General features: G+C 47.4%; 2 protein-coding genes and 1 pseudogene across 2 annotated transcripts; 1 reads left to right on the forward strand and 2 right to left on the reverse strand.

The window, feature by feature from the left end:
- Positions 1 to 8,383: 8,383 nt before the first annotated feature.
- On the reverse strand, positions 8,384 to 11,469 carry LOC134761096 (mucin-5AC-like). The gene is made up of 3 exons (XM_063722432.1): positions 11,218 to 11,469; positions 9,724 to 9,909; positions 8,384 to 9,223 (listed from the first exon to the last, which is right to left on the reverse strand). The coding sequence occupies exons 1-3, from the start codon at positions 11,467 to 11,469 to the stop codon at positions 8,384 to 8,386; spliced, it is 1,278 nt and encodes a 425-aa protein (XP_063578502.1).
- A 143-nt stretch (positions 11,470 to 11,612) lies between these two features.
- On the reverse strand, positions 11,613 to 12,697 carry LOC100462190 (serine/threonine-protein phosphatase 4 regulatory subunit 2-like). Its single transcript, XM_054551009.2, has one exon. It carries the CDS (start codon positions 12,556 to 12,558, stop codon positions 11,764 to 11,766), a length of 795 nt encoding a protein of 264 aa, XP_054406984.2. The 5' UTR covers positions 12,559 to 12,697; the 3' UTR covers positions 11,613 to 11,763.
- An 8,493-nt stretch (positions 12,698 to 21,190) lies between these two features.
- On the forward strand, positions 21,191 to 44,396 carry LOC103889736 (succinate dehydrogenase [ubiquinone] flavoprotein subunit, mitochondrial-like; annotated as a pseudogene).
- Positions 44,397 to 66,740: the final 22,344 nt, after the last annotated feature.

Here is a 66,740-nt window from a genome sequence, read left to right on the forward strand (position 1 = left end):
CAGTTGAGGACTCAGGGAGGAGGTGATTTTGTTCTCGTTGAAGGTCTTTCAGTTGGAGACTCAGGGAGGAGCTGAGAATCTTGATTGAGGGTCATGGAGCTGGAGACCTCGACAGGAGCTGATGTTCTAGGTGGTGGATCTTCCAGCTGCAGAGCCAGAGAGGAGCTGATATTCTAGATTGAGGGTTACACAGCTGAAGACTCAAGGAGGAGCTGATGTTGCGGCTTGAGTGTCGTCCACTTGAGGATTTCGGGAGGAGCTGATGTTCGTGTTGAGGGTCTTTCAGCTGGAGACTCAGAGAGGAGTTGATAATGTTGATTTAGGGTAATAAAGCTGGAGACCCGGACAGGAGCTGATGTTCTAGTTAGTGGATCTTCCAGGTGCAGACCCAGAGAGGAGGTGATGTTCTAGTTTATGTTCTTGCAGCTGCATACCCGGAGAGGAGCTGATGTTCTAGATTGAGGGTCATGCAGCTGAAGACTTGGGTAGGAGCTGATGTTGTAGTTTGAGGTTCGTGCACTTGAGGACTCAGGGAGGAGCTGATGTTGTTGGTGTTGAGGGTCTTTCAGCTGGAGACTGAGGGAGGAGCTGATAATCTTGATTGAGGGTCATGGAGCTGGAGACCCAGACAGGAGCTGATGTTCTACTCAGTGGATCTTCCAGCTGCAGACCCAGGGAGAAGCTGATGTTCTACTGTTCGGTTCTTGCAGCTGCAGACCCAGAGAGGAGCTGATGTTCTAGATTGAGGGTCATGCAGCTGAAGACTCAAGGAGTTACTGATGTTATAGTTTAAGGGTCGTGCAGTTGAGGACTCAGGGAGGAGCTGATGTTGTTCATGTTGAGAGTCTTTCACCTGGAGACTCAGGGAGGAGCTGATATTCTTGATTGAGGGTCATGGAGCTGGAGAGCTGGATAGGAGCTGATGTTCTAGGTAGGGGATCTTCCAGCTGCAGACCTGGAGAGGAGGTGATATTGTAGATTGAGGGTCATGCAGCTGAAGACTTGGGGAGGAGCTAATATTCTAATGTTAGGTTCTTGCAGCTGCATACCTGGAGAGGAGCTGATGTTCTAGATTGAGGGTCAGGCAGCTGAAGACTCGGGGAGGAGGTGATGTTGTAGTTTGAGGGTGGTGAGCTGGAGACTCAGGGAGGATCTGATAATGTTGATTGAGGGTCATGGAGATGGAGACCCAGATAGGAGCTGATGTTCTAGTTAGTGGATCTTCCAGCTTCAGAACCAGAGAGGAGCTAATGTTTTAGTTTTATGTTCTTGCAGCTGCAGACCCAGAGAGGAGCTGATGTTCTAGAATGAGGGTCATGCAACTGAAGACTCGGCGAGGAGCTGATATTGTAGTTTGAGAGTCATGCAGTTGACGACTCAGGGAGGAGCTGATGTTGTTGGCATTGAGGGTCTTTCAGCTGGACACTCAGAGAGAGCCTGTAATCTTGATTGTGGGTCATGGAGCTGGAGACCCGGACAGTAGCTGATGTTCTAGGTAGTGTATGTTCCAGCTGCAGACCCGGAGAGGAGCTGATGTTCTAGATTTTGGGTCATGCAGCTGAAGACTCGGAGAGAAGCTGATGTTGTAGTTGGAGTGCCGTGCACTTGAGGAATTTGGGAGGACCTGATGTTGTTCGCGTTGAGGGTCTTTCAACTGGAGACTCAGGGAGGAGCTGATAATCTTGATTTAGGGTCCTAAAGCTGGAGACCAGGACAGGAACTGATATTCTAGTCAGTGGATCTTCCAGCTGCAGACCCAGAGAGGTGCTGATGTTCTAGTTTTAGGTTCTTGCAGCTGCAGACCCGGAGAGGAGCTGATGTTCTAGATTGAGGGTCATGCAGCTGAAGACTCGTGGAGGAGCTGATGTTCTAGTATGAGGATCTTGCACTTGGAGACCTGGAGAGGAGCTGATGTTCTAGATTGAGGGTCTTGCAGCTGCAGATCTGGAATGCAGCTGATGATCTAGATTGAGGGTCGTGCAGCTGAAGACTTGGTGAGGAGCTGATGTTGTTCTCGTTGAGGGTCTTTCAGTTGGAGACTCAGGGAGGAGCTCATGTTGTAGATTTAGGGTCACGGAACTGGAGACCTGGAGAGGAGGTGATGTTTTAGTTTGAGTGTCTTGCAGCTGCAGACCCGGAGAGGAGCTGACGTTCTAGTTTGAGGGTCTTGCAGCTGCAGACCTGGAGAGGAACTGATGTTCTAGTTTCAGGGTCTTGCAGCTGCAGACCTGGAGAGGAGCTGATGTTCTAGTTTGAGGGCCATGCAGCTGCAGGCCTGAAGAGGAGCTGATGTTCTAGATTGAGGGTCATGCAGCTGCAGACCTGGAGACAGCTGATGTTCTACATTGAGCGTCATGCAACTGAAGACTCGGGGAGTAGCTGAGGTTCTAGTTTGAGGGTCATGCAGCTGAATACCTGGTTAGGAACTGATGTTCTAGATTGAGGGTCATCCAGCTGAAGACTCGGGTAGGAGCTGATGTTGTGGTTTGAGGGTCGCTTTGTTGAGGACTCGGGGAGGAGCTGATGTTGTTCACATTGAGCGTCTTTCAGCTGGAGACTCAGGGAGGAGCTGATAATCTTGATTGAGGGTCATGGAGCTGGAGACCTGGACAGGAGCTGATGATCTAGTTAGTGGATCTTCCATCTGCAGACCCAGAGAGGAGCTGATGTTCTAGTTTTAGGTTCTTGCAGCTGCAGACCCGGAGAGGAGCTGATGTTGTAGATTGAGAGTTATGCAGCTGAAGATTCGGGGAGGAGCTGATTTTGTAGTTAGAGGGTCATACAGTTGAGGTCTCGGGGAGGAGCTGATGTTGTTCACGTTGAGGGTCTTCCAGATGGAGACTCAGGGAGGAGCTGATAATCTTGATTGTGGGTCTTCGAGCTGGAGACCCGGACAGGAGCTGATGTTCTAGTTAGTGGATGTTGCAGCTGCAGACCTGGAGAGGAGATGATGTTCTAGATTGAGGGTTTTGCCGCTGAAGACTCATGGAGGAGCTAATGTTGTAGTTTGAGGGTTGTGCAGTTGAGAACTTTGGGAGGAGCTGATGTTGTTCGCATTGAGGGTCTTTCAGCTGGAGACTCAGGGAGGAGCTGATAATCTTGATTGAGGGTCATGGAGCTGGAGAGCAGGAGAGGAGGTTATGTTCTAGTTTTTCAATCTTCCAGCTGCAGACCCAGAGAGGAGCTGATGTCCTAGTTTTAGGTTCTTGCAGCTGAAGACCCATAGAGGAGCAGATGTTGTAGGTTGAGGGTCTTGCAGCTGAAGACTCAGGGAGGAGCTGATGTTGTAGTTTGAGGGTCGTGCACTTGAGGACTCGGGGAGGAGCTGATGTTGTTCGCATTGAAGGTCTTTCAGGTGGATACTCAGGGAGGAGCTGATAATCTTCTTTGAGGGTCATGGAGCTGGAGACCCAGACAGAAGTTGATGTTCTACTCAGTGTATCTTCCAGCTGCAGACCCAGAGAGGAGCTGATTTTCTAGTTTTAGGTCCTTACAGCTGCAGACCCAGAGAGGAGCTGATGTTCTAGATTGAGGGTCATGCAGCTGAAGATCGGGGAGTAGCTGATTTGCAGTTTGAGGGTCGTGCAGTTGCGGACTCGAGTAGGAGGTGATGTTGTTCACATTGAGGGTCTTTGAGCTGGAGACTCACGGAGGAGCTGGTAATCTTGATTGAGGGTCATGGAGCTGGAGAGCAGGACAGGAGCTTATGTTCTAGTTAGTGGATCTTCCAGCTGCAGACCCAGAGAGGGGCTGATGTTCTAGTTTTAGGTTCTTGCAGCTGCAGACCTGGAGAGGAGCTGATGTTCTAGATTGAGGGTCATGCAGCTGAAGACTCGGAGAGGAACTGATGTTTTAGTTTGAGAGTCGTGCAGTTGTAAACTCAGGGAGGAGCTGATGTTGTCGTTTGAGGGTCATGCAGTTGAGAACTCGGGGAGGGGCTGATTTTGTTCGAGTTAAGGGTCTTTCAGCTAGAGACTCAGGGAGGGGCTGGTAATCTTGATTGAGGGTCATGGATCTGGAGACCCAGACAGGAGCTGATCTTCTAGTTAGTGGATCTTCCAGTTGTAGATCCAGAGAGGAGCTGATTTTCTTCTGTTTGGTTCTTTCAGCTGCCGACCCGGAGAGGAGCTGATGTTCTAAATTGAGGATCGTGCAGCTGAAGGCTCGTGGAGGAGCTGATGTTTTAGTTTGAGGGTTGTGTAGTTGAGGGCTCAGGGAGGAGCTGATATTGTTGGCTCTGAGGGTGTTTCAGCTGGAGGAGCTGATAATGTTGATTGAGGGTCATAGAGCTGGAGACCCAGACAAGAGCTGATGTTCTAGTTAGTGGATCTTCCATATGCAGACCCAGGGAGGAACTGATGTTTTAATTTTCCATTCTTGCAGCTGCAGACCGGCAGAGGAGCTGATGTTCTAGATTGAGCATCATGCAGCTGAAGACTCGGGGGGGAGCTGATGTTGTAGTTTGAGGGTCGTGCAGTTGAGGACTCGGGGAGGAGCTGATGTTGTTCGCGTTGAGGGTCTTTCAGCTGGAGACTCACGGAGGACCTGATAATCGTGATTGAGCGTCATGGAGCTGGAGACCCAGACAGGAGCTGATATTCTAGTTAGTTGATATTCCAGCTACAGACGCAGGGAGGAGCTGATGTTCTAGTTTTAGGTTCTTGCAGTTGTAGACCCGGAGAGGAGCTGATGTTCTAGATTGAGGGTCATGCAGCTGAAGACTCAGGGAGGAGCTGATGTTGTAGATTGAGGGTCACGCATTTGTGGACTCGCAGAGGAGCTGATGTTGTTCGTGTTGAGGGTCTTTCAGCCGGAGACTCAGGGAGGAGCTGATAATCTTGATTGAGTGTGATGGAGCTGGAGACCTGGACAGGAGCTGATGTTCTGGTTAGTGGATCTTCCAGCTGCAGACCCAGAGAAGAGCTGATGTTCTAGTTTTAGGTTCTTGCAGCTGCAGACCTGGAGAGGAGCTGATGTTCTAGATTGAGGGTCATGCAGCTGAAGACTTGGGTAGGAGGTGATGTTGTAGTTTGAGGGTCATGCAGTTGAGGACTCGGGGAGGAGCTGATGTTGTTGGCGTTGACGTCTTTCAGCTGGAGACTGAGGGAGGAGCTGAGAATCTTGATTCAGGATCATGGAGCTGGAGACCCGGCCACTAGTTGATGTTCTAGTTAGTGGATGTTCCAGTTGCAGATCCAGAGAGGAGCCGATGTTCTACTATTTGGTTCTTGCAGTTGCAGACCCGGAGAGGAGCTGATGTCATAAATTGTGGTTCGTGCAGCTGAAGACTCAGGGAGGAGCTTATGTTGTAGTCTGAGGGTCGTGCAGTTGAGGACTCAGGGAGGAGCTGATATTGTTTGTGTTGAGGGTCTTTCAGCTGAAGACTCAGGGAGGAGCTGATAATCTTGATTGAGGGTGATGGAGCTGGATACCCGGACAGAAGCTGATGTTCTAGTTAGTGGATCTTCCAGATGCATACCCAGGGAGGAGCTGATGTTTTAGTTTTCCGTTCTTGCAGCTGTAGGCCCGCAGAGGAGCTGATGTTCTAGATTGAGGGTCATGTAGCTGAAGACTTGGGGAGGATCTGATGTTTTAGTTTGAGAGTCGTGCAGATGAAGGCTCGAGGAGGAGCTGATGTTGTAGTTTGAGGGTCATGCAGTTGAGGACTCGGGCACGAGCTAGTGTTGTTCGCGTTGAAGGTCTTTCAGCTAGAGACTCACGGAGGAGCTGATAATCGTGATTGAGCATCATGGAGCTGGAGATCCGGACAGGAGCTGATGTTCTAGTTAGTGGATCTTCCAGCTGCAGACCCAGGGAGGAGCTGATGTTCTAGTTTTAGATTCTTGCAGCCGCAGACCTGGAGAGAAGCTGATGTTCTAAATTGTGGGTCATGCTGCTGAAGACTCGGGGAGGAGCTTACGTTGTAGTTTGAGGGCCGTGTAGTTGAGGACTCAGGGAGGAGCTGATATTGTTGGCGTTGAGGTTCTTTCAGCTGGAAACTCAGGGAGGAGCTGATAATCTTGATTGAGGGTGATGGAGCTGGAGACCCAGACAGGAGCTGATATTCTAGTTAGTGGATCTTCCAGCTGCAGACCCAGGCAGGAGCTGATGTTCTAGTTTTAGGTTCTTGCAGCTGCAGACCCGGTGAGGAGCTGATGTTCTAGATTGAGAGTGATGCAGCTGAAGCCTCAGGGAGGAGCTAATTTTGTTGTTTGAGGGTCGTGCACTTGAGGACTCGCGCAAGAGCTGATGTTGTTCCTGTTAATGGTCTTTCAGCTGGCGACTCAGGGAGGAGCTGATAATCTTGATTGAGGGTCATAGAGCTGGAGACTCGGACAGGAGTTGATGTTTTAGTTAGTGGATCTTCCAGCTGCAGACCCAGGCAGGAGCTGATGTCCTAATTTGAGTGTCATGCAGGTGAAGACCCAGGGAGGAGGTGAAGTTCTAGTTTGAGTTTCCTGTGGCTGAAGTCCCAGGGGGGAGCTAATGTTTTAGATTGAGGGTCGTGCAGCTGCAGACCCAGAGAGGAGCTGATATTCCAGTTTGAGGGTCTTACCGCTGCAGACCCAGTGAGGAGCTGATGTTGTAGTTTGAGGATCTTGCAGCTGCAGTCCCAGAGAGTAGCTTATGTTCTAGTTTTAGGGTAGTGCATCTGTAGACTAGGAGAAGACCTGATGTTCTGGTTTGTGGATCTTGTAGCTGCAGACCCGTAGAGGAGCTGATGTTCTGGTTTAAGGATCTTGTTGCTGCAGATCTGGAGAGGAGCTGATGTTCTAGTTTGAGGGTCGTGCAGCTGGAGACCTGGAGAGGAGCTGATGTTGTACTCTGTGGGTCGTGCAGCTGGAGACCTGGAGGGGAGCTGATGTTCTAGATTGAGGGTCGTGCAGCTGCAGACCTGGAGAGGAGCTGATGTTCTAGATTGAGGGTCATGCAGCTGCAGACCTGGAGAGGAGCTGATGTTCTAGATTGAGTGTCGTGCAGCTGATGACTCAGGGAGGAGCTGAGGTTCTAGTTTGAGGGTCATGCAGGTGAAGACCCTGAGAGGAGCTAATGTTCTAGATTGAGGGTCATCCAGCTGACTTGGGGAGGAGCTGATGCTGTAGTTTGAGGGTCGTTTAGTTGAGGACTCGGGGAGGAGCTGATGTTGTTCGTGTTGATGGTCTTTCAGCTGGAGACTGAAGGAGGAGCTGATAATCTTGATTGAGGGTCATGGAGCTGGAGACCTGGACAGGAGCTGATGTTCTAGTTAGTGGATCTTCCAGCTGCAGACCCAGGGAGGAGCTGATATTCTACTGTTAGGTTCTTGCAGCTGCAGACCTGGAGAGGAGGTGGTATTCTAGATTGAGGGTCGTTTAGCTGAAGACTCAGGGAGGAACTGGTGTTGTTGTTAGAGGTTTATGCAGTTGAGGACTCGGGGAGGAGCTGATATTGTATTTTAAGAGTTGTGCAGTTGAGGACTTGGGGAGGAGTTAATGTTGTTCGCGTTGAGGGTCTTTCAGCTGGAGACTCAGGGAGGAGCTGATGTTCTAGTTAGTGAATCTTCCAGCTGGAGACCCAGGGAGGAGCTGATGTTCTATAGTTAGGTTCTTGCAGCTGCAGACCCGGAGAGGAGCTGATGTTCTAGATTGAGTGTCGTGCAGCTGAAGACAAGGAGGAGCTGATGTTGTAGTTTGAGGGTCATACATTTGAGGACTCAGGGAGGAGCTGATGTTGTTGGCATTGAAGGTCTTTCAGTTGGAGACTCAGGGAGGAGCTGATGTTCTAGATTTACGGTCATGGAACTGGAGACCTGGAGGGAAGCTGATGTTGTAGTTTGATGGTCTTGCAGCTGCAGACCCGGAGAGAAGCTGATGTAGCCTCAGGGTCTTGCAGCTGCAGACCCAGAGAAGAACTGATGTTCTAGATTGAGGGTCGCACAGCTGAAGACTTGGGGAGAAGCTGATGTTCTAACTTGTGGGTTGTGCGGCTGAGGACTCGAGGAGGAGCTGATGTTGAGGGCTATGTGGCTGGAGATCCGGCGGGGATCTGTTGTTCCGGTTTGTGGGCTGGGGAGCTGATGTTCCAGTTTGATGGCCATGCACCTGGAGACCCAGGGAGGAAGATGAAACTGGAACATCTGCTCCCCACAGTGCCTCCAGCTGCATGGCTCCGAAACTGGAACATCGCTTCCCACCCAGGTCTCCAGCTGCATGGCCGTGAAACTGCAACATCGGCAACCCCCGAGTCTCCAGCTGCAAGGCCCTCAAACTGGAACATCAGCTCCCCACCGGGTCTCCAGCTTCACGGCCCTCAAACTGGAACTTCAACTCCCCACCGGGTATCCAGCTGCACGGCCCTCAGACTGGAACATCAGCTCCCCACTGGGTCTCCAGCTGCACAGCCCTCAAACTGGAACAGTTTGAATCCGGCGGCGAGCTGATGTTCCAGTTTGAGGGCCGTGCAGCTGGAGACCCGGTGGGGAGCTGAAATTCCAGTTTGAGGGCCATGAAGCTGGAGACCCGGTGGGGAGCGGATGTTCCAGTTTGAGGGCTGTGCAGCTGGAGACCCGGGGGGAAGCTGATGTTCCAGTTGTAGGGCCGTGCTGCGGGAGACTGAGGGGTGGAGCTGATGTTCCAGTTTGCGAGCCGTGCAATTGATGACCCGGCAAGGAGCTGATGTTCAAGTTTGAGGTCTGTGCATCTGGAGACCCGCGGGGGAGCTGATGTTCCAGTTTGATGGCCGTGCAGCTGGAGACTGTGCTGGGAGCTGATGTTGCAATTTGAGGGCCATGCAGCTGGAGACGCGGTGGGGAGCTGATGTTCCAGTTTGAGGGCCGTGCAGCTGGTGACCTGGCGGGGAGCTGATGTTCCAGTTTGAGGGCCGTGCACTTGGAGACCTGGCGGGGAGCTGATGTTCCAGTTTGAGGGCCATGCAGCTGGATACCCGGTGGGGATTTGATGTTCCAGTTTGAGGGCCGAGCATCTGGAGACCCGGTGGGGAGCCAGTGTTGCAGGTTGAGGGCCGTGGAGCTGGAGACCCGGGGCAGAAGCTGATGTTCCAGCTTGAGGTGGTGCAGCTGGAGACCCAGGGGGGAACTGATGTTGCAGTTTGAGGGCCGTGCAGCTGGATACCCTGTGGGGAGCTGATGTTCCTGTTTGAGAGCTGTGCAGCTGGAGACCCTGTGGGAAGCTGATGTTCCTGTTTGAGAGCCGTGCAGCTGGAGATCTGGCGGGGAGCTGATGTTCTAGTTTGAGGGCCGTGAAGCTGGATACCTGGGGTGAAGCTGATGTTCCAGTTTGAGGGCTGTGCATCTGGAGACCTGGTGGGGAGCCAGTGTTGCAAGTTGAGGGCCATGGAGCTGAAGACCCGGTGGGGTGAGCTGATGTTCCAGGTTGAGGGCCGTGCTGCTGGAGACCCAGCGGGGAGCTGATGTTGCAGTTTGAGGTGGTGCAGCTGGAGAACGGGGGGGGAACTGATGTTGCAATTTGAGGGCCGTGCAGCTGGAGACCCTGTGGGGAGCTGATGTTCCAGTTTGAGGGCTATGCATCTGGAGACCTGGTGGGGAGCCGATGTTTCAGTTTGAGGGCCGTGCCTCTGGATACCCGGAGGGGAGCTGATGTTGCAGGTTGAGGGCCTTGGAGCTGGAGACCTGGGCGGGGATCTGATGTTACAGTTTGAGGGCCATGAAGCTGGAGACCCGGTGGGGTACTGATGTTGCAGTTTGAGGGCCATGCAGCTGGATACCTGGTGGGAGCTGATGTTGCAGTTTGAGGGCTGTGCACCTGGAGCCCGGGGGTGGAGCTGATATTCCAGTTTGAGGGCTGTGCAGCTGGAGACCTGATGAGAGCTGATGTTCCAGTTTGCAGGCCGTGCATCTGGAGGCCTGGCAGGGAGCTGATGTTCCAGTTTGAGGGCCGTGCATCTGGAGACCTGGTGGGGAGCTGATGTTGCAGGTTGAGGGCCGTGGAGCTGCAGGCCTGGGCGGGGGGCTAATGTTCCAGTTTGAGGGCCATGAAGCTGGAGACCCAGGGTGGAACTGATGTTGCAGTTTGAGGGACATGCAGCTGGATATCTGGCTGGGAGCTGAAGTTGCAGTTTGAGGGCTGTGCACCTGGAGCCCCGGGGTGGAGCTGATATTCCAGATTGAGGGCCGTGTAGCTGGAAATCTGGTAGGGAACTGTTGTTCCAGTTTAAGGGCCCTGCATCTGGAGACCCGTGGGGATCTGATGTTCCAGTTTGAGGGTGGTGCAGGTGGCGACCCGGGCGGGAGCTGATGTTCTAGTTTTAGGGCCATGCAGCTGGAGACCCGGGGAGGAGCTGACATTCACGTTCGACGTCTCTGCAGGTGGAGACCTGGGGAGGAGCTGATGTTGTTCTAATTTGAGTGTGGTGCAGCTGGAGATCCAGGGATGAGATGTTCCTGCAGTTCAAATATGAGGGTCCCGGAGCTGGAATCTACATGAGGAGCCAATGCTGCCTCTGATGTCTTAGGTTGTGGAGCTGGAAACTCGTGGAGGAGCTGGTATTGGTGTTTCTAGTTGAGAGTCGTGGTATTTCCAGGGTTTCACAAAGGCCAGATTTTATTTCAGTTACTTAGAAGAGAAAGAAAATGTCTTCTGAAAGAGGTGAACTCAATCATTACCAATAGAAAAAGTATCCACTGTATTAATCTCTTATTAAAACAGGAAAATATAACATTTCCCCCCTTAGAATAATGTATATATATGTAACTTAAAGTTCTATCATATGTAGCCAAACAATAAAATCTGGAAACCAGCATGAAACCCCATTATTCACATGTTAAAATGTTGAAACTATGACCAAAATATGAATACTGCTAGAGTTATCAGAAAGACACAAGACAAAAAGCTTCTTGCATATGTATAAAGTAAATGTGATAATCTCAAAAAACTGTTCAAAATTATAATTACTTTCCAGTTTAAAAACTTCAATCCTAAAAAAAAAAAAAAAAAAAAAAAAAACTATACACAAACCACTGATTTGCCCAGACCAAAAAAAGAAAGAAAGAAAGAAAAATCAGTGGTAAGGTAAGCAGGACCCAGAGGAGCTGATATTCACAGTTCTTACATGTACAACTCTTTCAGGAATTATTCATAAAGTACTTTATTTTACAACCTGCTTGTCTTGTAAAACGGAAGGTCTACTTTTGTACATAAAAGTTTTATACGGTATTAAAACCAGAACTGTATGTAAAATACTGCATCTAAATGTTTCTACATAACCTTGTTCCATTGGTTCATCGGTGACTTCTGCGGCTTCATCATCATTTTCTATGGATGATTCTGAAAGAATCTCTCCAGTTTTACTGTAATTGGATCCTGCTAATTCTTCTGTTTCACGGCAGTCAGAAGAACCACTACTTTCAGGGCCTTCATTTTCATTACCTTCAGAATGTAGTAAATCTTTCTCAGCTTGAGACACATCACATTCCTCCATCTGATTATTTTCCTCAGAAGTCTCTTCATTCATAGTTGAGGCATCATCAGATTCTTTTTCTTGATTTTTTCTTTCTGGGATCATTTCTCTTGATGTCATAAAAGACTCTAAAAATAAGCAAATGTTGTTGTACTTAATTTTTATTTTGAAAATTCCTCCACAGTTAAGTTTGATGAATTCGGATGTTCTATAGTTCAAATCACATCCCCTGAAATTCAGCGGCAGCTACATACAGGTGGGAGAGAAGCCCAGCGTCGGCATTACAAGGAGTTCCGTGATGTACAATTCTTTCATGAAAACAATGAATGCAAGAATTTGAGGATCTCCTTACTCCTCCCTTTTACGGATGGTCCCTCTCAATACCTTCTTCTTCCTCTTCGTCCTCTTCTTCATCCTCTTCTGTACACGCTGCTGGATACAACGGCTTTCTTTATCTTTATCCTGAGATGAAGATGATGCTTCTGTTTCTTCTACCATAACTGAAGAAATTTCGCTGCAAATCGTTTGACTGGCTGTTTCTCTGACTTCGTCTTTTTTGTCAAACCTGAGTCTTTTTACCTCATGCCCCTCAGCTTCCACAGCATCTTCATCTGGATGTTTATTTTTCAAAGGGCTCACTAAGGAGACTTCTGATTCAGATGTCAAAGAGTCACTGTGATTTTTCTCTTCATTTTGCTGCATATGTGCCTCTTTGCTGTCTGTGCTCTCAGGCAACCCATTTGTTGTCATGGGGGCTGACAAAGAAACCTTTGGTCGATTAAGTGGCCTGGGTGTCCCAGGCCCATTTATATTAGACCTCTCAGTATAGCTTGGTGCATTTCCAGGAAACATAACACCATTCATTCGATTTATACTATTGGAATTGTTTTTCTCTGAAGAAGGATAAACACAGCTAACAACCATCACGTTCTTTTCTACTCCTCTGAGAAATTTGTCTGTTCCTGTATAGTTTCTCCTTGGATCTCTTAACAATTCCCATAGTCGCTGAATAGTAAAAGGGATACCGTTAAATCCAGTGACAATTTTCAGTATTCTTTCCTTTGTTTCATCAAAGGGAATATATTCCACATTAGGGTTGGGAGGACCTCTTGGCTCAGGAGCTGAAGTTCTGAAATCGTCCATCACTTTCTCCAGTTTGAAAATAAAATAGCCTTTAAATTGGGACCACTGAATCTGTTTCTCCAGTCTTGGCTACATGACAAAGAAACCGATCCAGGACAGGACAAACTTTCTTTTTCCCCCTCTTCTCAAAGTCTTCCAGTGCCTCCTGGAGCCTGTCAACGTCTATGGCTTCCTGGAGTCCCTCACAGCCTCCGCCTCCCTCTGCGGGTCTCTTGGGGACCGGAACTCTTCCCCCCACCCCCCCACGTCCTCCCACTCCCTCGCACACACTCCAGCTCGCAGGCCAAGTGGGGTGGGGGGGAACGAAGGGAGCCAGGGAAACGTGTGAGAGAGGGAGACCGACAGAGCGAGCACCTCCCCCAAGCCGCTACCACCAGCCCTCCAACATGGCGCCTGGCACGTCACCCTAAAAAGTTATTTCTTGGAGAAGTGATGGATGACAGAGATTAATCTGAGAGTTACTATTAATGGAGAAACTTAGAACTTACCATTTTTCCTGTGAGGTTTTGGTGCTGATACTGCTATTCTGTGAGTTCTGGCAATTGAGTCCATTCCCACAGCCTGGTGATGCAGCAGGTGTCACAGAAGAACCCTGTCCCAGCTGGTCCTGCTCCACTGCTATGATGGTGTGGCCTCTGATCTGTGACCGTGTCTTGAGGGGAGACCAGGCCCTTGATCACAAGCGTATCCATGGTGAGGTTCCGTGGATGGAAGCTCATGGATGTTCCTTCCTGATGTTCATCTGCCACCTTGCTATTTAATGCATCTTGTTTATAACTGTCTTCCAAATATTGAATAGAAATAAAGCATTTGTACAGTATGGGTAAGGTATAAAGAATATTGACACATTGGACACAGTGGACCTCCACCAGGTTTAGGGAGCAGAATCTCAAGAGACATAACTTTGGATGCTCCCTGGAGGCCCTGCCTGAGTCCCAGTCCCTTCCCTTCTCCTACGGAGGGAATCGCTTCCTGCTTTAGTCTTTATTATTCCTACACTTTCCCTGATAGTATGTTTCTTTCACCGTACGTTTACATCCCTGAAAAATATGCCATTTCATTTTGGAACTGTGTTTTGTTTTTGAGACAGGGTCTTCCTCTGTTGCCTTGGCTGTAGTTTTGAACTTTGATGTGAGGAAATTCTCCTGCGTGGCTGCTCCTACACTGCATAGCTCTGAGCATCTGCTCTATATCTATTTTTGTCCTCCATTCCCTCCCTGAGACCCACCCACACTGACATGGTTCATTTTCATTGCTGCATGATCTCCTGTCGTCTGAGGGGAACATGGGAAATGTCTTCATCTCCCTGTGGATGAGTGTTTGGCCAGGTGGGAGCCCTGAGGACTGTGTTTTGTTGGGAACGTTCTTGAGCATTTCTTTTGTACACAAGTGCAAGTTTCTTCTGGTCAGTAGCTTTCAAGTTTTAAAATTTCATCCAAGGTAAGAAATGTAAGTTTCCTCATAACCCACAACACACACTCTTTCATATACAAGCATAAGAGAAATATACTTCACAACCGTTCTCAGCAGTGCCTGGTGTTCCTGCTTCTCTCCATTCTCCCCAACAATGACATGGATTGCGTTGTGGGATTTTTGCCCGTCTGGTGGGTGTCACGTGATATGTCCCCCTGTTAGGCTGAGCCCCTTTTCATGTTTTCATTAGCCATTCCTCCACATTTCCTCTTCTGTGGAGGGCCGGTTCAGCTCTTTTGCCCAGTTTCTGTTAAGTTGTTTCAATTTTTGCACTTTTCCTTTATTATTCGTATTACTATGTTTTTGAGACAGAGTCTCACTCTGTCACCCAGGCTGGAGTGCAGTGGCGCAATCTCAGCTCACTGCAACCTCCATCTTCTGGGTTCAAATGATTCTCCTGCCTCAGCCTCCCAAGTGGCTGGGATTACAGACACGCACCACCATGCCCAGCTAATTTTTATATTTTTACTAGAGATGGGGTTTCACCATGTTGTCCAGGCTGGTCTGAAACTCCTAACCTGAGGTGATTCTCCCACTTCAGCCTCCCAAAGTGCTAGGATTATAGGCATGAGCCACCATGCCCGGCGTGCCTTTTTCTTTTTCAAAAGGACTCTTTCTAGATTATACCTATTCATTCCGGTGACTATATGTGTGGCAAAGATGGGTTTGAATCCACCAGGATAAACGTGCTGGATCTCCTCTCTGATGGGAGAAGAGACAGAGAGGGATAGAAGGGTGCAGAGAATCAGAGCCAGGAGGAGGCCGAGTCAGGCGGGGGTTGCAGGCTGCTGTGAGGACTTGGCTCCTTCTCTGAGTTGGGTGGGATTAGCAGGGGATTTGAACAGAGGAACCGTGGGATCTCCCTTATGCATTTCTGCCATGGTTGGCTCAGCTGAATGCACCTCTTGAACAAGACTTGGCCTTGGACACCCAGAGGCCCTTGGTTGAGGGTTTACCTCCTGGCATGGCCACTGACACATCCACGTTTGGCTCCCACACGGCTTGGCGGCCCCAAGACCTGCTCTGCCTGGGCTTCTCATTGGTGGCATTTCTCAAGTTTGTCCCCTCAAGTCTGCCCCATCCGGAAAACCAAACGCCTCTCTCTCCTACATGGAAACCCCCGTCAGCACCTCGTCCTGACTCACAGGGCATCCCGTCAACATCACAGTCCCAACCTTCCCACACGGACAAGCTCATGGGACCCCGTGATGGACCAGGACAGCGCCAGCACTAAGACGTGCCCTGAAACTCACAGGAAGAGCGGACCAAGAAGACGGGAACAGCACGGGGCACTGCGAACTGCAAACGCCCACGATACTGTGAGAGATGGAGAAAGGTACGGCCATAGCTGACACAAAATGTTACTCAACATTTATTAAAGGCCTAAATGGAGAACATAACGCTATCAAACCCTTAGGTAAAAACACGGGAAAATTTGTATGGCCTGGGGTTAAATGAAAAGTTCTTAGACATGACACCAAAAGCATGATTCATAAAAGATTGACAAATTCAATTTAGTCATAAATTTAAAATTATAATTCTATAAAGCAATATAAAAATCTAAAGAGAATGAAACACAAACTATGGTCTAGAAAAAAACATTTGTGAATCACACATCTCAGAACGTATTGGCACGCAGAATATATGAAGAACCATCAAAACTTAACTATAAGAAATTAAAAACCCCAGTATTAAAGAGAGGGCAAATATTTGAATGGAGGCCTCATCAAAGTAGGTATAAGGAGGGCATATTGCCCGAGAAAGAGGCTCAACATCATAGAGACGCTGGGGAAATGCCAGTCAACAGTACCTCTGCAAATCTCTTAAAATGGCTAAAAACAGACAAAAACCATGGGCCAACCCAGGTTCTAGTGATGATGCAGAGGAATTGGGACCCTCATAAGCTGCAGTGGGAATGGGAGGGGTCCCGCCATGCTGGAAAGTGGTCCGGGAGTTTCTTATGAAGTTAAGCACATCCTTACCACGTCATCCAGCAACCCCGCTCCTGAAATGTCCCCCAAGAGAAAACTTAAACGTGCACACACAAACCTGCACACAAGTGTTTAGGCTTCATTCCTCATTGCCAATAACTGGAAGAAAACACAATGTCCATCGGCAGGAGCAGGAGAAGGCGTGAACCAACGCGGATGCTTCCACGTAGGGGGCACCAACCAGCAGTGGAAAGATGCACCCAAATGCCCCAGGTCTCCCAGGCCACATGCCCGGTGAAGGAAGCTAGTTTTGGTGGGCACAGGCCGAAGAATGCCAACACATGACGTCTTGGCGAAGACAGTGTACCATGTTGGGGAGCAGGGCAGTGGTTTCGAGGGGCTACGGGTGGAGGGGCAAATGGAGGAGCTCTCTGGGGCGATGGCGTGAGCACCTGCACCTCAATGTGGGCTGCTGCGGCTGAGGGGCTGCGCAGCAAACACTGGCTTCAGTACATGCAGACTGAAGGAGGAAGGCTCCCACAACTCAAAGACAGAGGGTGTCACCTCTATGAAACAAAAACATATTTAAAAAAAACTCTTAAAATTAAGAAAAAAACAGAAAAAGTATTTCGTAAGCACATTGACTTTGAGTTGCCATGATCTACCTGGGAGCATGGAACTGAAACCACAGGCTTGGCAATCCCGGAGGGAGAGGGTGGAGGGTTTAGACCTCAGTTGAAGGGCTCAGTACCTGGCTATAGGAAAGAACATTTAAAAAGCAGCAGGCTGGAAATAATTTCTGCTGATGAGGTTGCATTTCTCCAGAGAGCCGGCAGAGTAAATTAAAGCAATATAGTCTTGCTCTGTTGCCCAGGCTGGAGTGCAGTGGCGCCATCTCGGCTCACTGTCAGCTCCGCGGGAGAATCTCTTGAACCCTGGAGGCAGAGGTTGCAGTGAGCCGAGATCGCGCCATTCCACTCCAGCCTGGGCAACAAGAGCAAAACTCTGTCTCAAACCAAACAAAATTAGATAACTAACCCAGGACTAAAACAGCGTAACTTAAAAAAAAAGTCTAGGAGGTATTATGTTCATTCCCCGCAAGCCAATAGAGGCCACGTCTGGGGCATACATTTAAAAAAAAGATCCTTAAGATAAAGTTATGGTCACAAATATGTTGTGTACGGTGTTATTAAGAGCAAAAATGGGAAACAACCCAAATATCAATAAAATGGGACTGAACCCTTGCAAATTTACTAAAATAACTGAAAATTGTTAAACATGCACAAGACGAAGATTTTTAATAATTTAAAGTGAAAAGACAGGAAACATAATTACTAATGATTATTGGTTTATTTTTCATGCCACTTCATTCCACAAAAATATTTCAGACACCTTAGAAAAAGACACATTAGAAATATTAAAATACTATCTGAACCAGAAGCAAAATCAGGGTAAGGTAGCAGACAGGCGTATAAGCCAAAGGGATCTACCCAGCTTTCAAAGCTGACCACGGCCGTGCGCAGTGGCTATGTCTGTAATCTCCGCACTTGGGGAGGCCGAGGAGGGAGGATCACTTGAGGCCAGAAGTTCGAGACCAGCCTGGGCAACAGCAAGATCCCGCCTCTACAAAAAATTTAAAAATCAGCCGGAAGCCAGAGGCTGGGGACATGGCTGAGGATCGCTCCCCCCTCCCTCGGAGGCCGGAAACCGACGGTCACTCCCGCTCACTAGAGGCCGGAGGCCCCGGGCCGCTCCCGCCCACCTCCGCGGATGAGCGCCGCCCCTTGGATCCCATTCCTTGTGGTCTGGACGTTCAGGCCCTCTCGGTCTGGGAGATCCCGGAGAACCACCCACGGGGCTTTAAAAAATGTTGGTGCCCAACACCTCCCCGAAATAGGGCCCGCCCTATCTCGGTCGGGGAGCGCAGGACCTCTGTGTCCACCCAACGGCACCGTCCGCGGGTCCACTTTGCGCAGGCGCGGTGCCCCCGCCCCTTAGACCCTGGTCCGGGCGTGGCGTCGTGCGCAGGCGCGGTGTCCCCCAATACCGCCCCCCCCTTGACCCGGGCGTGGTGCGCGGGTCGAGTCTCCCCCCTCCCCCAGCTCTACCGGGGTGTGTTGCGCAGCCGCAGTCTGCGCAGGGACTGGCGGGACTGCGCGGCGGCGACTACCGACATATCGGGGGTTCGGGGCCTGTCGCGCCTGCTAAGCGGTTGGCGCCTGGCGCTGGCCAAGGCGGTGAGTCCCTGCGGCGGACCGGGGCGGGGCAGGGCAGGTGGGGGGCGAGGCGGCGGTAGGAGCGGGACGGTCCCCAGCGGGTCCGAGCGGAGCAGGCGGCGGTAGGAGCGGGACGGTCCCCAGCGGGTCCGAGCGGAGCGGGCGCCGGGTCCCCGCGCCCCCTGCCCGGGGATCGGGAAGGGGCTGGGAGAGCCCTGGGACGGTGCGAGGGGGAGCCGCGTGGTGTACTCGGGGGCCTGGGGAGCTCGGTCCTTAGCAGGTAGTCCGCGTCCCGGTGAAGGTCACGACCCCGCGGGCTTGCTGGGCGTCCCCTCCGCCGCTTTGGTCCGGGCCTGGGGTCCGGCGACTTCGCGGGCTGAGGTAGCCCCTCGCCTCAGTGCCTGGCGGGTGGACTCGGGGAGGAGTCGTGTCTGCCGAAGGTCACCGGGGTGGAGCCCTGGCTGGGCCGGGAGTCTGAGGACCTCTGTGAGGGTTGTCCTGAGGGACCGCCCGCATCCGGTGGGTGGGGCTGGCGAGGCGGGTGAAACTGCCCGGGTGGATGCGAGGAGTGGCCGGGCTCGGCCGCGTGGGCGTCCGGTGGGAAGCGCTGCGCGCCCGAGCTTGAGCTTGCAGTTCCCGTTTCCAGAAAGCGCAAATCTGTGCATGTCCACTTCGGGACCTTGTAAGCTAAGGGCCTCTACTTTGGGTCCTGTTTGGTGGCCCTTGTGCCACCAAAAACGTGCCAGTGTTTAAAAGCAGCTGTGCCAGTTTTTAAAAATGAGACGGAGAGCTCAGGGCACTGACCGAGCGAGGACTCCAGGACCTGTGCTTGCCTGTGCGCTGAGTACCTGGAGGGCCGGGCTCCGCTTAGGCCAGGACGATGGTCAGGGTTATACTTCCCTGAGCCCTTGCTCTCTGAGTTTGTCTGAATGTGCCCTCTACCATTGCATCTTCAGAATCGGCCTTCTGGGATTTTATTTAATCAAGCTAAATTGGATAGGTTTAGTTTGGTTCTTTTAAATGAACTTACCCACCCACCTCCTTAATTACAAAGTAATTTTAAATTGCAGAGTAAAAATCTCAATAGGAACCAAGGCATTCAGCAATATTGATTTGAATTATGCCTGTAATTGTGCAGTTTTCTCCTTTTTGAAATAGTTATTAAAAATCTCTTTGAATTAAATGTGAGGATTAGTCATACAGCCATCCTGTCAACATTAGAAAGCATGTAAACCGTTCTAGTGTGTTGCTGTGGTTGGTGCTGACTGAGCAGAGACCCCCGCCGCATCTTGGGCTCTTAGGAGCTGCTAGGAGGGCGTCCACAAGCAGGAAGTAAAGCCCATGGTCAGTGGGACTTTTTAGGGGAAATGGTAGCTTGTGATTGGAGAAAAATTAGATAGAGCTAGTTTCTCTGTCCTCAACCTAGATGGTGCCCAGTGTTCCTTCTGCAGACTAAGACCCCAGGCACCTCAGACAAGATGGCAAGATAGCAAAACGGAACCAAAATTTAGTCTTGGGTTTTGTAAAAGTCTTTTTTACAAAAAAAACTTGATGAAGGTAGTTTTTGCTACAGAAAGTCGTGCGTTTTTAGGTTCTTCGTTGGCTGCCTTTGTGATTGTGTAGGTTGTACATGCAGATTAGTTTCTTGCTGATGATTTATAGGTGCATTTTATTCGATGAGGACCCCTTACTTTGCTAGATTTCGTATATTAATGTCGCTGCACTTCTTCCTTTTCCCCCTCCACCTCCTAATTCAGTCATCTGAAATTCTGTATTGTTAAGCAAGGTCGAAGTATTCCTTTTAGTTATATGTTCCCCATTTTATTTCTTAGAGGAAATGTTTGATAGTTTCTCCTAAGAAAATTAATAATTGGCACAAAAGACTAGTTTTGTGTCAAAACTAGTTTTGAGTTTTATCTAAAGACTGACATTGGCTTAAAGTTGGGCTTTCCGAATTCAGAAATCTGCCCCAGATTAGATTTAGATGCAGAGGGTTAGTGTCCTTTTCCCCAGGGGGATGGCGTGATAATTTGTTCAAGATTGTGTTATAGTAGCTGCCCCTTTTAAGCTAGCTCTGTGTGTGTGTGGTGGGGGGTGGGCAGTGTGTATTCCACATCAATATCCTAGAAAGAACAAATAAACATTTAGTGATCTCACTGTTTCTACTTACGTTTGGTATAATATACTGTTTTTATAGGTGCTATTACCTATGTTAATAGGGCACTTTACAAAATTTTCAAGAACGTTTGTATTAAAATTATTTCAAAGGCTTCTTTCTTAAAATATGATTTTACCGTGTAAAAAATTATACTGAGGTAGAAGAATATTCATTCTTTCTCGTTTTCTGAAGAAAGTAAAAACTAAATTAGCTTATGTCAATAAAAACAGAGACTAGAAATTGGAGAAATGAATAATTTTTTATCCCACATAATAAGTAATTTCTGAATTGCAAGTATTTCTAAATACTTGAAGACATCCCTCACGTCCCCTCTTCCGATTGCTGAGTGTATAATTTCCTAAAGCTTTTTTTTCCTTTTCTTTTGTTTTTTGGAGACATTGTCTCACTCTGTCGCCCAGGCTGGAGTACGGTGGCACAGTCTAGGCTTACTGCAACCTCTGCCTCCTGGGTTCAAGGAATTCTCCTGCCTTAGCTTCCCAAGTAGCTGGGATTACAGGTGCCCGCCATCACGCCCAGCTAATTTTTAGTAGAGAGGGGATTTCGCCATGTTGGCCAGACTGGTGTCGAACTCCTGACTTCAGGTGATCCGCCCACCTTGGCCTCCCAAAAATGCTGGGATTACAGGCATGAGCCACCGCGCCCAGCCCCTAAAACTATTCTTTATGATATTTCTGAGACTACTCAGTGGTCTTCTAAAATGCCGCCAGCAGAATGGAAAACATATCCCCTAAATGGCTGGCCAATCTTAGCATATGGGACAGTGTCACCTCTCTCACACAGAGCCACTAAAAACTAAACACTAAAACCAGTTTTCATGAGTAAAGTTTTCTAAGATGGAAAATTTAAGCAGCGAGATATCTCAAGTTGTAGATGTTGGCCAGGAAAAAGCCAGCAGCAGCCAGGCAGGGGAGAGTGTGCATCTGACATCCTCCTGTGTGATGAAGGGATGACACCTCTTCCCTCTGGGCTGTCAGCTTTTACTGTTCCAGGATACAGATGTCCTGATTCAGTGTCCAGTGCCTTTTGAACTGACCGCAAGCCCTCATGGACAATTGGAACTGTAATGTGGAAAGGGCTCTGATGGAGCCAGTTAAAATGCTTCATTATTTGCAAAATACCACATACAGTAAAACGATCTAGATGTCTTTCCCCTTCTCCACTAAGTTGCATAAATTAAGATTTCACAGAGGAAGTGTGCCTTTTTCATTTCGCATCTGAGTCAGTGAGTATCCTGTTTGGAAACAAGCTTCATCCTGGTTTTCTAGAGTGCCAAGTCAGGGTGGAAAGGAGGACCTGGGGGCTCAGTCGTTCCTTGCCCCTTGGGCTGCCCTTCAGGGTTAAGTAGAGGGTCCCAGCTGAGCTCTCTGGATGCACAGGAGCACCTGGATACGTCAGAAGGGGAACAGTTTGCAAGGGGAAATTTGAATTACTGTTCCCCACAGCATTTGTTCCTTCAGGACACTAACCCTCTGGATCTGTGTCTTCTGTGTCTCCAGTGGCCAACAGTGTTGCAAACAGGAACCCGAGGTTTTCACTTCACTGTTGAAGGAACACGAGGGCATCTGCTAAAGTTTCAGGTTCCGTAAGTTCATGCTTTTTGTTCCATTATAAATGATTTTTTTGGCTTGGGGGTAAGGATCTATACAGTTTGTTTTCATATGAGTCATCACATAGGAGAACAATTTCTCATAGGTATCCAATGCATGCTGAAATTATTTTCAGTGTAATACTACTTAATTGCAAGTCCAAATATAAACATAGATGTGAACATTTTTACTGTATCTCTTATGTATCTATAAACTAGATTTAAATTTAGGTCAAGTAAAGCAATAAATTAAAATGAACAGTATGTGCTGTGATAGATGATAAAATCCTACTGAAAATAGGACCGTGGGGCCCTTCCGGTGTGGGTTCCTTGGTATTGAGTGTGCCTGTTCTCTCTCTGTTGGAAAACCGAAACTTCTTTTCTCATAAGCTCACAATAGCGACTGAATACTCCTTGGCACCTTCTCAGGCATAAGCATAGGCAAGGCCCTGAAGTAGAGTTGTGGTCCTCAGTCTGATCCCATGGAATAGACCCTCTACCATTCATAGAATCTGATTGTCAGTCCCTTCTCCAGGTGCGAATGTGCCCACTTCTCCCCGCACTGTTCAGGGCTCAGCCCCAGGACAGGATGGAGGCCCTGTGTGCCCAGCAGTTGCTTGTTTTATCTTTGTCAAGCTCTTTCACTGTCACAAGAGTCTTCATGTTTGTCATAGTGGAACATGTGATTGACAGGTGAATTTTTCTTTTCCAGATTTCTGCTCAGTATCCAGTAGTGGATCATGAATTTGATGCAGCGGTGGTAGGCGCTGGAGGGGCAGGCTTGCGAGCTGCATTTGGCCTTTCCGAGGCAGGGTTTAATACGGCATGTGTTACAAAGCTGTTTCCTACCAGGTCACACACTGTTGCAGCGCAGGTAAGAGAAAGGTGCCCCACTGTGCTCCCACTCCGTGCAGGTCCTGCACAGCCTCACACTTTCTACCTGGGCAGCCTCCTGCCTCCTCCCCGTGCTCCAGCCACATGGCCTCTTGCTGTGCCTTACTCACTCAGCTCACCCTCTCAGGGGTCTCTCCCTGGAGCCTCTTCCCTGAGGACTTTGAAGGGCGGGAGACTTGTTGTCGGTCTTAATTGAGACTCCAGTCACACTTGGGTTTTCTCTGACCATCTCGCCTGCTACCCTCCCCACCCACCCCTCCTTCCCCAACACCTTCTCTGACCATCTCGCCTGGTACCCTCCCCACCCACCCCTGCCTCCCCACCCACCCCGGCTGCCCCAACACCTTGAGGAAAGGAGATCATCTAAAAAGGAGGAATCAGAAGTTAGGCTGGGGAAGAAAAGGGCAAGGGTTTCATTTGTCCCTGTGCTGCTGTCTTCTGGGACTCTCTGAGGGGTAAGATGGCAATGGGCACACACAACCAAAGGAAGTAGGGGTACAAGGGAGTGTGACTCTGAGTATGGAGTTTATTACTTGGCAGGAAGCACTTGTAATCTTTAACACATGCCCGTAAATGCCGTTGGGAAGATTTGTTAATGAAATTATCCGGAAAGATTTGTGGAGTACCTTTTCTGTGCCAGATATGTTAGGTAATAAGCATATTACAGGTAGCCTCTCACTCACTGCTCCAGTCAGCCCTTCCTGGAGCTCCCTCTGTCTCCACCACACAGATGAGGAGACTGAGGCTAAGGGATGGAATCACTGGGTGAGCTGGGAAGGGGTTGTGATCTGGAATCTGTCAGGCCTCGCTGCTCCTCTGCTGAGGTCAGCCCTCACTGGGAGTCACTGCGTGAGTAGTTGGCTTTCTCTGAGTCCCCCAGCGGGTGGATTTGGGCCTGGAAGACAAAGTTGGGGCTCCTGTTTGTGGCTTGTAAGGAGTGGTTGGTGTTTCCAGGTTGGAATCAATGCTGCTCTGGGGAACATGGAGGGGGACTACTGGAGGTGGCATTTCTACGACACCGTGAAGGGCTCCGACTGGCTGGGGGACCAGGATGCCATCCACTACATGACGGAGCAGGCCCCCACTGCCATGGTCGAGGTGATGGGTGGGAGGCTGTGGGTGCTCTCGTGGTCTGTTTCTAGTACAAGAGTCCTGGAAAAAATGTAAGCAATGGAGGCAGATGTGGCAGCCGAAAGAATGGTGATGAGCAAAGCTCACAAGAGAAGTCTTTGTCTGTCATGAACTATGCATTACATGTAACAAGAAAAACTTCTCTTTGATGAAGTGTTGACATATTCATAAAATAGGTTACTTCAGGTTTGCAGATTTGTATTAAAGTTGTTTAGTGTAGATTAGCTGTGAATATCTTGAGTCCTTTAAGGTAATAAGATTTTTGTTTGTTTTTATCTTTCAGAGCTAGAAAATTGTGCCATGCCGTTTAACAGCACTGAAGATGGGAAGATTTATCAGCATGCATTTGGTGGACAGAGCCTCAGGTTTGGAAAGGGCGGGCAGGCTCATCGGTGCTGCTGTGTGGCTGACCGGACCGGCCACTCAATATTGCACACCTTATATGGGAGGGTAAGGCCACCGCCGGTCCACCTGAGACAGGACATGTAGTGCTGGGGCTTATGGTGACAGCAGGGAATGGGTTAGGGTGCTCAGTGAGTCCACCAGAGATTATGTAGAAAGCAACAGAGAACAGCGATGTGCGGCACATGCAGCGACTGTTGATGTGACAGGACTAGACATGTGCCTTGAGGAGCTGCCCCTAAGGCAATGTGTGACTTCTTGCATCTATTTTGGAAAGTTGAATTGGTAATCTTATATACCAGGTTTTAACTTGGGATATGTGACACTCAGCATATAAGAACAGAGCAGGCAGGCCAGGCACAGTGGCCCACGTCTGTAATCCCAGCAGTTTAGGAGGCCAAGGCAGGAGGATCACTTGAGACCAGAAGTTTGAGGCCAGTCTGGAGAACATAGCAAGACCCTGTCTCTACAAAAAGTTTAAAAAGTAGCTGAGCATGGTGGTACATGCTTGTAATCCCAGTTCCTCAGGAGGCTGAGTCAGGAGGATCACTTGAGACCGTGAGCCGTGTTTATAGCACTCCAGCCTGGGCAACAGGAGACCTGTCTCAAAAAAAGAAAAAGAACAAGTATTTTAAGGCTCTTTTACCACCTCTGAGTTCCTGAATGGATTGGTTTTGTTTGTTTGTTTTGTTTTGCTTTGTTTTTGAGACAGAGTCTCACTCTGTCACCGAGGCTGGAGTGCAGTGGTGCGATCTCTGCTCACTGCAACCTGTGCCTCCCGGGTTCAAGCGATTCTCCTGCCTCAGCCTCCAGAGTAGCTGGGACTACAGGTGCACGCCGCCACGCCTTGCTGATTTTTTGTGTTTTAGTAGAGACAGGGTTTCCCATGTTGCCCTGGCTGGTCCCGAACTCCTGAGCTCAGGCAGTCCACCCGCCTCGGCCTCCCGAAGTGCTGGGATTATAGGCATGAGCCACCACACCCGGCCATGGATTGTTTTAATATTAACTTATCACTGGACAAAGACTTGAGGTGACAATAGTTCCTGGGTAATCAGGGTCCACTTTGGCATGACCAAATAATATTCTGAACAGTATTGATTCAGAGTAATCAATATTCCGAACTATGTTGTTTTCTGATGAATGGGGACGGATCATTAATTTGCAGGTTGTTAGAACACCAGTGACTTCTGTGTGGCTGAGTGCATCGACAAGTGTGTGGTGGGAGGAGACAGTGGCTCTGTCCGGAGCAGGAGCTGTCACGTGGGGAGCTGGCCCAGGCTTACGAGAGCAACTTGCGCTGGCTGAGGGAACAGCAGGTCCAGGCGGGCAGCACTGTCCGATGCCTACCTTTCTGCGCTGCCGGAATCTGCTCATCTGCAACCGTCTGCTTTGGTAGCTGCCAGCCACGTGGGGCTGTTGCTAGTGTGGCTGGTGTCGCTGAAGAGCTAAACGTTTTGATTTATTTTAATTAATTAAGTGGTTATGTGTTGCCAGCAGCTCCCATCTGGGCTGTGACCCCATGGTCTGTGGACCTCACTCTGGCACCAGATTCTGAGTGCAGCTACATGTGGCCACCGGACAGTGTGGAGTGCCTCTTCGGGTTGTGTAGAAATAGGAAATGTGTCACCAAAATAGGAGCTGTTGCTGCTGCGTTCTGTAGCACACCTGCCTTGTTTGTACTGCTCGGCGTGGAATGCCTCTCAGGCTCCGACAGTGTCATTGACACTGTTGCTGATCTCCTTGGATTCACCTGGTTCATTTGGATCAAGTTCTTTCACCTGTTCACATGAGCAGATGGCACCTTAAAACCTTAAAGGATGGCGTAACACTTCTTGCCCTTTTTTTTTCTTTCTTTTAGTCTCTGTGATGTGATACCAGCTGTTTTGTGGAGTATTTTGTCTTGGATCTTCTGATGGAGAACGGGGAGTGCCGTGGTGTCATTGCACTGTGCATAGAGGACGGGTCCATCCATCGCATGAGAGCAAAGAACACTGTTGTTGCCACAGGGTAGGAATCTAATTTCTACTTTATTTCCTTTGTAAAAATGAATAAATTTCATTTAGAGTTTGTTTATTTTAAGGAAAATAGAGGCATTGTAGAATAACGGTTCAGACACAGGCCTTGATATAACCGTGTGAGGGTGATGGCCTTTCCCAGCCGTGGTTCCTCACCTGTAAAGGGTGAGGACAGCAGCACCTGCCTGGGGGTGAGAACGCATGGCCCTCAGTAGTCGGTAGTGGCTGCCATCAGGTTCACAGCTTACCTCTCCCGATTTTAGATGAGGAAACTGCGGCCCGAAGAGTCACATGGGGTTTTCTGGCAAAATCTCTCTTGTTTTAGTGGGTTCTGTGTTTATACTGATTCCTGGGATAGATAAGTCTGTCTTCTCCACATAATGAAAATAAATAACTTTAATTTTATACACTGTCAGTTACTTTAACCACTTTAAGTAAGTGGTTAAGTTGTAAGACTTAAATGAGTTTAATATGTGGAAAGTAGCTAGAACTGCCCATAGCAAGTGCAGTGTAAATATTAACTAAAAGAATCATTATTACCGTCCTTGCCACTGTTTGGGTAACTTAGATATGAATTCTCTAAGCTAGTATTCTTAACTAGTCACTCCAGTATCATAGTGCAGAAGAATGTTCAAAAATTAAAACAAAATTTGAGGCATCCAACGTACACCAGGCTGTAATCAGAGTATTGGCCAGAGGTCTGTGGGCCGGCCTTTCTGCCCTCTGGGGACGCCACTCTGCCCCAGCCTGTGCTGCAGCTGTCAGCCTTGTCAGTGCTTTTTGTTATCCAGACTTTCTACTGTATGTTAACTGTTCTTTCTATTCAGTTTTGCATATACTGCCTTCTGCATATCTTTTTCATCTCTCCCCCAAAAAATATCTTGAAAAAAAAATAATGCATTTGAAATAGAGAGCTAGCAATTGTTAGGTTATAAACGTGTGTGGTTTTTGCAGGCACATATGGTGCTGGTTGTCTCATTACGGAAGGATGTAGTGGAGAGGGAGGCATTTTCATTAACAGTCAAGGCGAAAGGTTTATGGAGCGATATGCCCCCGTCGCGAAGGACCTGGCATCTCGAGATGTGGTGTGTCCGTCGATGACTGGAGATCTGCAAAGGAAGGTGCATGTGATTTGCTACCAGCATTGTCTGAGCGGGCACTCGGGCCGGGGTTGCTTCTGTGAGTTTCAGCACCGCTAACCCTCAGCTTCGGGTGGAGGCACATGTGCACAGCCACCTCTCTCAGCTGTGGGCAGGCATCTGTTAGTCTGTGATATTTTCCTAAAGACCTACATTTTGAAAATTGTAGCCAGTTTCTGTCTCAAATCTGTGGAACAGAGTTTCTCTTAGAGTGTGTGAATATGTGACGGAGTATGAGAGAGAGAGACACACACCCAACCTGATGTCGGTGTGTGAGCCTTGGGTGTTGTGTCTGATACCCACAGATGTTTTTCGGCAGCTTTCAAAGCGTGTGGGTTATTTGGCTTTCAGTAAGACAATTTGCAGCTCTTTCATTGCCTGACCCTGTTCTTTAATGTAATGACACTTGCTAAATATCTGCTGGTATGGCCTTTAGAGGTTTTACATTTTTATGTTAAAAAAAAAAAAAAAGAGAAGTCAGATGGTTTTTTGGAATGTGGTGGCCCTCCGTATCCATCGGTTCCACATGTGTGGTTTCAGCCAACTATGTATTGAAAATAAAATTGCATCGTTACAAATATGCAGACTTTTTTTCCTTGTCATTGTTCCCTAAACAACACAGTGTAACAGCTATTTATGTAGCATTTACATTGTTTTAGGTACTATGAGTAATCCTGGAGTTGCTGTAAAACTTAAATATAAAACCTTAAATGAGGATGATTTAAAATATGGAGGAGAATGTGCATAGGTTATATGCAAATACTCTCCCATTTTATATTAGGGACTTGAGCAACCACGGATTTTGGTATCCGTGGGGGTCCTGGACCCAACCTGGCATGGATACGCAAGGACGACTGTATTTGGCATAGAGGCCTTTCTAATGCTCTTACCAAGGACAGCCGCAGCAGGCTGTGATCCCTGAGACGAGTGTGAGTTCAGTGAGGGCAGAGTTTTTGTTCTGGTTCTCAGCTGTGTCCCAGCACCTAGGATTGTCCCTGGCACACAGTAGATGCTTAGAAAAGATTTGAGGAGAGGGTGACCATACATGAGGGGAAATTTTGCTCAGTATCAAAACATGTTGAAACTCACACGCTTCCAAGATGACGTATTCTCAGGTTTCCCGCCGTTGCTGTTCTCTGCCTTATGTGATGGTGTTCTGTCTTACCAGAGGCTGTGGTCCTGAGAAAGATCACGTCTACCTGCAGCTGCACCACCTACCTCCAGAGCAGCTGGCCACGTGCCTGCCCGGCTTTTCAGAGACAGCCATGATCTTCACTGGCGTGGACGTCACGAAGGAGCCGATCCCTGTCCTCCCCACCGTGCATTATAATGTGGACGGCATTCCCACCAGCTACAAGGGGCAGGTGATGGTGCTGGCTCCTCTCCCACAGCTGGAAAGAAGGCTGGGATGACGGGGCCCACCTTGCAGTTGTCTCTTTAGATCTTAGAGGAAAAGACAGATGTTTTCTTCAAGAAAGTACAGTATTGTTTTCTAGATCGCACTTTAAATTTCTATTACTGGAGAATGGAGGGGGCTTAATAATTTATTTCTCCTTAGTAAAGTGTCATAGATACATCATTTGCAGCTTTTTCCATTTTATAATTACTTTCTTATATGATCTTGTGTTATTTCTAATGATCTTGTACATCGAGGGATCTTTATAATTCACTCCTTTGAGTGGTTTGCGGTTCACACAGAGCTTGTCAGTCACTTAGCCTCCTTGTTGGGTGAGGTGGGTGGAAGCCGCTACTTTCCCTGCGTAGATGAAGAGGTGAACAGGGGGTAGAAGAGTCTGGAACATCAGTCTCCCCTGCTGATGTTCCTCCACCTGCCGTGCTCCTGGGTCTGAGCCGGAGCACAGGTGGTGAGGGCCTTGGGAACATGGGACACGGGGGACAGTCGCAGATGCTGACATTGGAGGTCCTCTGACCTGCTTGTAACAGCAGGTGCTCAGGGGCAGAGGGGAAACTGGGGGATACATTTGGAAGTTTTCCTCTGAAGAAGAGTAGCTATGGTCCTTACTTCCTTCTTAGATATGGTCTTTACTTCCCCCTCTTTGTTTCTTGGACATGGAGACTCGCTCTGTCGCTTAGGCTGGAGTGCAGTGGTGCAATATCAGCTCACTGCAACCTCCGCCTCCCAGGTTCAAGTGATTCTTCTGCCTCAGCCTCCCGAGTAGCTGGGATTACAGGCACCCGCCATCATGCCTGGGTAATTTTTGTATTTTTAGTTGAGACGGGGTTTCACCATGTTAGCCAGACAGGTCTTGAACCCCTGAACTCAGGTGATCCACCCACCTCAGCCTCCCAAAGTGCTGGGATTACAGGCGTGAGTCACTGCATGCCCGGCCTACTTCCCTCTCTTTCTCTGACCTGCAGCACAGACACCCCGTTGAGGGAGGTGGGCTTGTGGAGGAATAGGCACCTTGACATTTCATCTGAAATCTTCCTTTCCACAGGTCCTGAGGCACGCGAATGGCCAGGATCAGATTGTGCCCGGCCTGTACACCTGTGGGGAGGCTGCCTGTGCCTCGGTACATGGTGCCAACCGCCTCGGGGCAAACTCACTGTTGGACCTGGTTGTCTGGTCAGGCATGCACCCTGAGTATCGAAGAGTCATGCAGATCTAGTAAGTGTTTTCTTCAGGAGCCAGACTATTTGAGAAGGCGCAGGAGGTTACAGTCTTTTTTCTTTTTTTTGAGACAGGGTCAGCCCAGGCTGGAGTGCAGTGGCACAGTCATCATAGCCTCAACCTCCCGAACTCAAGCAGTCCTCAACACCTCAACCTTCAGAGTCCCAAGTAGCTGAGACTACAGATGTGCACCACCATACCTGGCTAATTAAAAAAATTTTTTTTTGTAGACACAGGGTCTCACAATATTGCCCAGGCTGGTCTTAAACTCCTAGACTCAAACAGTCCTTCTGCCTCAGCTTCCCAAAGTACTGGGATTACAGGCATGAGCCACTGCACCCAGCCAGGTTACAAAGCCTTGATTTGTTGCTGGAAATTTGTTTAGTGATCATATAGAGGTAGTCTGGGTTTTTTCCCCTAGAAGTGATTAAACTGAGAAATCCAGAGATTATATGGTGGTAATGTTGAGACTAGATAGAGGCTGGTTGGGGATCTTAACAGTTAAGGTGACATTTTTGAGGTTACTTTTTTTTTAAAATTATTTTGCAGTCATTTTCTGCTTCGAAAAAGCACTATTAGGAAGTTGTTATTTTTAGGGGAAGTTCGTTACCTATTACTTGCCTGATAAAAATCACTTATTTGCAATGAAATATTTAAAATAGTTGGCATGAATGAATATGTAACTTCTTGGTACTTAGAAAAATAATTTAGGCCATTCTAAAAACAAAGTACAACTAACCTCTATTAGAGGAGAAGGGCTGACTTAGAGTGAACAGGATTCCCACCCTCTACGGACAGATTGGATTTCACTTGCTGGTTTTCTTTTCATGGTAGCGTCAAACAATGTGCAGGAAAAGAAATACCGTGTGTGGGAGTGTGAGTCTTATGTGCACTAAGAACAGGACAGTTAGCATCACTCCCACCTCCAGAGAGCTTCACGGTGGTTATCCAGCCTCGTGTGCTCAGAACAGTGTGAGGTGGATGAGGCACTGGTGGATGTTTGTGTGGCAAGGATGGTGGGACCCCAGGCCCACGTTCTTCCCGTTACCTTTCTCTGGTGTTAACTGTTTAGCATCATTTCTGCCGTTTTTATAGAACAGGTGCTTTTTGCTTTTTGTATGGACTCAAGTGAAAGAAAAACTAGCACTGCTGTAACTTATAAACATGCGCCCTTTTATATCTGTAGTTAGAAAGGTACAGATAGTATTAAAAGGGTAGCTTATTTCAGACACTGTGTCTCTGTGGATCTGACCACAGCTCCGGAGGCCAGCACACGCAGAGCTGGTGTCTTATCCCAAGCTGTTGCTGATCATCGGCGAAGGCGGAGTTCAGGTCCATCGTTCCTGACGCCACAGGTTGTGCTTGTCTCATTCCATAGCCCTGTACTTTGTAGCAGTGAGGACCGATACCACTTCTCTCAGAGCAATGTAGAAATTTTGAGCTTCTCTTTCTTTGAAAATGCAGAAAAGAACATTTTGTAAGAATACCCTATACTTTACGTCTGAGAAACTGCTCACACATGCAGCATCTCACGCAGAATGCTGTGGAGTCAGACTCAAAAGGCTGCACACCTGTGGTTCTGTTGATAGGACATTCTGGAAAAGGCACATCTAGGGAAGAAAAGGGATTGGTGGTTGCCAGAGGCTGTTTCCTGATTGTGCTGAGACTTACAGACACAGCTCTGTGTGTGTCAAAATTTGAAAAACGCTACATTAAAAATGATGAGTTTTATTTTACTGTATCTTTATGCTTTAATTTTTAAAAATGGAAAGAAAAATGCTTGTAGCATCACTACTTCTCCCCCACCACCCCGAAAAAAATACATGTATATATATATATATATATCTGTATTTTTAGACATAGTCTGCCTCTGTCGCCCGGGCTGGAGTGCAGTGGTACGATCAGGTGCACGCCACCACATCTGGCTAATTTTTAAAATTGTTTTCTAGGGACACGGTCTCCCTGTGTTGCCCAGGTTGGTCTTGAACTCCTGACTTCAAGTGATCCTCCTGTCTCAGCCTCCCAAAGTGGTTACATGCATCTATACGTGTGTTAAAATTGGTAGAACTGAGGCTGGGTGCAGTGGCTCACGCCTATAATCCCACCACTTTGGGAGGCCGAGGCAAGCAGATTGCTTAAGCTCAGGAGTTCGAGACCAGCTTGGGCAAGGTGGTGAAACCCCGTCTCTACCAAAAATACAAAAAGCAGCTGGGCATGGTGGCTCACAGTTGGGTAGTCCCAGCTACTTGGGAGGCTGAGGTGGGAGGATTGCTGGAGCCTGGAAGGCGGAGGTTGCAGTGAGCCGAGATCACACCACTGCACTCCAGCCTGGAAAACAGAGGTAGGAGACACTCTCTCAAAAAAAAGAAAAAATAAATTGTAGAACTGCCCACCAAAAGAAAAAAGTCAATTCTACTGAAAGATCAATTGTTAAAGCATTATAAACAAAAGGAAGAGAAACACCAGCAAGCCTAGAAGCATTTGAGCAGACCCTCAAGAGACCCACAGCCTGGTCCCGTGGAGAGGCAGTGGGTGGGGTGAGGCCTGTTTGACTCCTGCATTTCATGCCTCCTGTCTCCTGCATGTGTTACCTGTTGAAGAAAATATATATAAAATGTTATATATATAAAAAAAAACTTTAAAACCTTTTTAAGACATCTTGGAAACATAAGAGTTGCAAATCTTGGCCGTGCGCGGTGGCTGACACATGTGATCCCAGCACTTTGGGAGGCCGAGGCAGGTGGCTCACCTGAGGTCAGGAGTTCGAGACCAGCCTGTCCAACATTGTGAAACCCCATCTCTACTGAAAATACAAAAATTAGCCAGGTATGGTGGCATAGTGCTGTAGTCCCAGCTACTCCAGAGGCTGAGGCCGGAGGGTTGCTTTAACCAGGAAGTGGAGGTTACAGTGAGCTGAGATGGTGCCACTGCACTCCAGCCTGGACTACAGAGCAAAATTCCATCTTAAAAAAAAAAAAAAAAAAAAAATTCAAATCTTGAACGTTAGGTGAGAGCACATAAGAGTCCAAATCAGCAGTGACTTTCAAGCACACAGCAGCCACCTTCCTCCCCCTGATGCAAAGGACAGTGGGGTGGCCGGCCCCTTGGGACCACCATCTGGAAGGTGTCTTTTTTCCCCTTAGTGGAGTGACATTTATATACACTTAATGTATATAAATTTGTATACATTTATTTATTTATTTTTTTTGTAAGACAGGGTCTCGCTCTGTTGCCCAGGCTGGAGTGCAGTGGCGTGATCTCGGCTCACTGCAACCTCCGCCTTTCAGGTTCAAGCAGTTCTCATGCCAGATAATTTTTGTATTTTTAGTAGAAATGAGGGTTTGCCACATTGGCCAGGCTGCTCTTGAGCTGCTGACCTCAAGTGATCCACCTACCTCGGCCTCCTAAAGTGCTGGGATTACAGGCGTGAGCCACCGCACCCGGCCTACATTTTAATTTTTTAATTTTAGAGATGATTTCTAGTTTATTCACTCTAAGATCACTTAATGGCTATCTACTGTGTGCCAACAGTTTTGCCTTTTATGTCTGTTCTTTAAAATTGTTCCCAACTCAACAGATGGCCTCAGATGTAGGGTGGGCTGGCAGTGTGTTAGCTCAGGAGACTTACACAGTTTCCAGGCTCCTTGAGTGGCTGTGCTACATATTTGTGTGTCATTCTAAATCCATTTGGTTTTTTAACACGGTTTTCAAAGGTTAAATTCTAGCTTTTTTTGTTGTTTTAGGAGATAAAGTCCCTCCAATTAAACCAAATGCTGGGGAAGAATCTGTCACGAATCTTGAGAAATTGAGATTTGCTGATGGAAGAAGCATAAGAACATGGGAACTGTGACTCAGCATGCAGAAGGTAAGAGCCTGGACTCGCTCTGGAGAGAGCAGGCTGGCTGCATACCTGGCCCTGCACTGGTTTTGTTTTTTTAAAAATAGATCTAGGGGGATGCAGGTGCAGTTTTGTGTGGATGTACTGGGAGGTGGTGGAGTCTGGGCTTTTCATGTACCCAAGTCGTGTGTGTTGTACTCAGCAGGTAATTGCTCATCCCTACCCCTCCCGCTTTTTGGAGCTCCCAGTCTCTGTTAGTCCACTCCGTGTGTCCATGTGTACTCACGGTTCAGCTCCCACTTCCAAGTGAGAATGTGTGACACTTGACCTTCTGAGTCACTTCACTTAGGATAGTGACCTCCCGTTGCATCCGTGTGGCTGCAGAAGACATGATTATGTTGTTTTTTTATGGCTGAGTAGTATTTAATGGTATATAGGTACCACATTTTCTTCATCTGGTCGTCCGTTGATGGGCACTTAGGTTGATTCCATGATTTTGCTATTGTGACTAGTGCTGCGATAAACATACGAGGCTGCACCAGTATCTGGAGGTGAACAGCAGTGGGACATACTCCTCACTGTATCAAGAACATGAAAGAGACCAGAAGTGCACTTGTTTTCCACATAGAAGGTCAACAGGCTAGGGCAGAATTAGTGACTGCTTAGCATCCAGGACAGCCTTCTGTGGTTCACTCGTGTGTGCTTGGGCGTGACCTCCGTGCCCTGACCGTCGCTGGCTGTCATGGATGAGTCACAGCGTGGACCACCAGAGAAGCTCAGTCCCCAGCAGGGCCGCTTTCTCTTAGAGGTTTCCTGGAGTTCAACACAGCACTGGTGCTTACATCTCAGGCCCAGATACTGATCATGTCATCACGCCTGGCTTCCAGCAGCTCGGAAATGTCTTTAAGCTGGACCTGTTGCTGCCCCTAAACATACTCAGAAGAGAGGGAGAGTAGGCGGTGGGTGGAAAGTGATCTGTGCGGTCTGTGCTGCTGGGAGTCAGTCCAGTAAGACCGTCTGTGATGATGGAAATGTTGAGTGTTTGCCGTCCAGTATGGCAGCCATTAGCCACGGGGGCTGTGGAGAACCTGATATATAGTCAGTCTAAGAAACTGAATTCCTCTAATAACAAGGATTCTTGTCCAAGAATGAGATCTCTTCTCTACTATTTGCATGAATTTCTGTGTATTTTCCAAAAAGAAGTCCATTGCTTTAGTCCTATTCTGAAAGGCATTTGGTGTTAGACACGAGAGAACAGGTTCCCTGCTGACATTTTCAGAGGCCTGTGCCCTTCAGTCTTCAGGTGAGGCTGGGCTTGAGGGAGGCTTTGTGGAACGGTGAGAAGAACAGCGTGACTAAGGCACAGAAGGCTGAGTGATGCCCTGCAGTGCTTTTGTAGGGTGGGAGGGCAGCTGGGAAAGAAGGAACCAGTGCATTAGAGAACGCGAACACGACTTCGGATATAGAAATGGCAAATCTGAGATGGTTTGAAGTGAGAATACTAGAAGTGTTCCCGCCAAACAAGGTGTGTCTTGGTGCCTGCTGTATCCCAGACTCCGTGAGGTGCTGGAGTCAGCACTGAACAAACAGAGCTTCCGATGCCTGTGGAAATGTGTTTCCTTGGGGGAAGGGATTTTTCTGCTGACTCTGGCTATTAATAGTAACAATCAAAAAAAGAAATGAGGTAAATTGTTAGGAATAGGCCCCCAAATGTGGCCAAAAGCTGGCCCCAAAACTGGCCATAAACAAAATCTCTGCAGCATGTGACATGCTCGTGGTGGCCATGACACCCACGCCGGAAGGCTGAGGGTTTACTGGAATGAGGGCAAGGAACACCTGGCCCACCCAGGGGGGAGAAACCTCTTAAGGCGTTCTTAAACCACAAACAATAGCATGAGTGATCTGTGCCTTAAGGACATGCTCCTGCTGCAGATAACTAGCCAGACCCATCCCTTTATTTCCCATAAGCAATACTTTTAGTAAGTCTTATCACTGGCTTGCTGTCAATAAATAAGTGGGTAAATCTCTGTTCGAGGCTCTCGGCTCTGAAGGCTGTGAGACCGTGATTTCCAACTCCATACTGTATATTTCTGTGTGTCTTTAATTCCTGTAGTGCCACTGGGTTAGGGTTTCTATGACCCAGCTGGTCTTGGCAGTAAATATTGAAAAGGAATAGATACAGTTGCCATTATTTACAGATATAATTTCCCAAAAACTTCCAGAGAAGAAACTGAAAAACTAACAAAACAAGAATGTAGTAAGGTGTCTGGATAAGAGATTTGTATGTAAAAATCAGTGGCTTTGCAATGTGCCAGCAGTAATCTGCTCAGACATCAGTAAATATTTCATTCACATTTCGAACAAAAAATTAAAAATTCCTTGAAATAATGTGACCAGAAATACGAAAAAAGGATATGAAAACGTGGCTGCTAAAGGACATGAAAGAATGTAATACTAGATTCTGAGATGCAATTTTTTTCATTTGTTCTTCCTGAAAAACCATTAGGTTGATGTGCATTACAGTGTTACGATTGTGTATGAGTCTAAGGAAAATCAGATGAAATGTCCAAATTAAACCATGAAGGTGCATTGGTAGAGGAAGAGACAATTAGAGTCAGTGGAGCAAAGCACAGTTAGAGGGAGAAGCAAGGAGGAGGAGGGATCACGGAGGTGGTGCCTGTCTGTCTGACTGGAAGCAAAAGCTGATGCCCAGTTCCTAGCATACCTACAGTAAACTTCAGTTCCACTGCATAGCACGTTTCTAGTCATGGTAAAACTATGAAGGAACTCAGTGTACAAGGAGCTTCTACAAAATAGGCAGAAGATACTAGTCAGATGGGCCAAGGGCCCCAGCCACCAACGCCCTCCCTCTCCTTGTAGACCTTCGGTTCCAACCCCACCATCAGCAGGGCTCTGTTCAGCTCCTCCTTGTGTGTGTCACCACAGGGCTGCTGGCTCGTGTCACGTTGACCACCAGACCCCACGTCAGGCGTCCCGCCAGGGGTGTGGGGAGGCAGTGCTGCCTGGTTGGCTGTGGAGCCGTATGGAACATGGTGCCTCACAGGCAGTCTGCTTGGAGTCCTGGACCCTGGCTGTATCCCGCTGGAAAGGATGTGTGTGGGTCTAAGATATGTATGTAATAGAAACATTGTTTATTCAGAAGCTTTAGTCAAAACTTCATTTTTAAGTTCAGAGTAATAAACTCACAGTCTGAATTTCCTAATTTTCCTGTTTAATTTACATAAATAAAATGAAATGCAAAACAACAGGTCTGAAAGTTAAGCAGTTCTTGGTACGGCTGCTTCTATGGCTTAAAAGTTTACAAATAATATTTTGTGCCACAGTCAATGTAAAATCATGCTGCCGTGTTCCGTGTGGGAAGCGTGTTGCAAGAAGGTTGTGGGAAAATCAGCAAGCTCTACGGAGACCTGAAGCACCTGAAGATGTTTGACCGGGGTGAGCAGACAGCAGGCTGTGTGCACAATGTTGGGCCCTGCCTTCTGCAGGGTGGGCTGGTGTCTGTCCCATCAGTGCTCACTTAGTTCCATGCTTGCTGTCTGGATGGGTCCTGGCCCTCAGCTATAAAGCCACAACCAGTGACTCCATGGACTAGCAGGCCCAGGCTGACAGCTCGGAGGGCCCATGTGACTGTGTCCCACCTGCCCCTGATGGAACTTTTTGTGTTCCCAGGAATGGTCTGGAACACAGACCTGGTGGAGAACCTGGAGCTGCAGAACCTGATGCTGTGTGCGCTGCAGACCATCAATGGAGCAGAGGCGCGGAAGGAGTCACGGGGCGTGCACGCCAGGGAAGAATACAAGGTGAGCCTTCTCTCCACGCCCACCAGCACCTGCCTTTTCCTCCTGCCTGGTGGCACTCAGCCCCACCCCTGCATTTTCTCTGCATTTTATTTCATTTCCCCAAAAGTAAATCCAAAACATGCCTTTTTCCCCCTGGTAACTTTGATCTCTGGGTTCTCACCATTTTCTGGACCACTGTGACCTTTTCCTTGCTTTTGGTCGGCATCCACTGATGCCAGCAGTGGCATCTCCAAGCCAGTGTGCTTTGCTGTTAGAAGGCCAAGATTAGAAGTGCAGCCAGAGTGGCATGACCAGGAAATAAATGCCAGTTTATTAAATAATGAGTAAGCCACCGTTTCGAACCTGCCTGTGGAGGAAATGCCAGTTTATTAATGAGCAAGTCACTGTTTCAGGGCTGCCCTGTGGAGGAAATGCCAGTTTACTAAATAACGAGTAAGCCACTGTTTCAAACCTGTCCTGTGGTTTGGAAAAGGTATTATAGAGCCTGCCCTGTGGTTTGATTATGGAGCCTGCCCTGTGGTCACTTGTTCTTCAGATGAACTGATTTTTATGTAGAGCACACGTGTTGGATTCTGCCTGGTAAGAGTTTTTCACATATGATAGCAAAAAACCACGGAAAGGGAAGCTTGCAGTGCAAATGCAGGTTCAGGATAAACCACATCAGCAAAAGGACAAAGGCTCCACAAGGCAGGCACACAGGCTGGTTCAGGACCCTGTGTGGGCGGCTGGTGGCAGCCTTTCCAGTCAGCTGAACATAGTGAATGGGAAAATCATTTTTATTCACCATGAAATTTTACTGATTTACCCTCCACTAGAATATGCTGATGGCTGTGATCACTGCTCAGAACTTGCTCGTCTCCTCGTACTTATTAAAAGTCTTTCCTGCAAAGTATATGAATTCGTGTTTGCCAGGATACAGAATAATAATAAATTTATTATTTTTAATATTTTGAGATGGAGTCTCACTCTCTCCCAGGCTAGAGTGCAGTGGTGCGATCTCAGCTCACTGCACCCTCTGCCTCCCAGGTACAAGTGATTCTCCTGTCTCAGCCTCCCAAGCAGCTGGGATTACAGGCGTGTGCCACCATTCCCGGCTAATTTTGTATTTTCAGTAAAGACAGGGTTTCACCATGTTGGCTGGGCTGGTCTCGAACTCCTGACCTCAAGTGAACCACCCACCTCGGCCTCCCAAAGTGCTAGGATTACAGGCATCAGCCACTGTGCCCGGCCAGTGCATAAATTTAGTTGGTGACAGCGAGTTTTAATTAGAATAGAAGCCAGGTGCAGTGATTCCCACCTGTAATCCCAGCATTTGGGAGGCTGAGGCAGGCAGATCACTTGAGCCCAGAGTTCTAGACCAGCCTGGGCAACATGGCAAAACCTGTCTCTACAAAAATTAAAAAATTAGCCAGGTGTGGTGGTACACGCCTGAAGTACCAGCTGCTCAGGTGGCTGAGGCAGGATAATTGATTGAGCCCGGGAAGTCAAGGCTCTGGCGAACTGTGATCACACCATTGCACTCCAGCCCAGGTGACATAGCGAGACCCTGTCTCCAAAGAAAAAAAAATATTTTTGATTAAAACAGGCTGAAAGAAAAGATTGAGGTAGTCTCCCAGCGCTTGGAGCAAAAAGACAAAGTATTTGATAAACTCTAAGGTACATAAAGGATGTCTAAGGGAACATGCAGACATGGATTACTCTGGACTCACTGCTGGCTGCACACCCCTGGCCAGCCATGTGGCCTCTGTGGGTTCTGAATGTGTTGATGGCGCCAGCCTCCTGGGCTGAAGTGGAAATGGAATGAGTTCTAGGGCATCTGTCTCTTAGATCATTTTAATGTTTGCTGTGTTTTTTTCTGTATTGCTCTGTTAGAGTAATAAGAAATGTGATTGTGTGTCTGGCCTCAGGTGTGGATTAATGAGTACGATCACTCCAAGCCCATCCAGGGGCAGCAGAAGAAGCCCTTTGAGGAGCACTGGAGGAAGCACACCCTGTCCTATGTGGACGTCAGCACTGGGAAGGTCAGTGTGGAGCTTGTTCTCACCGCAGCCCAGCACCCACACAGCCCCGCCCAGGTCTGCGGGCTGGCCTTGCTGATGGTGAACGGGGAGGAGCAGGCCAGATTTAAATCAACTCCTGACAGATTTGAGGCACCACTGAAAAAGGCACTCTGACAGCAGTCAGGCTTCGGGCTGGAAACAGAATCCAGTGCCTGCAGGTGATTCAGAGGAGCCTTAAGGGAAGGGTTGCTCCATGGTGTGGGCCAGATGGAAGTCACTGGGCAGGAGCAAGTGTCCAAGGCCTGGTGATAGGGGAAGAGATGATGATTGTGGACCTGGCGAGAAAGTCAGCATCTGTGGGGTGGGGACACAGCCACTACCAGAAACCAGTCCTAAGCCAAGGGAGCCCAGAAGAGACCCCTCCCCTCTCCTCCCATGGGCTGGGCCAACTGGAAGCATCTGCAGGGGAGCTGAGGGGATGTGGTACAGCCCTTAGCATCCCCTGGGCACTGAGCAAGTAGAGAAGGGCAGAAATGGAGGCGGGGTTGGGGTGAGCAGCGTCCTGGGAACAGCCAGCTGAGGGTGTGGTAGGGGGGTTGCAGCCTTGTTCCACACAAGCACAGTTCACCCGTGTGGCATTTCCGCTGGGCATTAAGATTCAGAAATAATGAAGATAGAAAGCTTTTACCCTTAAGCTTTTCTTAGCTTGTAAGAGAGAGTCGTATAATCACTTAGCTGTGTCTGTGGAAGTTACCTTTGGACTCTCACTATCATCTAGTTTGTCTGTGATTCAGGCAGTAGGTCATTTTCAGGATTTATCATGAAGACCATTTCCTGGTAGTGTATAGAAATCACACTTCACTCGCTTAGCACAAGTCTATTTTTAATGTTTCCAGGTTCGGGTTTTTTGTTTTGTTTTTGTTTTTCTGAGATAGAGTCTTATCTCTGTTGCCCAGGCTGAAATGTGGTGGCTCGATCTCGTCTCACTGCAGCCTCAACCTCCCCCCGGCTCAGGTGATCCTCCCACCTCAGCCTCCCGGGCACATGCCACCATGCCACCATGCCTGGCTAATTTTTGTATGTTTCGTAGAGATGGGGTTTTGCCACGTTGCCCAGGCTAGTCTTGAACTGCTGAGCTCAAGTGATCCACGTGTCTTGGCCTCCCCAACAGGCATGAACCAACACGCCCAGCCAGTTTCAGTGATTTTTCAAGAAATACATACTCATTTTAGAAAGTACAAAGAGATTGAAATAAGAGCTCACTAACCAGAGATGACCCATTATGGTTTAAATTTCTTTGTGTATGGGCCTGCCTTTTCCTGTGTGTGCATATTTAATATACAGCTTGAGTATTCCTTCTCTGAAACCCTTGGGACCAGAAGTGTTTTGGATTTCAGGCTTGTTCAGACTTTGGAATGTTTGCATTATACTTACTGTCTGAGCATCCCTAATCGGAAGATCTGACTCCCTAGCACATTTGTTTTGAATGTCATGCTGGTGCTCAGAAAATTTCATATTTGGGAGAATTTCAGATGTTTGGATTAGGGATGTTCAACCTGTATAAATACTTACTTTGAAGTAGAAAAACTGGAAGTAGATGGTTTAAACATCAAGTGTGTTGGTATAGACAAGTGTTCTCCCACTTTTCGTGATGGGAGTGTTTTTGTAAAGCACTGAGAATCTGGTACAGTGTCATTTTCATTGTTCCGTTCCACTCTACGGATCTGCCGTCATTTACAGTCCCCTGTTGCGCATGTAGATCATTTCTGAATTTGTTACTGGAAAATACTGCGGCAAATACCTTAAAGTTCACATGCCGTAAATCTACTTTTATAGTAAAAAATTTTCAAAAGGAACACAAGAGATGGCTTTTTGTACATTTTTGTGCTTACCTTACCCCTGACTCTTCTTTTCAAGGTCACCCTGGAATATAGACCCGTAATTGACAAAACTTTGAATGAGGCTGACTGTGCCGCCATCCCCCCAGCCATTCACTCCTGCTGATGAGACAAGATGCGGTGATGACAGAATCAGCTTTTGTAATTATGTATAATAACTCATGTATGTGTCCATGTCATAAGTGTCTTCATACGCTTCTGCACTCCAGGGAAGAAGGAGTACATTGAGGGGAGATTGGCACCCAGTGGCCGGGAGCTTGCCAGGAACCCAGTGGCCAGGGAGCGTGGCACTTACCTTTGTCCCTTGCTTCATTCTTGTGACATGATAAAACTGGGCACAGCTCTTAAATAAAATATAAATGAACAAACTTTCTTTTATTTCCAAATCCATTTACAATATTTTACTGTTGTGACTTGTCATATTTGTTGACCTAAAAATCAAATGTAATTGTCTTTGTATTCTGTCACATCAAAATCCAGATATTTTGTTGTAGTTTTTCTTTTTTTTTTTGAGACAGGATCGGTGCAGTGGTGCAGTCTCAGCTCACTGCAGCCTCAAACTCCTGGGCAGCTCAGGTGATCTTCCCGACTCAGCCTTCTGAGTAGTTGGGGATACAGGTTGTGCCACCACGCCCAGCTCATTTATTTTGTAATTGTAGGGACAGGGTCTCACTGTGTTGCCTAGGCTGGTCTCAAACTCCTGGGCTCAAGTGATCGTCCCTCCTTGGCCTCCCGAAGTGCCGGAATTATAGGTGTGGACCACCATGCCTGGCCTTGTAGTTTATTTCTAAGTTCAAATTAATGTTGGTGCCTTTCCTCCTTTTTCTTGGCAGATGGTTTACTAGGTGAGTGTGTCCTCGATTATTTAAATCAGGGGTCCCCAATCCCCAGGCCACAGATTGTTACCAGTCCATGGCCTGTTAGGAACCAGGCCACACAGTAGGAGGTGAGCAGCCGGCCAGTGAGCATTACTGTGTGAGCTCCGCCCCCTGCCAGAGCATTACTGTGTGAGCTCCGCCCCCTGCCAGATCATTACTGTGTGAGCTCCGCCCCCTGCCAGAGCATTACTGTGTGAGCTTCGCCTCCTGTCATCATTACTGTGTGAGCCCCGCCCCCATGAGATCATTACTGAGCTCCGCCCCCTTCCAGAGCATTACTGTGTGAGGTCCGCCTCTGCCAGAGCATTACTGTGTGAGCTCCGCCTCTGCCAGAACATTAGTGTGAGCTCCGCCCCCTGTCATTACTGTGAGCCCCGCCCCCGTCATCATTACTGTGTGAGCCCCGCCCCCATGAGATCATTACTGAGCTCCGCCCCCTTCCAGAGCATTACTGTGTGAGGTCCGCCTCTGCCAGAGCGTTACTGTGAGCTCTGTCCCCTGCCAGAACATTAGTGTGTGAGCTCCGCTCCCTGTCATCATTACTGTGTGAGCTCCGCCCCTTGTCAGATCATTACTGTGTGAGCTCCGCCCCCTGTCAGATCATTACTGTGTGAGCTCCGCCCCCTGTCAGATCAGTGGTGGCATTAGATTCTGAGGAGTGGAACCCTATTGTGAACTGTGCATGCGAAGGATCTAGGTTATGCCCCACTTAGGAGAATCTAATGCGGATGATCTGAGGTGGAACCGTTTCATCTCCAAACCATTCCCACACTTGTCAGTGGAAAAAGTGACTTCCATGAAACCAGTCCCTGGTGCCAAAAAGGTTAGGGATCGCCAGTTTAAATAACCAAATGCTAAAAGAACTGGCATAGAAGTAAATGGGCTGCTGCTTTATTTTTAGGCTGTTGTTTTTAGAGAACAATGACAGTTATTTCCAAGTGTCATTAGAAAATAATATTAGGTTGGAGCAAAAGTAATTGCGGTTTTTGCTATTGCTTTCAATGGTAAAAGCCACAATTACTTTTGCACCAACTTAATATGATACATTTGTTCCTTAAAGTGTATTTTTGATAAGAAAAACCTTTTGTTTTTCCTTCATTTAATTTTTTGTTTTTTTCTTGGTAGAGACAGAGTCTTGCCATGCTGTCCAGGCTGGAGTGCAGTGGTGTGATCTCGGCTCACTGCAACCTCCACCTCCCGGGCTCCAGCAATCCTCCCACCTCAGCCTCCCTAGGAGCTGAGACTACAGGTGTGAGCCGCCATGCCTGGCTAATTTTTAGAGACAGGGTTTCACCATCTTGCCCAGGCTGGTCTCAAACTCCTGGGCTCAAGGAGTCCTCCTGCCTCAGCCTCCCAGAATATTGGGATTATAGGTGTGAGCCACTGCCAGAAAAACTTTTCTTAAGATAAGGCAGGGTTTACATTATATTTAGATTTTTTTTTAATGATGTCTTTTTTGGCAGTGCACAGCCAGAGAACAACACATCACACACAGGAAACAGTTGTGCTCATGTGATGGGGGCCTCAGCACTAGGAAGGAGTGGACTATTGGCGCATGTAGCAGCTTGAATAAATCTGAAAGTCACTACACTGCGTAAGAGAAGCCAAATAAAAAAGTTCATGCTGTGTACAGAGGGTGTTGAGAATGCCTCCTACGTGACGGAAAGCAGATCCGTGGTTCCCTGCAGACCGGCAGGAGCAGATTCCAAAGGCACAGGAAGAAGCTTGCAGGTAGAATGTGTTCATTACCTTCTGCGCATTATACCACAAAAAAGCTGGTAATAAAAATGCTAACCAAAAAAAAAAGGTGAAATTAGGATAAAATTTCTCAACTGTGTGATGGGTAAACGTGCGGGTTTGCTGTCATGCTTTGTTTGTGAAGCTGTGGGTTACAGGGACTCTCATACGTCACTGTGGAATGCAGAACGTTGCAGCCTCATGGAGGAGGATTTGGCAGCGTCTAACAAAACTACCTGGCATTTGCCCTTTGACTCAGCAATTCTAGAATCTGCCTCAAAAAAAACTCTGGCAAAGAAATGAAAGGAGTTTACACACAGAGTTCTTTTCACAGCCTGAATGTGTTTGCAACAAAGTTCTTCACTGTGGCCTTTGTAAAACTGGAAACAATCAAAATGTCCATCAGTAGGGGATTAGGAACATTAATTCGTGCAGTGGGGAACTCAGTACCAGAAGGAGGAATGAGGAAGGCCATTGATAAGGGGCAGAGTACATATCATATAATGCAAATATATATTTGCTTTTTCTTAAAACAGTACAAAGATAAAAATCTAAAGTGGTTGCTGTGGAGGACAGGGGTCAGTGGTGGAAGTGAGACTGAAATGGACTCTGAAGTAATATCTGGACTTTGAAATTGTAAGTGTTTTACATATTACCAAACTTAAGTTTTTAAGATAGTCCCTAAAATTGAAAGAATAGTATCTGAAATGAATGAATCTAAATTCCTTGGATTGCATTCTACAGGCGCCAACCCTGAGACCAAAATTTGGAAGGTGGCCCTGAGCAGGAGCTGAAGGGAAGTGGGAGGTGAGACAAGAAAGAGGCGGAGGCATGGGGCATCCAGGAGCCAGGTCCCACGTGGGCAGCTGGTCCCATGCTCACTGTGGGAACTGGTGTGTTCCTTCACCAGCCCACGCTGCACAGGTTCAGGATGGTCAATTCCAGGCACCCCTGGCCTGCTCCAGGATGTGCTCCTGCCACCGGAGAAGCCCCTAGGCAGTGTCCCAGGTGCTGGTGGTGTCAGAATCGAGTTTGAGTCTGAGGAGTGACATGGGGCTGGCTGGGCTAGGCAGCATCACGGGTTTCTGCAGCCCAACTGCACATCAGCCTGGTGACAGTCAGGCAGCCTATTATTTCATGTGTTGTCAGAGCATTGCTACAACACAGCACTTCAAGTGTGCAGATTTAGTGAGCCATAGTCTAAAGACAAATAGAGCCACTAAATCCTAAATTTCAATCAGTCATCTTGTTACTTGTCTTATTGGTATTAATCCTTTGAAATTATGTGGGGTGGGAGTTAAAGCTAATAACTAATTATGTTAATGCTAAAACTAAGATTTTTCTGGCCAGGTATGGTGGCTCATGCCTGCAATCCCAGCACTTTGGGAGGCCGAGGCAGGCAGATCACCTGAGGCCAGGAGTTTGAGACCAGCCTGGCCAACATGGTGAAACCCCATCTCTACTAAAATTCAAAAATTAGCTGGGCATGGTGGCAGGTGCCTGTAATCCCAGCTATTCAGGAGGCTGAAGCAGGAGAATCACTTGAAACAGGAGGTGGAGATTGCAGTGAGCTGAGATTGTGCCATGGCACTCCAGCCTGGGCAACAAGAACAAAACTCTATCTCAAAGAATAAAACAAGATTTTTCTGAGAAAAAGGTGTAAAACCATATACTAAATTTGAAATAGAAATATAAGCATGAACTCATTTGTTGTTCTTTTATCGTATACACATTTTCTGCCTCTGCCCCAGTAGCAGTAGACACATCAAGCACCTAGAAAGTGGTCTCTAATACATGAAAACCATGAATTCATAGTGATGGTTTCAAAGCCCAAACCAACCAAACAAACACATGTAATTGGTCACTCTTGGAGGTACCCAGGGCACTAACTCCTAACACTGGGAATGGACACTTGAAGGAAGATCAGCGATTATCCTGCCTTGTTTCTACAAATTGCGATTCAGGGAAACCTTGTTGATTAGGGAAAGTTCTTTATAGAAGAATTCCTGCAAATAAGTGAGTAAAGAATGACAGTTTAAGAATTGTCCCAGCCTGGCCAACATAGTGAAACCCCGTCTCTAAAAATACAGAAAATTAGCCAGGCATGATGGTGGGTGCCTGTAATCCCAGTTACTTGGGAGGCTGAGGCAGGAGAGTTGCTTGAACCTGGGAGACGGAAGTTGCAGTGAGCCGAGAGTGCGCCACTGCACTCCAGCCTGGGCAACAAGAGTGAAACTCTGTCTCCGAAAAAAAAAAAAAAAAAATTGTCAAATTGCCACCCCTAATGCCGTGGTTCTCTAAGCTGTGTAACAGGATCACCTGGAGGGACCCTACCCCAGATCTTCCGATCCAGTCCTGGGGAACCCCGCCCTAGATCTTCCAATTCAGTCCTGGGGGGACCCTATCCCAGACCTTCCGATTCAGTCCTGGGGGACCCCACCCCAGATCTTCCGATTCAGTCCTGGGGGACCCCACCCCAGATCTTCCGATTCAGTCCTGGGGGGACCCTACCTCAGATCTTCCAATGCAGTCCTGGTTCGGTCTGAGAATTTGCATTTCTAACATGTCCAGGGACCACAGTTTGAAAACCTCCATGGCAGACATATAATGGGATGATATGGTCCAATAAATGAAGGAAAAATAACAGGTGGCAACCTCAGGCAGCTTCATCCCAACCAGTAAGAAAGTAAATCCTTTTGTAAACTAAGAGGAAGTATTAATATGGGCGTTTGAGCAAACATTTAAGTGTTAGGACAAAGAATTAAAAACTAGCACAGGCACCCCTGAAGCATGATAGGATGGCAACAGAAGGGCTGATTTAGTTTCCGAGAAATAACTGACAGGCAGTGTTGTGTGTGTGTGTCTACTACTTAGGAACCCAAAACAAACCTTCAGACCGTTTTCATGAGTACTGAGACCAAGAAAACCACTGGGCAGTGGGTGTTCTCGAAATGTAAATGTTGATGGTACTCCACTAATGAGTCATGGAATGGTGTTTCATATTGAAAATGTTTTTGTAAATGTGGGTTTCAAGGTTTCAAAGTGAACCCGTATGTGTTAGGAGAAAGGACACACCGAAGAAGTAAAATAATTGGGTCAATATAAAAAGAAAATAGAATGTTGCCCAGAGAGAAGATTTGGATAATTCCTAACATGGATCAAAGACACCAAAAAGGTGAGCTGTGAGTACGATATTCAGACCTGCACCATCCCCTGTAGTAGACACAGTGGCCGCTGTGTCTAAGATATTCAGACCTGCACCATCCGCTGCAGTAGACACAGTGGCCGCTGTGTCTAAGATATTCAGACCTGCACCATCCCGAGCAGTAGCCACAGTGGCAAGTAGCCTCCTCACTGGACAGTGCAGCTACGGAATGATGCCATCACCGGAAAGTTCCATCAGCCAGCACTGATGCAGACCTTTCAAATGCCCCCTCACACTGAACAGCACCTATTTGATAAATTGTCCACTACTCAGTGAAAAACCTGTGTTAAAAGCGGTATTTGGTAGAAGAGCAAAAAGGGGAAAAAAATTAAAAGTAGTAGGTCATTGTCCTCCAAACTGAATTCTGGCAGAAGAATGTTGGAAGGAAGATGGGAGCCACTGGAGAAAGTATCCTTGTCCCAAGACAGGAGGGGGTGCCAGGCGTGGTTGGCTCTGTCCCTGGAATTCTATGGCCGGAATCTGGAAAAAGGAAAAGTGACTGGAAAAGGAAAGATTCTGTGTGCAAATGTCACGATGCAGCCATCAGTGATGCTGAGAAAATAAGTGAACAAAGTGGCTTGGGAGGGATGCTGTTGGATACATGTGCAGATACAATGTGCACTTGCTATGCTTGTTCACACAAAGGACAGGATGGTCATCTGTTCATTGAACAACTACTTGTCGAGGGCCTGTATGTGCCAAAGACATCAGATGCACAAGAGGGTGCACTGTGGAAAGCCTCAGGAACACAAGTGCCCAGAAACATTTAGAAAAATTCTAAGGAAAACAGAAAAGGCATTTTCAGATTAGCTCAGAGAAATGAGACCGAAGGAAAGACTGACCCAGTATTTGGATACATTATGTGATTAACCGTAACACAGGGAGGAAAGTGTTATCTTTCAATTAATTTCTCAACTTCTGGAAAGCTTAGAACAGACCTGACTAGGAGGAAATTGAATCTGAGGCAGGTGAGGAGATAGTGGTGCCTCAATGCTTCCAGTGATTGGGTCAGCAGAACAAGGGATGGGAGATGATCTCTCTTTGTTGGCAGATGGTGGTCTCCACTGTAGCTTTGTCCCCTGGTGACGGGACTCAGGCAGCATCCCCCATCATTGGCAATACCCCCACCTCTGAGAATGTGGAGAGGACTTGTGAAGACAATGTTGTCCCCAGCAGCACAGCCCAGGTGCTGACAGGATTCAGAGTTAGAGCTTTCTTAGAGGTCAGGGTTGCAGAAGAGGCAGGGACTGCAGCTGCATAGTTTGTATAGGTATCAGGCCAGTATCTCTTGTTCTAGACTCATCCATTTGTACATTCATATGAGTATACATGCAGGGTGTTTTTTCTTTTTCTTTTTTCTTTCTTTTTTTTTTTTTTTTTTTTTGAGATGGAGTCTTGCTGTGTCACCCAGGCTGGAGTGCAGTGGCATAATCTTGGCTGACTGCAAGCTCTGCATTCCGGGTTCAAGAGATTCTCCTCCCTCAGCCTTCCCAGTAGCTGGGATTACAGGTGCCTGCCACCACACTTGGCTAATTTTTGTATTTTTAGTAGAGACGGGGTTTCACCATGTTGGCCAGGCTGGTCTCGAACTCCTGACCTCAGTGATCCACCTGCCTTGGCCTCCCAAAGTGCTGGGATTACAGGCGTCAGCCACTGTACCCAGCCATATGTCTCCATCTTTTTATTTCTTGCAATGTATTGTTAAAGAAGTCAGGTGGTATGTGTACACAAATAACGTATACTTGTTGAATATTTCTTATTTACTCATACCCTGTCTTGTTCCAAAAGGATTTTAAATGACTTATAATTTTAATATAATCTGGGGGAGATGGGCAGATTCAGCTCTGGGAAGCCAGCAGAATGGCTTTTAGGTCCTCCTTGGATTCAGAAAATACTTCCTGAAAGATATTTGAGCTAAATCTTACAGGACTAGAGGTTAGCCAGATGAAAAGAAATCAAGAGAGGAGAGAGGAGCTCCCACAAAGGGCTGACCCAGGGCAATGAGAACAGGGGGAAAGAGCTTGGAGGTACAGAGGCAGACCTTGGTGTTTCCCAGGGTGTGGGACGTTGGGGGTAGTAAGGCTGGAGCGGGTAGAGGAAAGGGCTAGGGTGACACCACAGGATATTAGGTGGAACTGAGGGAAACAGAAATAAGAGCAGAGAAAAGGGAATGAGAACGGGAAAGAGGGAGGTGGGAAATGGGAGAGGGAGTTTCCAAACAGCAACAACAACAGAAACAAGTGTATTGGGTTGTGGAGCGTTTGTCCTGCAGAGAGCTGGGTCTGCCCTGGTCCCTTTTGGGGATTATGGATCAGTGGGTGGAGCCGCGCGGCCACATCCACCATTCACTTGCACCTGAGTGACAACCGAGCTACAGTCATGAATACGTTTCTTTCTTTTTAAAGAAGAACAGTAAATTGACTTTATTCCTTATAAAGGTGATACTGGAGAACGTGACATAGATTTGCTGGCACATGGGTTTCCTATGAGCAAACCCCAGAATTGGACACACGTATCCAGTGCTACATTGGAACCATCCCAAAAAACCAAGGCTTGCATTGCATATCTGTCTGCTGTCTGCTGAAGGAGCCCTGTCTGTGTGCCCGAGGACAGTGGCTTCCTTGCCAAGTGCTGTCCCTGTCGCAGGAGATGAAGGAGCCCTGTCTATGTGCCCAAGGACAGTGGCTTCCTTGCCAAGGTCTGTCCCTGTTGCAGGAGATGAAGGAGCCCTGTGTGCCTGAGGACAGTGGCTTCCTTGCCAAGGGCTGTCCCTGTTGCTGGAGATGAAGGAGCCCTGTCTATGAGCCCAAGGACAGTGGCTTCCTTGCCAAGGTCTGTCCCTGTCGCAGGAGATGAAGGAGCCCTGTGTGCCTGAGGACAGTGGCTTCCTTGCCAAGGGCTGTCCCTGTTGCAGGAGATGAAGGAGCCTTGTCTATGTGCCCAAGGACAGTGGTTTCCTTGCCAAGGGCTGTCCCTGTAGCAGGGGAAAGCCTTTCAGGACCCCTTCTTAGAGAAATAAGTCTCAAAGTGAATGAATATACCTCCTCACATACTCACCAAGCAGCCTGCAGAGGATACAGCTTTCCATGTGGCTCAGGGAACAGTTGATATCAACAGTCTCTCAATTTCTTTATTATTATTATTATTATTAAAGTTTTGGGATACATGTGCAGAACGTGCAGGTTTGTTACATAGGTATATATGTGCCATGGTGGTTTGCTGCACCCATAAACCTGTCATCTACATTGGGTATTTCTCCTAATGCTATCCCTCCCCTTGCCCCCAACCTCCCAACAGTCACTGGTGTGTGATGTTCTCCTCCCCGTGTCCATATGTTCTCATTGTTCAACTCCCACTTATGAGTGAGAACATGCAGTGTTTGGTTTTCTGTTCCTGTGTTAGTTTGCTGAGAATGATGGTTTCCAGTGTCATCCATGTCCCTGCAAAGGACATGAACTCATCCTTTTTTATGGCTGCATAGTATTCCGTGGTGTCTATGTGCCACATTTTCTTTAACCAGTTTATCATTGATGGGCATTTGGGTTGGTTCCAAGTCTTTGCTATTGTGAATAGTGCCACAATAAACATACATGTGCTTGGGGCTGGGCGTGGTGGCTCAAACCTGTAATCCCAGCACTTTGGGAGGCTGAGGCGGGTGGATCACGAGGTCAGGAGATCAAGACCATCCTGGCCAACATGGTGAAACCCCATCTCTAGTAAAATGCAAAAAATTAGCCGGGCATGGTGGTGTGTGCCTGCAGTTCCAGCTACTCGGGAGGCTGAGGCAGGAGAATCACTTGAACCTGGGAGGTGGAGGTTGCAGTGAGCCGAGACCGCGCCACTGCACTCCAGCCTGGTAACAGAGCAAGACTCCGTCTCAAAAATAAATAATACATAAACATACGTGTGCATCTGTCTTTATAGTAGAATGATTTATAATCCTTTGGGTATATACCCAGTAATGGGATTGCTGGGTCAAATGGTTATTTCTAGTTCTAGATCCTTGAGGAATCGCCACACTGTCTTCCACAATGGTTGAACTAATTTGCACTCCCACAAACAGTGTAAAAACATTCCTATTTCTCTACATCCTCTCCAGCATCTGTTGTTTCCTGACTTTTTAATGATCACCATTCTAACTGGTGTGAGATGGTATCTCGTTGTGGTTTTGATTTGCATTTCTGTAATGATCAGTGATGATGTGCTTTTTTTCATGTGTCTTTTGGCTGCATAAATGTCTTCTTTTGAAAAGTGTCTGCTCATATCCTTCGCCCACTTTCTGACGGAGTTGTTTTCTTCTTGTAAATTTACTTAAGTTCCACATAAATTCTGGATATTAGCCCTTTGTCGGATGGATAGATTGCAAAAATTTTCTTCCATTCTGTAGGTTGCCTGTTCACTCTGGCTAGTCATATGCAGAAAACTGAAACTAGACCCCTTCCTGACACCTTATATAAAAATTAACTCAAGATGGATTAAAGATTTAAACGTAAGACCCAAAACCAGAAAAATCCTAGAAGAAAACCTAGGCAATACCATTCAGGACATAAGCATGGGCAAAGACTTCATGACTAAAACACCAAAAGCAATGGCAGCAAAAGCCAAAATTGACAAAAGGGATCTAATTAAACTAAAGAGCTTCTGCACAGCATGACTGTATTTCAATGCATGTTTACCACCAAGCTGTTAATGCTCCACCACTGTCCTGTGTCATTAGGATCCCAGCCCTGCAGCCATTCCTCTAGTTGGGCCTGGGTTGGCTCTGGGATGCTGCGGGGGGCTGGTGGGTGGCGGAGGGGCCAGTGGGGACCTGGGACGGGTGGAGACCCCTCCCACTACACATCCCACTGCCTGGTCATCTGGCCCCCCACCGGCTTGCCCGCTGCTCCCACCTCCCATGGTGGGTTGGGGGCTGGGGACTGGGGCAGGGTGCCCCAAATATCTCTCGGTGGCGATCGCTCAGTCCCTGCAGTCCATCCAGCTCCTGCATTGTCCATCCTACCAATAACCTCTCACTTGCTATTCTCAGCCCCTTCCTGCATTGTCTCCCTGTGAGACCTACTAGAACCCCCACCTTTCACACCACTGACCTGCTGGAGGAAAATGCACAGAGGTACAGACGAGGCCACGCACGAGTCCTGATCTCTAACCCCAGCTGGTCTCAGGCCTTGCCGAGGCAACGCTGCTTTCCTAGACACTCTCACTTTCCCATTCTTTTTTTTTTTTTTTTTCTTTTGAGATGGTGTCTCTCTTTGCCACCCAGGCTGGAGTGCAGTGGCATGATCTCAGCTCACTGCACCCTCCACCTCCTGGATTCAAGCGATTCTCCTGCCTCAGCCTCCCAAGTAGCTGGGATTACAGGTGCACACCACCATGCCTGGCTAATTTTTGTATTTTTAGTAGAGATGGGATTTCACCATGTTGGCCAGGCTAGTCTCAAATGCCCAACCTCAGGTGATCCACCCCCCTCAGGCTCCCAAAGTGCTGGGATTACAGGAGTGAGCCATTGCGCTTGCCCTCACTTTCCCATTCTTAACACCTACCATTTCAGACCTGTCCGCTTTTCCCCTGCATTTCTAACTGTCACAACACATCACAACCAGCAGACAGGGCTGCCCCTATTTCACAGGAGACATAGAAGCCATCAGATGGGACCTCCTTCAAAGTCCTGCCACCAAACCTCAGCATGGACCTGGACCCACGTGTATCCTCTTTTCCTTTGGGATTGAATTAGAGAGGTGCCGCTCGAAACCCGCTCCTGGGTGGGCGTCTTGGCTCCATCAGTTATGCCTCTATTCTGTATGTTTAACCTCGCCGTCGTAGGGGCATAAAACAGCGTTTAAACAGGATCAATCTTTAAATTTTAAAACTCCATACACTCCCTTAATTTCACCTCCTCCTCCACCTACTGCCCCATGTCTCTTCCTCTTCGTGGCTAAACTTCTCAAAAAAGTGGATGCACTTTCAGTCAACTCCTAAACACTCCTCACGCTCACTCGACCTTTGCCCCTGCCTTCCTCCTCGCACTTCATTGGAACTGCTTCTGCCAAAGAGGATCTGAGACATCCTGACTGGTAACCCCAATGGACTCTACTCAATATGCAACATCCTTCACTTCTTAGCAGAGTTTGAAACAGCCTGACTCTCCTCTTCTGGCAACATTCTTTTCCTTGGTTTGGGGACGCTGTACTGTTCTGGTTTTGCCCCTCCCTCTGAGCACCCCCTCCTCTGTTCAGCCCTTTATGTCAGCATTCCTTGTGTTTGTCCTGGCCCATTTTCTCCTCTCATTCTACATCCTCTCCCCGGGGATTTTAGCTTCTCTCATGACTCGGGTTACCAGCTCCATAGTGATGACTACCAAATTCTGTACCTCATTTCCGGAGGCTCCTGACAGACTTGCTTGCTCAATACATTACTGGACATATTCATGAGACTGACTCACACAGGCATCTGGAACCCAATGTGTCCCACATAATTCTCTTCCTGTCCATGCCTGTTCCTCTTCCACTGCCTCATACGTCGGTGACTGTCCACCTTCTCTCTCTCTCCCCCTCTCCATTTGGCTCATAGGAAAAGTGTCACCAAGGGCTGGAAGTGCAGATTTCTAATTATCCCCTAAATTTGAACACTTTTCCCCTCTAAAGTGTATGGCCATTACCCTATTACAGATCAACATCTTCTATCACTAGAATGATCTAATTGGGTTCATTTTATCCCCTATCTTACCAGTGACAACTTATTGTCTACACAGCAGATAGAAGGAATTTGTTTTCAGAATTGCCATCTGACCTATTTAGATGCTCAGATATTCCCTGAGGCTCCTTGGCATGGCCACAAAGGCCCTACACATTCTGGCTGCATCCTCCTTTCCAGCATCCTCTCTCATGTCTCCTCTCCTCAATTCCACCCTCAGGAGGTATTAGAATTCCTCACTTCTTTGACTACCAGGCACCGTCTTACTCCCAAGACCAGTGAATCCGAAGGTGGCCCCGCCAGCTGAGGGACTAGATTCCAGACTGAATAGAACAGCTTTTCCTGTGTCTCCACATGAAGTGCATTTGTTTTTCCTCTTACAGGTTTCCTTAACGACAACAAAAAAGGGAGTAATCCTACCTACTGTAAGAGTCATGACTCTTGATTGCAGCTGACAGAAGCTCATGACAGCCTGGTTTAGATAAAAGGGGAAAGGACGACTGGAAGAATCTTGGAGTTGGGAATATGGCACATAATTGAAGGAAGAGCAATAAAACTATAGGAAAGAGCCCTGGGGTGGTGATGTAGTCGTGGGCCAAGTGTCCTGGAACCCTGGGGTGGTGATGTAGTCATGGGCCAAGTGTCCTGGAACCCTGGGGTGGTGATGTAGTCGTGGGCCAAGTGTCCTGGGCTTTGGGTGGAGAAAGAGTCCCCTAGATAAATTATTAGGTTGGTGCAAAGGTAATTGCAGTTTTTCCCATTACTTTTAATTGCAGAAACAGCAATTACCTTTGCACCAACCTGATGGAATCCCCTCTGCCGTGCTTCTCTCTGTGAAAAACCCCAAGCCAAAGTCAGCATAACATCCACAGTACTCTATGTTTGCAAAAGCAAACTTAGCTATATTACATGTATAAGCACATTTTTTCAATAAGTCAACCTTAGCTTATTGTAACTTTTTAACTTTATAAACTTAGTATTTTAACTTTTTAAACTTTTTTGTTGAAAACCAAGACACAAAAACACAGGTTAGCCTAGATCCACACAGGGTCAGTGTCATCAGTATCACTGTTTCCACCTCCACATTTTGTCTCTCTGGAAGGTCTTCAGGGGCAATAACACACATGGAGCTGTCATCGCCTGTGGTAACAATGCCTTCTACAGTACTTCCCAAAGGGCCTGCTAGTTCACTTAATTCTTTTATAGATAGAAAGAGTACACTCTAAAACACTGATCAATAGTATAGTATAGTAAATACATAAACCAGTAACACATTTATTATAATTATTGTGTGCTGTACAGAATGGTGTGTGCTGTGCTTTCCAGTAACACATTTATTATCATTATCAAGTATTGTGTACTGTACAGAATGGTGTGTGCTGTGCTTTCCAGTAAAACAGTTATTATCAAGTATTGTGTACTGTACAGAATGGTGTGTGCTCTGCTTTCCAGTAACACATTTATTATCATTTTCAAGTATTGTGTACTGTACAGAATGGTATGTGCTGTGCTTTTATGCAAGCGGCAGCACAGTAGCTTTACACGAGCATCACTAGACACATGAGTAGCATTGCACTCGGCAACAGGAATTTTTCAGGCCCATTATTATAATCTTAGGGGACCCTATCCTATATGCAGTTTGTCATTGACCCAAATGTCCTTGTGGAACACATGACTGTATTTGCAAACCACACATCCAACAAAGGACTAGTATCTAGTATACATTTAAAAGTCTTAAACAGTAACAAAACAAAGAATGCAATTAGAACATGAGCAAAAGATATAAAGCAACATTTCACTGGAAAAGATATACAGATTGCAAATAAGCACATGAAAAGATGTTTGATACCGTTAGGGAAACACCCCTTTAAACCAGGAGATCCCACCATGTGTTAGAATCAACAAAATAAGGCCAGGCACAGTGGCTCACGCTTGTAATCCCAACACTTTGGGAGGCTGGGGCAGGCAGATCACATGAGATCAGGAGTTCAAGACCAGCCTGGCCAACATGGTGAAACCCTGTCTCTGCTGAAACAAAAATTAGCCAGGAGTGGTGGCACACGCCTGTAGTCCTAGCACCTTGGGAGGCTGAGGCAGGATAATTGCTTAAACCCAGGAGATGGAGGTTGCAGTGAGCCGAGATTGTGCCACTGCACTCCAGCCTGGGCGAGAGAGCAAGATTATGTCTCAAAAAAAAAAAAAAAAAAAGAGAATCACCAAAATAAAAAATAGTAACAATACTATTGGTAAGGATGCAAAGGAACTGTACCACTCAATCACTGCTGTGAGAATTTAAAGTGGTGTAGCCACTCTGGGAAACAGTTTGGCAGTTTTTGTTTTTTTTTTTAATCACTGAACATGCAACTACTATATGATGCAGTAATTTCATTTTTGTGCATTTGTCCCAGAGAAATGAAAACATATATTCACACAAAACCTGTATATGAATGCTAATAAAAGTCAATTGGCCAGGCATGGTGGCTCATGCCTGTAATCCCAGCATTTTGGGAGGCTGAGGCAGTGGATCACCTGAGGTCAGGAGTTTGAGACCAGCCTGGTCAACACGGTGAAAACCCATCTCTACTAAAAATATAGCAATTAGCTGGGTGTAGTAGTAGGTGCCCATAATCCCAGCTACTGGGGAGGCTGAGGCAGGAGAATCTCTTGAACCCAGGAGGCAGAGGTTGCAGTGAGCTGAGATTGTACCACTGCACTCCAGCCTGGGAGAGTGAGACTCTGTCTCAAAAAATAAAATAAATAAAAAGATTAGATAATCTGCAAAGTTCCTGCGAGCTCTGTCACTTTGTCACTCTGGTTTTTCAGATTCTTCCCGTGGAGACTGGAGTTTCCAGGATGTGAAAATTACCTCTGCTTGGGTGAGCTATTCCAAGCAGCTGGGATACCTGTGTCACTCCTGCTGTCTGCCAGTGACTGCCCAGGTGTCCGCTGGTTCCTCCCCAGGAGTAGGGAGGAACCAGGTGGGCTGGCTGGGATGGGTGGATATTTAAAGACCAGGCCTTGGACGCTGCAGCACTTGTATCTCTGCTTGAGGCCTGCTGCCATGTGGCTGGTCCTCCTCCTCCTGCCGTGACTGAGCCCCGGGATGAAGACAGGTGAGGAGCTAGGCTGGCATCTGTGCTGCAGGTCAGAGAGACCCCGGTCTCTGCTCTCTCATTCGTTCAATCAATTAATCTGTTTTGTCTCTGGCATGACCCACCTCCTGTGACCTAGCATTCATTAATTCATTAATCAAATAATTCATATATTCAGATGCTTATTAAGTACTGACTATATGCTTGATGTGGCTTCTTTGTGTATCCAGTTTTATTTCTGGATAAGATGTCTTTGGATGATTAGCTTGGGAGGGTCTAGTATCCAGAGGATGGCTCCCTTGGATAGAGGCAGCGTGGGCACTGTGGGTGGCTGGGGTGGATGGGACAGGAGGGAAGGTAGGTGTGATAAACCCAGATCCAGATAATAGGCAGACTCACTGGGGCAATTTCCAGGCACCAGTCTACTGGGTTTATTAAAACATCCCTGGAAATACAACAGGGTGAATACAGTTGCATTTACTAGGACTTCTCTCTCTCTCTCTTTTTTTTTTTTTTTTTTTTTTTTTTTTTTTTCAGACAGAGTCTGCTCTGTCCCCTGCCAGGCTGGAGTGCAGTGGTACGATCTCGGCTCACTGCAATCTCCACCTTCTGGGTTCAAGCGATTCTCCTGCCTCAGCCTCCTGAGTAGCTGGGATTATAGGCATGCACCACCATGCCTGGCTAATTTATGGCATTTTAAATAGAGACAAGGTTTCGCCATGTTAGCCAGGCTAGTCTTGAACTTCTGACTTCAGGTGATCTGCCTGCCTCTGCCTCCCAAAGTGTTGGGATTACAGACGTGAGCCACCGTGCCCGGCCCTAGAACTTCTCTTGGGAGAAAACTAGATGTCATTGGTAGGAACAGAGTCAGCTGTTGCTTAATAATGGAGATACATTCTGAGAAATGCATCATCAGATGATTTCTTTGTTGTATGAATATCATAGAGTTCACACAACAATGAAATCGAGAGTTTACATAAACCTAGATGGTATATATATTTATATGTTTGTTTTCCACGTGGAAAACCACATGTCCCAGCCAATGTCCCATTACTGAACATCAGTCATTTCCCCTGCTTGATCCTCAAGGCCAATATCGAGCACCATATATCGGGTTTCTGCATATGCCCTATTATAATCTTACGGGGCCACTGTCATATATATGGTCCATCATCAGTCTAAACATCGTGATGTGGCACAAGGCTTTACTTCTTGGCCAGGCGTGGTGGCTCATGCCTGTAATCCCAGCACTTTGAGAGGCTGAGATGGGTGGATCACTTGAGGTCAGGAGTTCAAGACCAGCCTGGCTAACATGGTGAAATACCATCGCCATTAAAATACAAAAATTAGCCAGGTGCGCTGGTGGGTGCCTGTAATCCCAGCTACTTGGGAGGCTGAGGCAGGAGAATCACTTGAACCTGGGAGAAAGAGGTTGCAGTGAGCCAAGACTGTGCCACTGCACTCCAGCCTGGGTGACAGAGGGAGACTCTGTCTCGGGGGCGGGGAGGTAGGAAAGACTGTGCTTCTTGTGGGGGTGGGAGCCATGAGGGGCATGCTAAGTAACAACGGACACTTTTATTCAATTGCTTTGTAAAAAGGACTTTTGGGTAAGGGCAGGACTTCCGTTTTGCTGAGTGGGGTTTGCAGGCTTGGGGCTGTGGAGGACTGCAAGAGTCTGCCCAGTGTCCCCCTCCCTCACCTTCCCTGAAAGCCTTCACCTTCTGGTCTACAAAATCCTTAAACACATTTAAAGAGTGTTACTCTGGAGGGGCACCAACCATTAGCCTTGGGTTCTTCACGCAGCCCTGTATGGGCTGTTCCAGGTGTCCCAGCTTGGACTTCTGTTAGCCTCTGGGTCTGAAGACAGTGGGATGATCCTAAAGGAGTCCCTGGAGGTATCCCCTCACCAGGAAGCCATCTGCTGATGGACTTACCATCCCTGCCCTAACACCATGGCTGTCTCCTCCTGCCTGTGGTACAGTGTCTACCACACAGCATGATGACGTTCTGCTCTCGGCTCAGGACCTGCAGGATGTTTTTCTGGGGGATGGAGTGGGGCAGTGGAATGTCACTGCAGGATCCACCATGGCAGCCGGCTAGAGAGTCACTCAATAGAATAAAATGATCCACCATGGCAGCCGGCTAGAGAGTCACTCAGTGGGATAAAATGATCCACTGTGGCAGCCAGCTAGAGAGTCACTCAGTGGAATAAAATGATCCACCATGGCAGTCGGCTAGAGAGTCACTCAGTGGAATAAAATGATCCACCGTGGCCGTCGGCTAGAGAGTCACTCAGTGGAATAAAATGATCCACCATGGCAGCCGGCTAGAGAGTCACTCAGTGGAATAAAATGATCCACCATGGCAGCCGGCTAGAGAGTCACTCAATAGAATAAAATGATCCACCGTGGCAGCCAGCTAGAGAGTCACTCAGTGGAATAAAATGATCCACCATGGCAGCTGGCTAGAGAGTCACTCAGTGGAATAAAATGATCCACCATGGCAGCCAGCTAGAGAGTCACTCAGTGGAATAAAATGATCCACCATGGCCGTCGGCTAGAGAGTCACTCAGTGGAATAAAATGATCCACCGTGGCAGCCAGCTAGAGAGTCACTCAGTGGAATAAAATGATCCACCGTGGCAGCCAGCTAGAGAGTCACTCAGTGGAATAAAATGATCCACCGTGGCAGCCGGCTAGAGTCACTCAATAGAATAAAATGAATGAATGAATGAATGAGCCATGAGTGAGTGAATTGGTGCTTGGTCACCGTGGGAATGAACTTCTTTTCCCTTAATGTGCTATCATTGTTTTTCTTTTTTCTTTGTTTATTTCTTTTTTGTGAGATGGAGTGTTGCCCAGGCTGGAGTGCAGTGGTGCAATCTCAGCTCACTGCAACCTCTGCCTCCTGGGTTCAAGTGATTCTCCTGCCTCAGCCTCTGAGTAGCTGGAATTACAGGTGCCTGCCACCATGCCTGGCTAATTTTTGTATTTTTAGTAGAGACAGGGTTTCATCACATTGGCCAGGCTGGTCTCGAACTTCTGACCTTGTGATCCACCCACCTCGGCCTCCCAAAGTGCTGGGATTACAAGAGTGAGCCACCGTGTCCGGCCTTATTTTTTCTTTTAATTATTTTTAAATTTTTTTTTTTTTGAGACAGAGTCTCACTTTTGTGCCCAGGCTGGAGTCCAGTGGTGCAATCTCGGCTCACTGCAACCTCCACCTCCCAGGTTCAAGCAATTCTCCTGCCTCAGCCTCCTGAGTAGTTGGGATTACAGGTGCCCACCACCACATCCAGCTAATTTTTGTGTTTTTTTCTGTAGAGATGGGGTTTCACCATGTTGGCCATGCTGGTCTCAAACTCCTGAGCTCAAGCAATCTTCCCACCTCAGCCTCCCAGAGTGCTGGGATTACAGGTATTAGCCACCACACCCAGCCGTGGTATCATTTTTTGATGGTCCAGTCAGGACTGTTAATGACTAGAATTCTCTCCTGGCCCCTGGACACTGTGGAGGTTCAAGGATGAGCCTAAGTTCAATTCAGATCTTTCTTATTCTGTTAAATAAAAATTATTTGGCATTATTATTATCAGAAATACAGACACATTTCCTGCCTTCAAGAAGCAGACAGGGAAGACAGAACCCCCTTACAGAAAGAAAGCTGTAACGGTGATGCAGACAGGGAGGAATGCAATAATGCAATGAGAGAAGTTAAAATCAATAGCTTCTAAGGTAAGAATAAGAAATCTCAGCTGGGAGGATGTAGGAAAGCCTCTCAGAATGGATCTAATTTATTTTTAAAAACTATTTATGGCCAGGCACGGTGGCTCACACCTGTAATCCCAGCACTTTGGGAGGCCAAGGTAGGCAGATCACGAGGTCAGGAGTTTGAGACTAGCTCTGACCAACATGGCAAAACCCCGTCTCTACTAAAAATACAAAAATTAGCCGGGTGTGGTGGTGTGCACCTGTAATCCCAGCTACTCAGGAGGCTGAGGCAGAAGAATTGCTTGAACCCAAGAGGTGGAGGTTGCAGTGAGCCAGGGTCACACCACTGCACTCCAGCCTGGTGGACAAAAGGAGACTCCATCTCAAAAAAAAAAAAAAAAAAAAACCCAAAACTGTTTATTATGGAAAAATTCAAACACATGCAAAAGTGGAGAGAATAGGATGATGAACCCAAGGTACCAGCTGGCCAGCTTCAAAATTATCAACATTTTACTCAAGCTCTTATCCCTCATATTTAAAAAAATATAACCACAATGCCTTATCAGAGCCAAAACAAATATGGCCGCACACCTGTAATCCCAACACATTGGGAGACTGAGGTGGGCAGATCACCTGAGGCCAGAAGTTCAAGACCAGCCTGGCCAACATGGTGAAACCCCTGTGTCTACTAAAAATACAAAAATTAGCTAGGCATGGTGGCGAGTGCCTGTAATCCCAGCTACTCGGGAGGCTGAGGCAGGAGAATCACTTGAACCAGGGAGGTGGAGGTTGCAGTGAGCCAAGATTGCACCACTGCACTCCAGCCTGGGCAACAGAGCAAGACTCTGTCTCTAAAAAAACAAATTAATTAATTAATTAAAAAACTACTTACTATCGTTTAATACCTATCAGTGTTCATATTTCCCACACTTGTCAAAAATATCTTATTTTTCAGCAGCAAAGCTGAAGAGAAAAAGAAAAAAAGGTCAGGTGTGGTGGCTGATGCCTGTGGTCCCAGCACTTTGGGAGGCCAAGATGGGAGGATCGCTGGAGCTCAGGAGTTTGAGGCCAGCCTGGGTATAATAGCGAGACTCAGTCCCTACAAAAAAAATTTTGTTTAAAAATTAGCAAGGTGTGTTGATGTCCACCTATAGTCCCAGCTGTTCAGAAGGCTGAAGTGAGAAAATTGCTTGAGCCCCAGAGGTTGTGGCTGCAGCGAGCTGTGACCGTACGACTGCATTCCAGTCTGCTGCACTGAGTGAGACCATGTCTCAAAAAAAAAAAAAAAAAGAAAGAAAGAAAAATGCCTTTTTACAGCTGGTTTATTCAAGTCAAGATCCAAAAAAGGTACGCACACATGTTTAACTAGCGTATTTCTTAAATGTCTTTAAATCTATACCTAGATCAGTACCATTTTTTGATGTCATTTAGTTGTTGAACGAAGCAGATACTGTGTCCTGCGGCATATCCTACCTTCTGGGTTTGGCTGATTGAATCTTTGTGGATGTCCCTCTGCCTCTGTCTTTCCTGAAATCTGGTAGTTGAGATGAGATCAGGACTGGAGATTTCTTTGGCAGGAAGAATCCATAGGTGGGTACTTCTATCACACCTCTGAGACACAAAGTGCCCAGCTGTCCCACTTTTACTGGTGTTAAACTTCATCCACCAGATAGTGCACCCATGATAAAATTCTGTCCACTAATGATTTGTGCTGAGATCCACTTTTCATTAGGGGCTGCCAAGTAGTGCTTTTCTATTGTTCTTTGTGCACTTGTTAGCCGAAGTTTCTCTATCATGAAGATATTTCCCTTGTCAACTATTTGGCTTGGATGGAAAGGCTGGATCAATGTTTGATTCTTTATTTATCATTTTTGTAATAATGAGCTAGCTCCTTGGCACCCCGGGGGAAGTTGTCTTCAAATGCTGCCTTGAAGCATAGAATATTTTATTCTAATGGATATGAGAGGGAAGGGCCTTCCAAGCTGAGGGAACAGCTTGAGCAAAGGCTCAGAGGCAGGAGAATGCAGGGTGTTTAGAGAACAGCAGAGCTCAGTAGCACGTGCAACAAGAGGCTTTTTGAGTGAGAGCCCTGAGCATGATATGGTGGGAAAAGGGGAGAGGTCAGGATTGCTGGTTTGACTCCCAGCCATGGGCAAAGGGTTCTCCCCTTGTCTATACAATGAAGACATCTCTCTAGATCAGTGGCTTTCCAACGTTTCTGGCCCCAGTTCACTTTAATAAATACATTTTTTACTCTGACCCAGTAAGTGCCTCCATCTAAAAACCAACAGAAATTTCAAAAAGAACTCAATTGACTTTTACATACAATGTATGCGGGTCTATTCTATTCTATTTCATTCAGTGTCATCCTGTTGAAATAAATGTTGGTTATGACCACCGAATTGACCTCAGTCTCACAAATTGTCGGCAACCTTAGTCTGGGTGGCTTCTGGAGCTCTATTTCCACTCCAGCCGTTTCTGGTTGATCCCTGGTCTTGGTGACAACCTGACACAGGACCAGGCTCTGGAGAAGAGGGACAACATGAGAAGAGAAGCTGATCACTTGCAGGAGGCTCCTGAGCTGAACATGAGGCAAAAGCCAGGCCACACTCAGAGGCTGCGGCCCCAGCCAGGCCACCCTCACCTTCAGAGTCTTGACCCCCCAGACCACACTACCAGACAAGTGCTAGCCCTGTTTCCACAACAGACTGGCTCAGCCACACCCAGGCCCACAGGGCTCAGAGGCCTGCTCCCTGTTGATCTTGTCAACTTTGAAAGGCCTTCAAGTTTATCCCTAAACAAAGCCCTCCAGTTTAGCCCTAAAGAGCCAGGCGTTAACCTAACAGGAAGCAATTTGGAAGGTCAAAGTCAAGTAGACAGAGAACAGTGTTGAGAGTCCTGGGGTGGCAACACCTGGGTCCTCTTATCATCTGAGTCACAGACTCACCAGGTAACTGGGCCAACATCCCTCCTGCCCATGCCTTGCTTGCCCCACTCTTAAAGAAGATGCATCCCCTTATCTTGGAGGGAATGACAATGACCAGATCACAACTGAGCTGAGCAATTTGGGGAAATTTGGGCAGGGGGTAGAGTTGGCAGAACTGGTTTGTAACTAGGGCTCCGGAAGACCTTCCTCTAACTGTGGAGAGTGGGGGAGGGGTTTCCCCCTCTTAGGCACTCTCTTCTCTGCTGTTTTCTCTATTTCTGTCTTCTTTGCTGTCCCTCCCATTACCATCCTCATCTTATCTCCCCCTTTTCTCTCCTTCTCTCTCTCTCTGTCTTTTTAATAATAGCTTTATTGAGAGATAATTTACATGATGTGAAATTTACCCTTTTGTACAATTCACCATGTGTACATTTCAGTGTTTTTTAGTGTATTCACAGGGTTGCAAAACCATCACTGCTGTCTTATTTTATTTTTTTGGTACTTTTTGGTAGAGACAGGGTTTCGCCACGTTGGCCAGGCTAGTCTCAAACTCCTGACCTCAAATGATCTGCCCGCCTCGGCCTCCCAAAGTGCTGGGATTACAGGTGTGAGCCACTGCACCTGGCCACCTCTGTCTAATTTCAGAACATGTTTGTTAGGCCCCAAATAAACTCTGTACCCATCAGCAGTCACTGCCTAGTCCCCACATCTCACCAGCCCCTGGCAACCGCTAATATACTTTCTGTCTTGATGGATTTGTCTATTCTAAACATTTCATATAAATGGAATCATACAATACACGGCCTTTTGTGAGTGGCTTCTTTTACTTAGCATGTTTTCGAGTTTCATTGTTGTTGTGGCATGCATCTGTACTTCATTCCTTTTTATGGCTGAGTAATATTCCATTATATGGATATACCAGATTTAGTTTTATCCATTCATCAGTTGAAGGGCATTTGAATTGTTTCTACTATTTGGCTATTATGAATAACACTGCTAGGAATATTCATTGATAGGTTTTCGTGTGAATATGTGTTTTTAATTCTCCTAACTACAGGCTCAGAAGTAGGGTTTCTGGGTCATATGGCAACTCTATGTTTAACATTCTGAGAAACTGTCAAATTGTTTTTCTTTTTTCTTTTTTCTTTTTTTATTCTTTTCTGCTGCCACCTCATCTCCCTAAATTTTCAAAGTGGCCGCACCATTTTGCAATTCCACCAGCAGTGTATGAGGGTTCCAATTTCTCCGCATCCTCAGCAACACTTCAACACTTGCTTTTTTTTCTTTTTGAGATGGAGTCTCGCTCTGTCACCAGGCTGGAGTGCAGTGGCATGATCTCAGCTCACTGCGACCTCTGTCTCCTGGGATCAAGAGATTCTCGTGCCTCAGCCTCCCGAGTAGCTGGGACTACAGGTGCCTGCCACCACACCCAGCTAATTTTTGTATTTTTAGTAGAGACAGGGTTTCACTATGCTGGCCAGGATGGTCTCAAACTCCTGAACTCGTGATCCACCCTTCTCAGTGTTCCACAGTGCTGTGATTACAGGTGTGAGCCACTGCACCCAGCCAACACTTGCTATTTTATTTTTTATCTTAGCCATCCTAATGGATGTGGGATGGTATCTCATTGTGGTTTGGATTTGCATTTCCTTATGATTAACGATGTTGAGTATCTTTCATGCTCACTGGCCACTTGTATATCTTCTTTTGAGAAATGTTTATTTAAATCCTTTGTCCAGTTTTAAATTTGATTGACTTATTTTTATTTATTTATTTTTTTTGGAGACAGAGTCTTGCTCTGTTGCCCAGGCTGGAGTGCAGTTGTGCAATCTTGGCTCACTGCAACCTCCACCTCCTGGGTTCAAGCAATTCTCTTGCCTCAGCCTCCTGAGTAGCTGGGACCATAGGTGCATGTTACCGTTCCCAGCTAATTTTTGTATTTTTAGTAGAGACAGCAGTTTCACCATGTTTGCCAGGCTGGTCTTGAACTCCTGGCCTCAAGTGATCTGCCTTCCTTGGTCTCCCAAAGTGCTGGGATTACAGGCATAAGCCACCACACCCAGCCAGTTTCAGCTCTTACATTTAGGTCTATGGTCCATTTTGAGTTAATATTTGTATATGGTGTGAGGTAGGAGTCCAAATGCATTCTTTTGCATGTGCTTATCCAGTTGTCCAAGCACCATTTGTTAAATCTGTCTTTTCTTTTCTTTTTCTTTTTCTTTTCTTTTTTTTTGAGACAGGGTCTTGCTCTGTCACCCAGGCTGAAGTGCACTGGTGTGATCATGGCTCATTTCAGCTTCCTGCTTCTGGGCTCAAGTGATCTCCTATCTCAGCCTCCTGGGTAGCTGGGACTACAGGCATGCACCACCATACCTGGCTAATGTTAATCTTTTTTTTTTTTTAATGTTCCTTTTTCTCCAGGCAGCTGCTCCCAACCCCAGCAACTTTGCTATCTTAGAACGGATCACCAGTGAAAGAGGGGAAGTTGCTACTGTGATGAATTCTGCCATGTGGTACCAGACTGCTGCCCAGACCACAGTGTCCTCTGCAACCCTGGTAACTCACATACAGGCCTGATTCCACCTACAGCAAAGCTGGATGCTATGGTTGGCAGAGGCAAGCCCCTTGCCTGCACTTCAGGCCAAAGCCGGGATGTGGCCTAGATGGTTCCTAAGGTCCCTGACAGTCCTGAGATCTTTCATCTTGTCTATTTCAGGTCAAAGGTGCCTACATGTTCCTTCTAGCTTTGTTTCCCTGATGTTCCTTGCCACCTGCTACTCCTCTCTGAGCT

This window comes from Pongo abelii, chromosome 2 (genome assembly GCF_028885655.2).
Source record: "Pongo abelii isolate AG06213 chromosome 2, NHGRI_mPonAbe1-v2.0_pri, whole genome shotgun sequence".
In the NCBI taxonomy this organism is placed as follows: Eukaryota; Metazoa; Chordata; class Mammalia; order Primates; family Hominidae; genus Pongo; species Pongo abelii.

Coding starts and splice junctions, on each gene's coding strand:
- LOC134761096 (XM_063722432.1), bottom strand. CDS start 11,469: ATGAATGAAGAGACTTCTGAGGAAAATAATCAGATGGAGGAATGTGAT. Junction 9,910..11,217: donor AACCAATGGAACAAGGTTAT/GTAGAAACATTT, acceptor GCTCCCCACCAG/GTCTCCAGATGCACGGCCCT. Junction 9,224..9,723: donor GCAACATCAGCTCCCACCAG/GTATCCAGCTGC, acceptor CCCTCAAACTAG/AACATCAGCTCCCCGCCAGA.
- LOC100462190 (XM_054551009.2), bottom strand. CDS start 12,558: ATGGACGATTTCAGAACTTCAGCTCCTGAGCCAAGAGGTCCTCCCAAC.